The sequence below is a fragment of the Caloenas nicobarica genome, chromosome 2, assembly GCF_036013445.1.
Source record: "Caloenas nicobarica isolate bCalNic1 chromosome 2, bCalNic1.hap1, whole genome shotgun sequence".
In the NCBI taxonomy this organism is placed as follows: Eukaryota; Metazoa; Chordata; class Aves; order Columbiformes; family Columbidae; genus Caloenas; species Caloenas nicobarica.
This window is the reverse complement of record NC_088246.1, coordinates 115,715,180-115,787,268: the sequence shown is the minus strand read 5'-3', so window position 1 is coordinate 115,787,268 and position 72,089 is coordinate 115,715,180.

The window sequence follows — 72,089 nt, the reverse complement described above, 5'->3', positions numbered from 1 at the left end:
CCTTTCCAAAAGTATGAGAAAAGAGGAGAAATACTATTCAGTTTAGAAAAACTCAATGGCATCGTATTTTTATATTTAGTTATCGATACTTATCGAAAAACGTGTGAAGTGTGACTGCAAGCGACAGGGTCACGGAACCAGACTTTTCAACAAAAAAGTCGATGATCCCACCAGATGGCGCTTAGCGCACAAAATATCCGTAAATATGCCTAACCCGCAGGGCTTCCAGCGCCATCTAGTGCCGCCAGCCGACTTCCCACTTCGGGCAAGAAACTTCTTCAAGGAGCACCCCCCGGGATGACCGACTTCTGTCTCTGTTCATCATGTGCAACATATGCAATGGTTTGAGATAGGTAGTGTGTCTAGAGGAAATATTACCGTCTTGTAATACTCTGATTCTTTTCTTGCACTCATCCCACAGCATCCCGCCTTCACGGACCGGGTACTGGTTTAGGTGCACTTTTGGCTGTTCTTATGGTAACTCTGGTAGCATTGAAATTTACCATAAAAAGTCATCACTTTCAAGTAAAAAGTATAAGTAAAAAGAGGTGGGCTATGAGTATATGTCTTCTTCAGTACCCTTTTCAGAATTATACATTGCACACTGACAAGACTCTAATAGAAGTTTGGCAAACATTAATGAGTTATTATTATAGCTATTAATATTACCATCATACTTTGTTCGCTTCCCTTTATCCCATAACAGTGAAGCAAACAGAATTACTGTAGACAGGAATTTTCAAGTATTCTTTTTTTGAGCAACAAATCCTCAGTTCCTTCTGCTTTGCCGCTGAGCTTGCAAATAAATACTTACTGGCAATTTCCGTTGTTCATCACAGGGGAAAAAATTTAAAGCAAATGAACATCAAAGAAGTAGTGAGAGGAGAAGGGCTGGCAGTTTCCACTTTAGACTATCCTGTGAAAGAAAAAGAAGTTGTTTTATCTTTGAATGGATGGGACTTATCTCTGCACAGCTGCCTGCTTTATATGGTCCTCCGGCTTGCCTGAGCATGCATGTTTTCTGAGTGGGAAACATCCCGTCCTGTTATGTCAGCTCGTTTTCTCCAGAAAAAGAAGAGCTAACAGCAATGTTCTTCTCTTGCAGAGCTATGATCTTCTGAGTGATGATTTTCTACGTTCAGCTGCTTTATTGCACACTGAACACTTGTTATTTCTAACAGAATGAAAATGTTCCTAGTAGTTGAAAGAGGTTAATTGCAATTAATTAATACAACAAATGCTTACAGGCATTGCCTATTAAGTCATTATTTTGTATAGCAAGCTCTTGGTCGTCTTTCCCCCATCCATGCCAGTTCTCTGTTCCTCACATGGATCACAGTAATTTAACCAAAAGCAACAGGCAAATACGGGCGTTGTCATGTTTTCCGGCTCTTTCCCCCCTCCATCAGAGTGGCTGTAGTGTGCTTTGTCTGCAAAGTACACCTGAGCCACCTAGAGGGCAGAAAGCAAGGAGACTTTCCCCGGAAAAGGTCAAGGAAGGAGTGAGGTAGAGGTACCCCGGGGGCTCACTGGTTTACCTTGGCACAGAGAGACCTGGCAGGAGTCACACAGCCAGCCTGAGTAATGTCTTGCTCTGAGTTTTGAGTGTATGACAAAATGAGGGAGAAAATTCCTAATTGGCTCACCTTGAAAAAAAGATGGGGAAAATATCAGTCTTTCTTGTCACTATGGTTTTGTTTGGTTGGTTGGTTGTTTTTTTGGTGTGTGTTTGTTGTGGCGTTGTTTGGTGTTTTTTTTTTTTTTTTTTTTAAGGTTTTATTTGCTCTATACTTAATATACATTTTTTGACTCTTGATGTCAAAGGTAAGTGCCACGTGTGGGTCTCAGGTCGCAGTTTAAGAGAAGGCAGTGACAAACACTGCATTTCTGCTAGCTTCAGTGGAATGAGTTCTCAGAATTAAATGCATGCTGGAGATTTCTAGGTTTAAGCACTTCTATACAGTGAGGTCTCTGCTTAAGTATTTTGCTGAGTCGAGACCTGGGACACATGTGGACCCAGACTTGGATGTAAGGCAAGGACACCCAGTAGAGTACAAGCATGACTAAGAATGTGTTCCCTCGAAGACACTTGGAATGGATACTTGTGCCTGCAGTAAAGATTGTCTGATGCTTTCCAGTGAGAAAGTGGGGACAGAGTAAGTGGGAACAGATGTGGAGATGGAGAGCGAAGCCAGGGAGAAAAAGAACAGCAGAGTTTTCCAAAAAGCAAGCACATTTTTCTTCTGTGATTGAACTGTGCTTTCCCAACTTTCGTCTTTCATTTGCTGTCTAACAAATAGCATTGAAATGTACTTAGTAAAGATCTGTCTCATCTCCCTCCTGTGGTTGGGTATAGACAATATTCTTCTACCATGTCACCAAATGCTCAAGCAGATTAGGACAACCGAAGGCTGTGCTGTGGGTCTAAGTTTTTGGGACCTGATGACCACTCATGAAGTTTTCCAGTACTCTCCCCTCATTTTTTTTCTTTAATGGAATTGCATGTATAAACCACATTATTTAGCTTGCAAGTCAAGCACTACAAAGAAACAAAATATAAGTTGGCTGTGTTACGTTAATTTGTCTCTTCCTTCTATGTCCATGACATTTTCATGATTTTTTTCCCGCAGGGTTCTTAACTGGGCTCTATTCTCAGAACAAATCAAGTTTCTGTCAGTCTCATCTCTGGGAAAATGCAGAGGGTGGACCCAAAGCTATAGTCTGAGCCACTGAAAGGTTGCAGTTTGCTATGGTAGTTCTGTTAAAATCCAGCTACAAGAGAAATTAATGTATGCTAGAAGCAAAAGAAACCAAATGTTTAGTGGTTTTCATCTTTCTTCTCTTTTTAAAGCCTATAAACCAATATGGTTTTGCTTCTGCTTTTTAGGCCAGGCAGGTGGCGAATTCCCAAGTGGATTGTGTATTTCCTGAACCCTCTGCTGTTTGATTTGGCTGGTAATTAAATCTTGGGTAAACTATATGGAAAATTGGACTGATTCCTCTCATGCCTTGGGTAGTCCAGGTGGATCAAGCTGGGGAAAAGAGGTAGGGACTTCCAGCCAGATGAGAACCATCAAAGCCTGTGGAGGTTGGAACTGGTACTAGCTGGTTCTTTGCCGGCAGCACATGAAAAGCAGAGCCCTTCAGGTGTTCATTTCCAACAACTGGTTTCAAAACCTCAATGAGAACTATGTGAAAGGCTTAATTTTTATTCACGAACTTTCTGGGCCAATGGGGACATGTAGGTTTAAGTAGGTGATATTTAAAACATCCCATTTGCTCTTCCCTGTTGGAGATACCAGAAGATGTGGTTACCTCAGAAAGGGTCAAATGCCGTAACAGGCGTTCTTTAGAGGTTCCTGAATGGAGACCCAAGTGCCACCTGAGATTCCTTGCAAAGAGGATTTGCATGCCTAAATGCAAATGCTTCTCATACTCAGCAAGAGAGTCTGTCTTTGGGACCTGGGGTTTCAAACTTGTTGTGGCAGACTTTCTTTAACTCATTCGATTCCTTCTTCTCAAGGAAAGCTGGACAGAAAAGTGTTGTCAAGAGAGCTGAGCTGATGGTTGAAGCTTTTTGTTTCTGCTGGGCTACTTCTGCATCACTGTGTAAGCTAGTACTGACTTAAAGACTCATCTTAAGGACTTTCAAATATATCCCTAGCTCCCAGCCAGATGCCATGAGCCAAAAATCCTAGAAGAAATGGTCTCCCTAGGAAGAAATGAAGAAAGGGATGTGAAGGATAATTGGTTTTACTGGCTGAGGTAAACCATATTTGCACTATGCATGACCTCTAGTGCTTTTTCTGGGGAACAGAGCCAAAATCCGTTAGACTCAGTTAATTGTGGAAACTCTTGTGGCAAAGAGATATTCTTACAGATTTGCTAATCCTTCCCCATTGTAAAAGTTTGTCTCACCAGATGAAATACCTCTTTAAATTCATGTTATGACTTTAATTTTTAAAGCATACACTAAATTATTGTTTGAATAGGCAAATAAGACCCTGGTGTTGCTTTTTCTTGTCATGGAAGATCTTTGAGGCCTCATCCACATTCAACAGTAGATTTATATTCACCCTAGGAGTCACCTGGCAGAGAGGAGAGCAGGAGGGGCAGTGCCAGTGCTGCCCTGCAATAACAGAGGAGCTACTGGCAAGATTTGGCTGTACCTCCTTCACTCCTGCCCTAAAGATGTTTTATTAAAGCAGTTTCAGAAGCAAATATAGCTGTTTGTCTTTTTGCATGATCTTCTTGATAGTGGGTGTAACTACATTTCAGGCAAAAGCTGAGCAAGGAGAATTTTTTTTTTCCAAGACAAAAATGCTGAAGTGATGACTGTCTACTTGAATGTAGACATAAGGAAAGGCTAAAGTAGACCTGTCTTCCTTTAGCCTTTCTAGCATTGCCCTAGAAACCTTGTTCTCCACTTAAAGGAGGAGTTTTCATGAAGTGTGAGAGAGCCCCTGAAGAGTGTGGAATTACAGAGTCAAAGAATCACAGAATGTTAGGGATTGGAAGGGACCTCAAAAGACCATCTAGTCCAATCCTCCCGCCGGAGCAGGAACACCCAGATGGGGTTACACAGGAAGGCGTCCAGATGGGTTTTGAATGTCTCCAGAGAAGGAGACTCCACAACCTCCCTGGGCAGCCTGTTCCAGTGTTCTGTTACCCTCACTGTGAAGAAGTTTCTTCTCATATTCAAGTGAAACCTCCTATGTTCCAGTTTGCGCCCATTGCCCCTTGTCTTACTGTTGGTTGTCACCGAGAAGAGCCTGGCTCCATCCTCGTGACACTCACCCTTTACATATTTATAAACATTAATGAGGTCACCCCTCAGTCTCCTCTTCTCCAAGCTAAAGAGACCCAGCTCCCTCAGCCTTTCCTCATAAGGGAGATGCTCCACTCCCTTAATCATCTTTGTGGCCCTGCGCTGGACTCTCTCCAGCAGTTCCCTGTCCTTCTTGAACTGAGGGGCCCAGAACTGGACACAATATTCCAGGTGAGGTCTCACCAGGGCAGAGTAGAGGGGAAGGAGAACCTCTCTCGACCTACTAACCACCCCGCTTCTAATACACCCCAGGATACCATTGGCCTTCTTGGCCACAAGGGCACAGTGCTGGCTCATGGTCATCCTGCTGTCCACCAGGACCCCCAGGTCCCTTTCCCCTACGCTGCTCTCTAACAGGTCATTCCCCAACTTATACTGGAACCTGGGGTTGTTCCTGCCCAGATGTAAGACTCTACACTTGCCCTTGCTATATTTCATTAAATTTTTCTCCGCCCAACTCTCCAGCCTATGCAGGTCTCGCTGGATGGCAGCACAGCCTTCTGGTGTGTCAGCCACTCCTCCCAGTTTTGTGTCATCATCAGACTTGCTGACAGTGCACTCTAGTCCCTCATCCAAGTGGTTGATGAATATATTGAATAATACTGGCCCCAGTACCAACCCTTGAGGCACTCCACTAGATACAGGCCTTCAGCTAGACTCTGCCCCATTGACCAGAACTCTCTGGCTTCTTTCCTTCAGCCAGTTCACAGTCCACTTCACTACCCGATCAGCCAGTCTACGCTTCCTCAGTTTAGCTGCGAGGATGCTGTGGGAGACTGTGTCAAATGCTTTACTGAAATCAAGACAGACCACATCCACTGCTTTGCCATCATCTATTCACCTGGTTATGTCCTCATAAAAGGCTATGAGGTTGGTTAAGCATGACTCCCCCTTGGTGAAGCCATGTTGACTGCCCCTAGTGACTCTCTTATCCCTGATATGCCTTGAGATGGCACCAAGGATAAGTTGTTCCATCACTTTTCCAGGGATGGAGGTGAGGCTGACCGGTCTATGGTTACCCGGGTCCTCCTTCTTGCCCTTTTTGAAGACTGGAGTGACATTTGCTTTCCTCCAGTCCTCAGGCACCTCTCCCATTTCCCACAACTTAGCAAAGATGATGGAGAGTGGCCCAGCAATGACTTCAGCCAGCTCCCTCAGCACCCGCAGGTGCATCCCATCTGGACCCATGGATTTATGGATGTCCAGATTGCTTAATTGCTCCCTAACCCAATCCTCATCAACTAAGGCAAACTCCTCCATTGTCCTGATTTCCTCTGGGGCCTCAGGGGTACGGGGCGCCTCAGGACAGCCTCCGGCAGTATAGACAGAGACAAAGAAGGCATTCAGTAACTCTGCCTTCTCTGTATCTTCTGTCACCAGGGCACCCACCTCATTCATCAGTGGGCCTACATTGCCTCTGGTGTTAGTTTTATCTGCCATGTATTTGAAGAAGCTCTTTCTGTTGTCCTTGACCCCTCTCGCAAGGTTTACTTCTAAGGAGGCTTTAGCTTTCCTAGTTGCCTCCCTACATCCTTTAACAACAGCCTTATATTCTTCCCAAGTGGCCAGCCCCTCCTTCCATGATTTGTAAACTCTCCTCTTCCACTTGAGCTTGCCCAGCAGTTCCCTGTTTAACCACGCAGGTCTCCTGGCTCCCTTCCTTGACTTCCTACGTGTCGGGATGCTCTGATCTTGAGCTTGGTAGAAGCTGTCCCTGAATGCTAACCAACTGTCTTGGGCCCCTTTACCTTCAAGTACCCTTTCCCATGGGATTTCCCCTAGCAATTTCTTGAAAAGGCCAAAGTTTGCCCTACTGAAGTCCAGGGTTGCAATTCTGCTTGCTATTCTGTTCCTGCCACATGAGATCCTGAACTCTACCATCTCAGGGTCGCTGCAGCCAAGGCAGCCCTTAACCATTACTGCTTCAACCAGACCCCCCTTGTTAGTGAGGACGAGATCCAGCAGCGCACCTCTCCTAGTCGGCTCCTCCACCATTTGCATCAGGAAGATGTCATCAATGCACTGGAGGAACCTCCTAGACTGAGGCTGGCTGGCTGAGTAGTCCTTCCAGCAAACATCAGGGTAGTTAAAATCCTCCACAACAACCAGGGCCTGTAATTGTGAGGCTGCTCTCAGCTGCCTGTAGAAGGCCTCGTCAACTTCCTCACCCTGATCTGGTGGCCTGTAATAGACTCCCACAACAGTATCACCCCTGCCAGCCTGCCGCTTAATTCTCACCCACAGACTCGCAACTTGCTCCTCGTCCACCCCTGGACAGTACTCTATACACTGTAGTTGCTGTTGCGTGTAAAGAGCAACTCTACCACCTCTCTTGGCTGGTCTGTTTTTCATGAGAAGGAAATTAAGGTTTACTTATTCAAGCCCTTATTATTGCTGATGTAGGTCATCCCAGGGTATTTAGTTGACAGGAGGCTAACAACTTGGTACAATGATGGCCGTCTCAGAGATAGGCCTGAGTGTTCATATAGGGAAAACAAAAGCTTTACATATTGTGCCTAAATGATCAACCCACTACTCCTCTGCTCCTCTCAGAGCATTGATTTCCTGCTGGCAATAAAGCACATCAGCATATCTGATAAAAAATATCTGCCTAACCCTGTTACCAGAATTACCTGCACTGAGTTTTACAGATCTTCTACAGTTTTACAGATCTTCTACTCTCCTCTCTCAGCCTACCTGTGCTGGATTCCTTTCCTCCACGATTACTACAGTTTTTCATATAAAGAGAGCACATACCTTGTCTATACACTTCTCATAAGCAAGTTGGTATATGAGGGAAAACTTGGTCTTTAGAGAGGGAGAACTTGGTCTGAGACAAAAGCAAGTGCACCCAAGATACTTGCACTTTTAACCTGGTTTCATACATAAATGCATATTATCGTAATACTGCCTGTGTACCTATCTTTCAGTCCTCTATAACTTTTGAATTTGCTGACTAATTTCGGTGCATTTGATGAAGGAAACTTGACATTAATTTCTTCTGTGTTCAGTGAAAATTGGCAGCCGAGCAGAGTTGAGGGGCCTGATGTATTTTTCTGCTGAGGGAAAGACTTCATTATGAGCAAAACATTACTACTGGACATCAGAAAATCTGCATGGGAGAGAAAAGGACCTGATAGATGGCTTGACCACAGGAAAAGTTTCAATCAGAGTTTGCATCTTATTAGACAGAGGATAATTCAGTCACAAGACACAAAGCCACAGGAAACTGGACTTCATTTTCTGTAGCTACTTGTTTTCTTAAATCAGAATGTTTGGGGTTTTCCTCTCTCTTCGCTTACAGAGAATTATTACTGCACTGTGATCCTGGGCTTTGAACTTAAAGCATCTTTGTTTTTTTAAATGTAGTTTCCTTTCTATTAGTTTGTAATACTCCATCAATGTAAAACTTAATTGTGTAAAACGAGGATAGTAAGTCTGAGTGTTAAAAACGTATTTGGGAAGTCATCTGCTGATTAACTGTAGAGTTTCACTATGTTTAAAAATAGTAAGTAGAAGTACATTTCCAAAGACTGATTTCATTTTCCAACTAATAATGTGTGTGCAACTTATTTATGGTACCTGCTGTGGTTATGATTACATCGAGATTTCACTGTAGCTCTCAGCTTACAGTTCTTTGAGAAAAAAAAAATACAATTTTGAGTTAAATTGTCTAGATTTGTTCGAAGCCCTGAGGATTAATTTACTTTGGGGACATTGTTATTGTTTATCAAATTATTTATTTGGTTATTCTATTATTTATTTAGTGAGATCTGTTTTCACCTTTGGCTTACATATGGTAGGAAAAGTGTCATTTTGAAAGAAGAAACAAGTGAGATTAAATAATATTAGTATATATTTCTTCATTTTGATGTCTGTGATGATTAAGGGAGTGGAGCATCTCCCTTATGAGGAAAAGCTGAGGGAGCTGGGTCTCTTTAGCTTGGAGAAGAGGAGACTGAGGGGCGACCTCATTAATGTTTATAAATATGTAAAGGGTGAGTGTCACGAGGATGGAGCCAGGCTCTTCTCGGTGACAACCAATGATAGGACAAGGGACAGTGGGTATGAACTGGAACATAGGAGGTTTCACTTGAATATGAGAAGAAACTTCTTCACAGTGAGGGTAACAGAACACTGGAACAGGCTGCCCAGGGAGGTTGTGGAGTCTCCTTCTCTGGAGACATTCAAACCCCGCCTGGACGCCTTCCTGTGTAACCTCATCTGGGTGTTCCTGCTCCGGCAGGGAGATTGGACTAGATGATCTTTCGAGGTCCCTTCCAATCTCTAGCATTCTGTGATTCTGTGGAAAGGATAAGACTTCTTTCTAAGCTACTACCTGTGGCAATTGATTTACTCTCTCTCTCTCTTCCCTTTTTAATTTCTTGTAGCCAGTAGGTTGGTGCATGGCCTCTTTCTTTGTATGGTAAATCCGGTTTGGTCCAGTTCAAATTGCTATCCAGTTCAGTACCGCCATTTAACACTTAAATAACAAGTTCCTAGTCATCCCCAAAGGAAACAATGAAGTTAAATTAAGCTGTCCCCAGCCTGAAGACTTATTGCGAGATAATGAATATTCCATTATCAGGCAACAGTGGAGTGGAGCAGACAAATCTTTGAAGCTTCATGAAGTTTTGGAATTAGCATCTGTATCAAAATATAATTAATATTTCCTTTCTAAATTAATTTTCCATCTAATTGGCCAAGCTTTGGTTTGGAGCTGGAAATGTCATCCAAAAATATTTCCTCTTAGCAGACTACTCTACACAGAGTAATCTGTCATTATATTCCCTGTTTTGTGCTTTCCTCCTTCAAGGATTTTCAGCCATCGTCAGTGCATTGAAATAGCTGAAGACCTGGGCAAATTTTCAGTCTGAACTAAATGGTAAACTGGGCTTTATTTTGAGTCAACATAACTCAGATAAAATAAGTGGCACCCTGTGCTCAGTGTCAGTGCTGTATGTCTACGTGAAGGATTTAAACTGGTGGAGTTAAGCTCCCTGCCCACCATGCAGACAAAGCCATCGTTCAACTCCCAGCTTCGACGAACCATAAAGCAGGGAGAACCTTGTTTAACATATCACCGAATCTGATTGATATGTTAATATCATCCAAGTTCAAAGCAACATGTCCTGGCAAGATAAATGCTATTTTTTTTTCTTGTAATTTACCATTTCCTTCTTCCGTAAATCCAGCAGACAAAATAACAATGGAGAGGGGAAGGGAGCTGGGTCGGACCGATGGTTTTAAAAACTAAGAATGCTTTGGCAAAGTCTCTCTAACCTGTTACTGTAAACATCAGCAGTCCTGTCACTGTCTCAGCCCATATAAATACGTTCATGGCGCCCCACCTAAATCAGTGAAATATGTACATAGTTCAGACATACAAGTTAAATCCCAGGCAGCAACAATAAAGAGTAGGAACCCAAGGTCTTTTCCCAGGTTTTATCTTTTGCAGGCATCAGTGCTGAGAGGGTAGTAATGGGGTTACTAAATCCTTCTCAGCCCGAATCCTGCTTCCTCTGTTTGTGTGGCACTTCCTCCAAGTGTTGTGGCTGGGGCAGCAAAGCTGGGTTGAACACAATAGTCCTGGGCTGAGATTGTTGTCACCTGTCCTTTCTTGTCTCTTGATTTTCAACCTACTACACCTAAGCTTGAATAGAAAAGCCAGTGGGCTACTTCTCCTTCGGAAAAAAAAAAAAAATGATAAGTTGTTTGATGTTAAAAAATGAGGTCCTGCTCTGTGTGATCAGACCTGTGCTCTTTCTTTCCTTGAAATCAAACTTCTCCAAAGTTTGTGTTGCATGAGACACAACCAACACCTGCCATGCTGCTTGAGAAACCTCATGGTCAGTCATTGCTTACTGTAGCACTGGCTATTTTAGAACTGTGGGACAAAAGTGTTTAAAATGAGGTCCTCTGTGACTTCAAAGGCACTGCTAGCGTGATTAAGGTTTAGCAGACATTTAAAGCCTCCTCCTTGAACTACATCTGCAGTGTGAGGGATGAGAAACCAGGCTGAAGTTTAGTCCTCTCGGGCTGCTTGAGAGGCCTGAAAAACAGCTCTTACTCAGCCAGAAGATATTTTGCACTGATAGATTTCTAGCTGATTAGGTGACAGGAAAAGTTTAGTCAACGCTTTGTCAGAGCACCCACTTATGTTTTATTCTAAGGTGTTACAAATAATGTAGGGGCTCCACAGTGCTGCTCAAGTCTCTCGCCATTCAGATTTCACCTGGATCGTTTGAATGTGAGGAGAGAGCTCTAAGTGATCAGGATGGTGGATTGACAGGCTTGAATAAGTTGTATAGCAGTGTGAGGTGCCAATATGATACCAAGGGCCAGACTCTTGTTCCCAGGTCCCACCTGCTGACAGTTCTGCAGGTACATGAAGTAGCGTCAGCCACTTCTAGGCAGGGCTGCTCTGTTCTGGACCAGACAACGCTCTCCTGGCCCCAGCCAGGACCGGACCCATCACGATAAACTGTATTAGTTGGTGTGAGAGGTCACAAGGGTATGGATTGCTCTGCTAACACCTGTACTTGGAAAGGAGCGCAGGAGTCCCGCAGTATCAGGTGGCTGGGCTCCCCTGGGCACCAAGAGCCCTGCCATGCACAGCTCCCACCCCAGCTCACGCCAAGTGCTAGTGTAGGGATCTTGATTACAGAATCACAAAATCACAAAATGGTTGGGGTTACAAGGCACCTCTGGAGATCATTTAGTCCAACCCACCTGCTAAAGCAGGTTGACCTAGAGCAGATCGCACAGAAATGTGTCCAGGTGGGTTTTGGATGTCTCCAGAGAAGATGACTCCACCTCTCTGGGCAGTCTGTTCCAGTGCTCTGTCACGCTCAAAGTAAAGAAGTTACTCCTCATGTTTAGATGGAACCTCCTATGCTTCAGTCTGTGCTCATCGCCCCTCATCCTACCGTTGGGCACCACTGAAAAGAGTGTGGTCCCATCTTCTTGACATCCACCCTTGAGATATTTATAAACATTGATGAGATCCCCTCTCAGCCTTCTTTTCTCCAGGCTGAACAGACCCAGCTCTCTCAGTCTCTCCTCGTACAAAAGATGGTCCAAACCCCAAATCATCTTTGTAGCTCTCTGCTGGACTCCCTCCAGTAGTTCCTTGTTCAAAGAAGGAGAGCGGTGGAGGAAGCAGGTGCCCTACAGCACTTCTATCATCTCCTCTTGCCCTGTACTGGCACCAGGGAAATTGGGGAAAGGCTGCACTTTGCGCTTGGTACAGGGGTGCTGCTGAAGCATTGCTCATGGCTGAGCTGTTGGCATCTCCTGAGGTTTTATGGGGCCTTCTTCAAGACACAGAAATGGGTGGGGGATTCAGATTTACCAGCTGTGTCCTGGGCTGAACTCAGAGTAGGCACCCAGAGTACTGACTGATGCCTCATCCTCTTGCTCAGGAGAAGGAGGTTCATTGCAGGGGGACTGACTGGCAGCGCTCCTGAGTGATCATCCTGATTAATGCTTGGATGATTGTTTGTGTTCCTTACAGTGGGAGGGGGCACAGCCCTTCTTGGAGAGAAATGCTGGCAATTTGTGCTGCTCAGGAAAAATGTAAATAATTGCAAATTTCCATCCTACTGTCCAAGAAAGACAGCATCATTTGATACATTTGTTTTGGTGCATTATAATTATAATCACTATTCTGGAACATTATTAGAAAAGTTATTGTTCTTTCTAAAATGTTAAGTCAGTTTAATGAATAAAAAGTTAATAAGCGTCTTGTTCTCGTTATTCATTTATTATCCAATTACTTCACAAAATTGGATCTGAAAATGTAAAATGTATTTTTATGGAATAAGAAATGCTACAATTAAGTTTTAAAGAGTAGATTGTTTTTAAGTTCCTGTGGAGGATATTAAAACTGAATTAAAAATATTAAAAATGGAATCTGAAAATGAACAACAGCATTAGAATGGAATGAAAACAAAGAAAAGGAACGAAAACAAGTTAATAAAATTGTTGATAGTACGTGGGCATGGAAACATTGACCCTTTCACTACTGTAATTGAAAGCGTTTATTGTCAACACCTTCCCAAGGAGCTGACCTGTCCCCTTAGCTGCCTAACTCACTCCTTACTCACCGTTACCCACTTAACGACTGTATGACACTCTGCAGAATTAAACCAGCCTGGGCCTCGTTCCGACCCCAGGCAACTGTAAACCTGAAGCAACTGTTGCCATCAGTGGAGTTGGGCTGGTGGAGATCTGGGTTTGGTGCATGTAATTACTCCTTTGAAATGTAATGCACTTTACAGTTACCTCTCATTCTTTGATGCATGCAAGAAATTTCTAGTTAAACGAATCACACAGACAAAACTTTGTTAAATTGCCAGTCTGTAAGAAATGAAATAAAACAAACATACTGGTATTTCTGTGATGAAGTGGAGTCAGTTCATTTTTCCTGAAGACATGGGGAACCGAAATCAAGGTCCAGCTGTGAGAAGCTTGGTGTCTTTTGCATCTTGTATAAGACGACTGTGTCCTCTTGGGCTCCATCAGCCACTACATCTTTTGCAGTTGAGAGCTCTGTCATCTTGATTATCAAGGCAGAAAAAGGCAATAGGAAACCTGATATGGAAAGCGTAGCATGCAGTTTTAATAATCTGAAAGCTCCCCTATGTGTCTGAGCAAACAGTTTGAGAAAATTCATTTCATAAGATTGACAACTGCCTAGTAAGAAATTTTTGTGCAAAGATGGAGTAATTTTTTCCCATAGTTTGAAAATATCTGTTGAACTTCATGAAATGGCCTGCTTAGTAGGTAGCTTGCAAACAATGAGTGGTCCATATTCAACGGTGAAACTCTGCATGCAATCAGTGACAGTTAATTATGTAAATTAGGTTGGTAGACAGGGTGCAAATATGTAACCTCAAAAGAAAACACGATTTCTCAGCTGTGAATTTTAACTGACAGTCCATGTCTCTTGTTTGCCAGCAGAATGTGTGAATGTAATATTCATTTTTCATAGTATTCAGAAAAAGAGAAAAAAAGAAGATAGTATCATTAGAAATTAAATGCAGCATATAGTTGTGAAAACATCGAAATGGAATTTGACTTTGGATTCAGATATAAGCGTTTTTAACAGACTGTTGTAATAGGATTTCTAAGACTTCACAAAATAGCTCAAATTAAGAGAGTTAAACTTGCTCATGAGCCTGTTCACGGCCTTACATTCTTTAAATATTTGCATTGGAGGGTAAGGTGATTCCTTTCTGCGTATGATTATGTTTATTAAATCTTTTAAGATTAATGGCAATTCATAGGCATAAAGTGGAGTACTCAGATTTGCATGTATATGAGTTCGCAAGTCCTTTTTATTCCAAATGGATTGTCTTAACGATTAAAATGTTTCTTAGTAACATTTGATTTTCTCTCATATATTACTGGCACATGAATGAATGCAGAACTGCTTTTAAGCTAAATTTTCATGTGATTAAGTCTGTGTCTGGCTAAAAACTGCTTTGTTGTACAAAATATATGATAATTCTTTATTGTTTCATGCTCTGATGGCAGCTAAGTAACTGTATGCCAAAAAATATGGCCCTATCTTCTGCAGAGGCCATCAGCACTGTAACATTGTCCATATGAAAAAAAACTTTCCATTGGCACACTGGTATTTCATTCTCTTAGCGTATGGGCATATAAACTTAGGTGTTTCCCAGTAGGACAGGAGGTAAAGAGTCCCAAGGTAAAAAGGACAAGGAACTCAAAGGAAAATCTTGTTTTATGTCTCATTATAACTTCTTTGTTACTAGGATGCCTTGCACACTGATTTATTAAAAACCATTGCCAGCTAATAAATTCACAATAGCATACAATATTGTGACAGAACTAGCTATAAATAGGGTAGGTAGATTTTTTTGTTCAAAATTCTGAGCTCAATCCAAAGTTAAAACATAATTTATACATTCTCTCTACAGCTATTTTCACATGCTTCTGGTAAACTACACAAAAAATGTGCCATTCTGTGACCTTTAGCTGCTTTTCCCTGGTATTTCCTCTTGTCTCTTGGTGAAAATGAAGCCTAAAGTTTTGCAGTCTGTGTTCAGAAGGAAAACTTGCTTCTAGTTCCTCTTATCCCACACTCCTCTCTCCCTGGTTAAAAATATCTGGTGAAATAATGATTCAAATGAGCTTTTACTTAAGGGATCACTGAAAGATTATAAAAATGCCACAGAAAGGGTGGGGAGAACAAGAGAGGAATTAGTGAAGGGTTTGAAACCCCTTTACTCAGCCTGAGTGAATCCAGAAATGTCACTGTATTATTCACCAAGGAATAACCTCTATTTCCAGTAGTGCTAAATACGAGTTGCTCTCCTTTATTTATGGGACTTAAATTAGGACCAGGGAGACTGGGTTACCCACTCTCAGCTTATTGTATTGAGTTTCCCGTATGCCCTTGCTGAACAGATGGCTGATATTCGCCTAGATAATTAACTCTGTGGCTTTCTTTCGAAAACGATGCCACAAAACATCCTGCGATCCCCTGGCATCACACGGGAAGAAATAGCTTCAAATTATTCCAGTCTGTTTTCATTAGCGCTTCATCAGCTGACTTTGCTGGTTGCTGCAACTCTGTGAAATATTTGTTAAAATGCTAATAACTACCTGTACCTTTAAAAACCTCTTTCCTCAGCTCTTTATCCCGCTCACTAGAAGAAGAGCAATCGGCCAGGAATACAAATTGTGCTGCCTTGCACACCGATAATGGACGTGTGTAGTATACAAACCTTGCCGCCTGAAAATAATTTGGCCTGATGAACAAAAATCAACTTTCCATTACTCTGAGATCCCCAAGTGCCATCTCAAGGGCACGGACCTGTTTCTTGGATTCCTGCTAGCCCTCACTAATGCAGTCTTCCACCCACTGGCAGCATTCACTCGGGCCAGACAGTGTAATTCAGCTTGACGCAAACTTTTTCAGACTTATACAAACCCCTCTTAGTTACTGCAACTCAAGTATTTTCCTTAGAAACTTTCTCTCCCTTGGTGCTTTCAAAAACCACTGAATTTGGGCATACTAAAATCTTTCTTCACCTGGGGTGCCTGCCTTATCATTGGCCTGACCTCCTGTGTCAGATGATCATGCATAACCTACTGCACTTGCCCATTACCCTTCTCCTCTCAGTTCTTTCCCACCTTCTAAATTGATCTCCCAAAACATAACACTGTAGCACCACGACCTTCAGGGTTTTCTCTCCCAACCAATTCATAATTCTGTACTGAGAAAGGATTCCTCTCCCATCCATGTCACAAAATACAATTGTCTGGTACTTGTTACGGCATCCCTGGTGTATGGATTTTCTCCATCTCACTTCTAACTCTGAAGTGCTTGGAAGGACCATGCGCAAAATAACTGAGTCCTCAGATTGTGAGGACAAGACAATCCTAAACACAGTGGAAAGAAGTTGCAGTATCTACCTGGAAATTTTTAGTCGTAACTTTAAATATGTAGCAAGTCTAACACTATCATAAACTTCAACAAGCAGCCGCAATAGTCAGTACAATCCCATCTAAAATCAAATGCAGGAAACACGCAGTTTGTTGCTGGATTTCATGCAGAATCAGAAGCTTCTAAAGTTTGAAGGAAAGAAATGGCTACAATATAGTCCTTCCTGTGGTTGGTTTCTTCATGACAAACTGTTCTCAGAAAAAAATCTGTTTCACAATAGAAATTGATACTCAGCAGGAAATATAATTTTGGGACACTTTTCCATGTACCCTGCTTGCAAACTTAATCCTGCCCATCTCTGAGGCTGCACTGCATTTTTTTATCTTGAAAATTCATTGGGAAACCTGTAGCTGGAAACAAGCACCTCAAGCCCTTCCATATCAGAGTCCTTCAGATGCCCACCACCTCAGGGATCTCTGCTCCCGTGACAGCAGAGAGGTTTTGTTGTCTTGCTGAAAACCGAAGATTGAGTAGAAGTGCACATCAGAGACAAATACATATTTACACAAGAACTGAGATTAAATAAGCATAGTTCCTCTTTAGTTTCATCCTGGGATGATTGCATTGGTTGCTTGAAGGCCTGGGTTTGAGCTGAAACAGTAGGACAAGAGAAAGATGTTTTTTTCTGGGCAAACTCTTTGTTTTCTAACAAGGCTGAGATCATGATCTTGTCTCAGAGGGAACCCTAATTTGACTGTTCGCATTGACTCTCCTTGCCACGAAGTTCGTGGGAACTGAAGGTGTTAGTCTAACCTTGCTGGTCAGTGAATTCAAGATTTATGTGTAAAGGATACAGGCTATCTACAGAGCATGTGAACTTCTGCAAATGAGGCTAAACTGCCTATTTTGGACCACTATCCTGATGCATCTCGTACATCAGTCATCCTTTGTGGTGTCTGTGAGGTTACATCTGTGTTACCAAACTGGCCAGAGTCTGGGCAGAAGTGTGGCATTGGCACATCCCTGCCTGTAGAGTTCTGCTGGTACCATGGTCCCTGTTCAGTTTTGGCCATGGCGGTTGTGCAGACAACATGCCGACCTCATTCAGCGATGTGGGCCAAGACTGTTCCCATCAGATGTGGTGTGGGCAAGGCCACAGTTTCCTGAAATGAGGTGCAAGGGTGAGGAGCAAAGACATTTTGCCTGAAAGCCCAGGCCAGAGGACAGCTGTTGGCCTACTTTACTGACTAGTAAAGACGTAGCCTTGAGTCTTCATGGTGCTGGAGATGCAATAAACCCCTCGTCATCACCTACAATCCACAAACTTGCAGCTGAGCTTCCTTTTGGCTTTGCATTTCTCTTGCACCTCCTAGAGGTAAAACTGTATTTCTGGTCCTCCTCAAGAACTGTGTGAAGTCCAACATGAAGGACATACCTGCAAACCTCTGTCCAGACTGAGAGACTCAGTGCCAGTGTGTCCATACTGCAAAAAAAACACTTTCTGATGCTGCAAGCTTAACCACAGCTCAGCACAGAAGTAACCTGTTTATTCCTTTTGGAAAAGAAAATATTTGTGTCAGCTGCAGCTCCAATCACCCCAAATCCTTACCCAATTTCTAGCATCACCCAGAGCTAGGTTCTTCATTCAAGCTACAGTTTGCTCTGGGGGTTCAAACCAGGAGCAAATTTGTAGCAGCAGTCAATAAAGCAGCTGAGTGCTGTCAGAGAGTCCCTCCATCTTTTCAGAATAACTTTTGTATGACAGTTTAAATAAACTCCCTGGAGGAATTGGGTCTCCTCCAGTCTCACCATCAGCTTGACAGGAAATAGAAGAGCATTTTCTCCCACTCACACACTCTCTCTCATACACACAATTTAGTTTCTATAGCGTTACTCAGTCCCTGATGAAACCATTTTCCCATATTGTTCGGCAGGTCTGTTTTCATCCAACAGACAAGAGGGAAGTGGTATAAACACACTCTATTAATAAAATGGCCAAAATTGAAGCAAAACATCACTTAGCTCCAAACACCACACTAGGATTCAAGAAATCTCCAGCCCAGACTTGACTAGGACTCTGCTTTTAATACAAGCTGAAGGCAGCGTATACTTTGTTCTGCTATAAACCAAACCCTGGTCAGGAAGACACTGGCTAAGTAAGATTTACTCTGTCTTACCCTGGTACTGTCTTTCCTGAACACATTGAAGGAAGTTCTTGTTCAGACAAACAAGTGAAGCTCGACAGCAATCATTCCCTTTATCTGGCATCCAGATTGTTTAACCTTTTGCCACTAAAAATTAAAAAATCCAGTGCAGACCTATTTTTGATCCAGGTAATGTCTCTGAGAACTCTCAGCAACAGTAATGGAGGCAAAAAAAGTTGAGTTCATTGTTTGAATATCTCTTGTACACATTAATGAAATTGGATAAGGAAATTTTCAGAGGAAATTTCAGTAGCAAAGAAGTCACATGAGCTAGTAAATAGTAAATACCAAGAGAGTTTGATACACAGAGAAGGTACCCAAGGAACAAACCAAATCTTTAGCTCTTTTTAGACTTCTAGAAATACTGTCAACTAAAATAACATTTGACTTTTGTCTCTAGTATAATTATTAATTCTCAGAAGCTGCGACTCAAAGCATTTGGCTTTAAATAAACAAATGCAAAGGAAGTTGTAGTCCCCACTCTGCAATTTGCAGAAAAATGATTACCAATACCCTTGCTTTCCTAGTAGAACAGTAGGTGGCTTTGAAACATGGTAGATTACTGGCCACATAGACTTAAAACGACTCTAGAGGTGCAGATGTTGAGCAGTCAAACACCCAGCTACATTTTTATCATTCTCTGAGAATACTGCTTTGCATTATCAATCATGTGTACAATATACAGGTTGTCTTGTTTGTGCTTGCAGGTTTTGTAAACTGTGGTGGTGGTGCTATGGTCATGGCAAATGGTAGGAAGAAGTACACACATTCACAGTGTCTACTGAACAACTCTACAGCTGGGTGATAATTAGAATGAACTAAGCCGGATGGAAGGTACCTCTTCTATAGTGTCTGTGTTAAAGATAACATGAAATAAGCTGTTGATGCACACTTCAACAGAAGAAGAATTTGGATCTCTGGGAGATGACTTGGACACCCAGAAAAATATTGTGGGACCTGATTATTTTCCATTATGGCTGATGAGTAGTAATTTCCATGATTTTACTATAACGTTTTTTATGCTATTTATGAGTAGAAGCATGTTTACTGATAGTAACTGTAGCTGGATGTGGCCCTAATAATGCAGTTTACTGAACCAAAATCTGGGTGAGGATCTTAAAGAAGCACAGACTGAAAGGCAGAGAAACTTGACTTAAAGAGTGGTAAAGAACAGCAGCTGTTCAACCTTCCAAAATGCACAGATATCAGTCAAAATATTACATTTTTTTGTCCTCAAGGTCCTAGTTCTACATAATTACCAGAGCAGACAGATGTCCATTCTCAACAAAGACAGTACGAGCTGCTTTTAAGTACTATTATTTTTGGCTATATGAAGCTCAGTTAATTAATGGGCAGGTTTTCAAGGTAATCCAGCTACCAGTCTCTATATAGTAATATTACAATTTCATGACCATCCCTGATGATTAAAACCCACCTGCTTTGTACTGAAGTAGAGTTGGAATGAACCACCTTCTCCTTTCTTCATGCAGTTAATGGATTTGAATGAATAATAGTGCTCTTTTTTTTTTTTCCGTCCTCTGGAATATGCTATTACCCAACTTACTACTTTTTGCTTATTCAGCATTTCATAGTCAGAGAGGTTGGAGACATCACTAGTGCATTTCACTTAATAATCCTCCCAGGTGGGAGTCAATTATGTGATGTTTTAAATTACTGATGCTGCTCAACTACATACATCTCTGTTTACACTAGCACTAAAATTGGCCGTGTCTTGCTCAGCAGATGAGGGAAGGGCAAGAAAGTTTCTTAATTTTGGATCCTTAGGTGAATGCCTTGTACTGAAGTGCACTGATGTCATTGGAAACCTCCCATTGGCCTGGGCAGGTTTTTGCACAGGCCACACATTAAATTGACCTGGGGACCTACTTTTTTGTCTGTACACATACCTTTCCAAAATGAACCAATATACATTTGCCTTGACCTTTCTCTTTGGAAAGACAAATTTAGAGTCTAAAATCCCGATCCTGTGAGGGAATTTACTAATGATATCATCTCCATCTTCAGAAATTCCCGATTCGGAAATCGTATCAAAAGGCAGACTCCAAGCAATCTCATCTTCAGTCTGTATCTTGCCAAAGGAGACAGGATGAGGCATCTCCAGAGTCTCTGAGGACAAGTGTTCTCTCTCCAAGTTTTCTTATCTTTCGTGCATTTCAGTTTAGGTGAGACTTATTTAAATATTATGAAAGAATAGCACCTAGCTGAAAATTCTAACATCAAGACTTGCAAAATCAGTCTCCACCAAGAAGACATTTTAGATGGAATAGACTCCTCAAATCAGTGAGGATACATCTAGATGCAAGCAGCTACCTCACATATGGTGGTGTAGGGACAAAAAGTACATTTTGAATATGTCTGTCTTTCCTGTCTTCCCTTCTCCCTTAGATAGCTTGTTTATACATTATTAGACTGTGGACGTCCCCACCCCCCCAACAACCGTAACTTGTACTACTCACAAATGACATTTCAGGAAACATTACATTAAATAGAGCAAAGCAGCATGGTTGTGCAATCCACTTGATTGAATGCACAAGGATAGGAAGCCAAGCCAACCCCTCCTCGATCTGAAAACCGCAGAGCAGACAGAACTCCTGCTTCATGCAGCATCTCCAGATTCCCAGGCCTGGTTGAAAGCCTTCTTCTGATTTACGAGTCATGAGACTGCTGGTGAGTTCTAAGAAGTGAGCTTCCAAACAGAAGTGCTGATGGGCACTGTACTGTGTCGTATAAGCTAGACAACACCTAGGCAGATTCTCAAAGGATGCTTTCATTGGGATGAGAAACTATACAGTGATGGAGTGTTCTCCTGTCACTATCTTCTCTCGCTTTGCACAGTATTTAACCTTCAGATGCTGATAAATTTAGATTTTTAAAAGTTTTTGTTCTAAAGAACTTGTCTGCAGTCAGAGCACAGAAATGTATGAAGCCTAGTGGTGAAGGTGCCAGTGAAACTGATTGATGCAAAAGTCTGGTTTTGAGGAGGGGAAGAGGGAAGGGAGGGGGAGAAGGAGGGCGATTCCTTTAGTTGCACTTAAAAGGAACAAACTTAAAAACAAGACAAGAAAGTCGAGTGGAAGCTGTGAGGTTGAATGGAAGCTCTGCCAAGATTTGAAAATTTACAAGCTAATGCTGGTACTGCATGTTTTCTTAATGATTGAGGAGTCAATCTGTTTTGTACATGGAGCTCCCAGCACAGAGACAGTGCAAGTTAACAGTTTATTCTAAAGTCAGGGAAGTGATAAAAAAAAATATTTGCTATTGGTATTCCAACTGAAGAAGTAGAGAAAAAAAAAAGTCTCAAGGCATGTCTTTACTGAAGCATTCTTTGTCAAAGGTCTTTCTTAATTGAATTTGAGAAGCCATCTGTTCAAGTTCTGCCTCTTATACTCTGTTTTTTATTTCTAAGTGTAAGACTGAGATTCAGGTTGTGGCTCTGCTACCTTGCTGCATCCTACACTTGTATGTACCTGTGTACATCTCTCGGCCGTTCTAATAAACCTGTCTGGACACACTCTTAGAGCTTGCTGATGTAAAATCTGTTGTCTCAATGGGCTTTCAGGCTTCTACCTGCTTGGATGCTAAAACAGCTCTCACAAAATCTTGCCCATCCAAAAGAAGACAAGAGACTTAAGGTTAAATAATCATCAGTCTGACTCTTAATGTGAAGTAATTTTAGGCCAAAACCTAGTTTTTTGAAAGCAGTTGAAACTTTGTCCAGATCTTGAGTAAGACTTGAAGTACAATTTAGCCCTGTCTTTTAGAAGTAACAAATATAAAATGTAACAGGAAACTGCAGATGGGACTGCTTGTTATCCTTCTGAAAAAGGAAAAAAAAAAAAGAAAATTAAAAAATCAGGATTTTGGAAGAAAGGAATATCTGTTAAGTAGGGACATAAAAAATTACTTCCTGAAAAGACATCTAGAAACTAAGATCTTCTTGGAGCCCTTCAGGGATGTGCCTAGCCCCCCGTGACCACTCTGGGAGTCTCATTATTTCTTCAACCTAAGTTGCTGTGGCCGGTTTGGAGGAAGAGACGTTGGATTCATTTGCCTCCCTTTATTCTGGTGGAGCTGCAGGTCTGTTGTCTTCATGCTTTCTAAGTGTGACCCATTGCTCACTGCAGCCATGACTCACATTTCCTTGGGGTCACCAGAGGGCTTCTCCTAGGTTGGCTTAACGGTGACGGCTTTGGCTTTGGCTTTGCAAGCAGAAAGACAGACAAAATTAAGACAAAGAAGATTCTCTCCCTCTTCCCATGGCCCAAGTGGCCAGATGACAAAACCTCTGGGCACATGTGCATCTCACAGAGTATCATCACTCAGAGACAACCAGGTGGCTCTGACAAAGCTCTTGGTTTGGAAATATACCCCACGGAGATGCTGGATGATGGCCAGGATCGCTCAGTCTCAGCAGCAGAAGTCAGTGCGGGCTGATGCCCTATGTGCATGCCATAGGGCTTAGAGCAGGCCTTGTATTGGGTCTGGCTGAGTTAGTTTTCCCAGTAGCAGCCCTCATATTGCTGAGTTTTGCATCGGTAGCTAGAAAGGTGTTGATATCACACCAGTGTTTCGGTTACTGCTGAACAGTGCTCACACAGCACCAAGGTTGTGTCTCCAACATTCCCCTGCACCAGTAGGCTGGGCTTGGACAAAATCTTGGGAGGGGACATAGCCAGGACAGATGACCCAAACCAACCAAAGAGATATTCCATACCATATGACATTTGCTCAGCAATAAAAACTAAAAGAAAGGAGGAGGCAGGGGGTGCATTCTTTATTATGACATTTGTCTTCCAGAGCAACCGCTATGAGTACTGAAGCCCTACTTTCTGCGAAGTGGCTGGACATCTCCTGCTGATGGGAAGCAGAGAATAAATCTTTTGTTTTCTTTTGTTTCCTCACGTGGCCTTTGCTTTTGCTTTATTAAACTGCCTTTATCTTGACTCATGATTTTTTTCTGTCATATTTTCTCCCTCTCCTGTCCTACTGGGGAGAGGAGTGCTAGAGCAGCTTGGTGGGCATGTGACATCCAGCCAAGGTCAATCCACCACAGCAGCAATTTCAGATACCTGTGCAGGGCACTGTATTTTTTGGTAGAGAGTAATCTCTTGTCCTGAGCCATGCTTGCTCAGGCAGCACAAGAGTGGTTAACTTGAAATGTCAAAGCAGCTATATTTTTAAGAAAAATTAATTCATTTTTTTGCCAGACTTGGGAGACAGTTCAATTTTTGTGCCGCAAATGCAGTATCAGGGTTGCCTTTTGGCATGCATTATTCACAAGCTGGTCTGGAGACAATTTTTTTCTTCAAAGTATTTTTTTTAAATGAATTGTTTGTAGTTCAGACGAAGTTGTTCCTCCTCCAGGCTATACATCAGTGCCTCACTATGCACCAGTTACTCCCTTAATTTACAGGCTGTGGTAGTCATTGTGTGTTACTATGTTTTTAATTTATTTATCTGGGAAAGATCCACTCCTAGTCAGTGTCTTTCCTCCCTCACTTTTCACTAAAATCCTGCTTTTTGGACAGATTATGCCTGAAATATAGACCAGTCAAAGTGAGATGCCCACTTTTTCAAGGCACTTGTCTTCCACTGAAAATTCACCTAGAAGCGGGGGACCGAAGGAGTCAAGTGAAACACCACGCTGCTGAACACACTTCTGCAGCAGCACTCTGTATTTAACTTCATGTTGGCTGATCTGAGTTAACCCTGTGATTTCCACAGAGTTTGATAATCTTTGCCTAACTTCTTCTGAGTGTGGCTTACCTCCATTTATATTGATCGTATAGAAGTATTTCAGCATCATATTTAATACCTCTTCTCACAACCGTGTTCTAAAATGGGTGTAATTTCTAATGAAGACCCACTGCTGTCTGCTCTAAGATCAAAACCAGGGTTCAAACAGCTCTGTGAAATCTGTTGTGTTAATTGTTATTGCTAACCCAAACCCTGGGTCCTTCTGAACCTTTCACTGGCTGATTAATTCTGGCAGATTTTTTTTTTTTTTTAAGTGGTTAGGGGTTTTTTTTTGTGCCCAAGAAAAGCAACATTTCTGCACAGAGGGGGTTACCCATGCCAGGAGTCTTCATTCTCATTCCAGGAACACAATATGCCCTTTGATGTGCACTTACTCGGCAGCGCACAAGGTAAAGCTGACCGACCTCTTGTTTTGTGCATAGGTAATTTATGCACTGCCTCTGGGAGCACACAAATGACAGGACTTACATGTGTGAACCCTATTTGTGCATGAAATCAAGTGCAAATTTAGAGCAGATGGGGTTTTGACTCGTAAGTGATAGAATTTACGGCCAAGATTAAAATGAAAAAAAAAAAAAAAAAGCCTGAAGTTAGTTTCCCAAATATATTCTTAGGTACTCAGGGACCTGGTTGCAAAAGTGAGGAGCAATGTACAGCTTCCCTGAAATTAGACAGGATATGCACTGGGTGTATACATATATATAGAGACATACTGGATATATGCAGGATGTATACAGGGTGCTTAGTAGTTCTTGAAAAGCAGGCTGCTTGTTTGGATAGTAGGTATGTGCCTAACTCAGTGGCTTTCTTTAAAAAAGATGACTAAGCTGCCTCCTTATACAAGCCACTTGGTTTGATTGTCTGTGCTGCTCATGTGAGAGGAGGGATCAACCGTGGAAAGAGGTGAACACGGACACTCACTCCAAGGTAACACTGGGGAGCCCCGAGGGGCAAAGCATGGTGGCAGTCAGAGGAAGGGACTGCCACAAGTATTGCTCTCCACCAAAAAAGGCTGTTGTACTTAATGAGTCGGACTTCATGGTTCAGGGCTGCCCATTTCCACTCTAAATTTTGTCTGTGTAGAAGCACAGCTCCTCTCTTCTTTTGAGACACGTGTCTGCTGGAATCCTCCTGGCTGGGTGCTCACTGGCATGAATGCAATACTCTTCATAGCCACAAAGGAATTCCGGACTCTTTATACATATCTTTGTATATGTGTATATGTGCGTATGTGTATATATACACACATATATGTAACCAAAACGTCTCTGCTTCCAAAATCAGACAGACAGATTGATCAGTCTTAAAAGTTGTGGCTGCCCTAGTCTAGATCAGTTCTTGTATTGTACCTCCTTATTGAGCCCTTGGCCAACCTTTGGCGTGTGCCACTGCTGACGGTGGGGTGCACTCACTGACAGCATAGGAGTATTGGTAAGAGAAGTTGCCTTTAGCTGGTGCAGATCCACAGCAGATGCTCTTCAAAGCTGTGGATTTGTTCTTTTTTTGAAATTTCATTTAACTTACTTGGTGACTGCCTCTATAAGCTTTGGACACAAATGTTGTTATAAAGTAAGCAATATATGTACATAGAGTGTATTCCCAAAGCCAGTGTTTAGAGAGCATGAGGAGTTTTAACTTCTCCACTCTTCCCCTTCATCTTCTGATTCCTTCCTCTCTCTCTCCCATCTGTTCACAACTGGGCAAGGTGCTCTACTTCTTGCTTTTCCTTGGTGGGCTGTTGCATCATCAGATGTCCCCCAGAACCTGCTCACAAGCAGCGAGGCAGCTGGCTGGGACAGCTTTGCGAATCCTGTTCCTTCTAAGCAGTTCATGATTTCCCTCAAGCCTATGGAAATGCTTCTTGCAAGAGACTTCATGGCGTGCTGGGATGTTCATCCACTGAGGGAACCCTGTCATGGCTATTGATGATTCTTTATTTTAAAAAATCCCTCATAAGAGTGGAAAAACATCTACTGGAACAAGGCAGTCCCACTTGTATTGCTGACGCAAGAACATTTTGTATGTATAAACTTAAATTGGTACATAATAAAGTCTTCATAACTGAATGCTGTGTGAACAAATATTTGGTATCCCTAAAGGCCAGGTTTTCCTTTAACCTCCAATCCATCAGTCTTTTTGTTTGACTGTAGACTCTGTCTATCAGCAACTAAGAAGATTTTATGCTATGTTGAAACTAAACCACACATCTTAAAAACAAACGGGCTTCTTTTTGCAGGACATACAGTGACTCCCTGTTGGAGTAAGCACCCATGGATGTGAGTAAAGAGTCCAGAAAGTTATGTATATTTGTGGTGGGTTGACCTTAGCTGGATGCCACGTGCCCACCAAGCCTCTCTGTTGCTACACTCCCCAGCAGGACAGGAGGGGGAGAAAATAAGATGGAAAAAACTCATGGGTCAAGATAAAGGCAGTTTAGCAAAGCAACAACAAAGGCCACGTGAGGAAGCAAAAGAAAAAAGATTTATTCTCTACTTCCCATTAGCAGGTGATGTCCAGCCACTTCCCAGAAAGTAGGGCTTCAGTACATGTAGTGGTTGCTCTGGAAGACAAGCGTTGTAATAAACAATGCACCCCCTAGCCCCTGCCTCCTCCTTTCTGTTAGTTTTTATTGCTGAGCAGATGTCGTATGGTATGGAATATCCCTTTGGTTGGTTTGGGTCACCTGTCCTGGCTATGTCCCCTCCCAAGATCTTGCCTGCCCTCAGCCTATTGGTGAGGTGTGGGGAGGAATGTTGGAGAGACAGTCTTGAGTGCTGCTCAGCAGTAGCAAAAACACTGCTGTGTGGTATCAACACCTTTCTAGCTACCGATGCAAAGCCCAGCAGTAGGAGGGCTGCTATGGGGAAAATTATCTCCGTCTCAGCCAGACCCAATACAGCACTGTATAAATGCTAAGGGAAAAACAGTGTCATAGCTTTTCATCTTGGTCCATCCTTTTGTCAATCTAACTACTAAGGCTGTTTGAAAATCCCAGCCTGAAAGTTTCACAGCCATGAAGCTCAAGACATAACTAGCCAAAGTGTGATCCTTTTATCTCTGTTGTTCCCTCCCTTTGCGCGTAACGCCAATTTGTTATATGTTACTTTAAATTACAGCAAGTGCTTTGGGCCAAGGCTGCATCCTACTATGTGCTGCTCTAGATTAATATTTGGCTTTAAGAAAAGCACTACTGGCACCCCTAGCTCTGCTGTGAGTACTTTGGAAAGAGACCAGTCATCAGGAAGGATGCCCTTCCTAGAACTGACATGTGGTTTGCACCTTTGTGCTGAGCACTTGATTGACTCAGTGTTGTAAATGATGTAATTCCCTGCTGTGGCTGCTAAGGCTGCTTTGCATTCTCCTCACTAGCTGCTTGCAGTGCTTAAATAAACCCCACCACATGGAGAGCAAATTCACCATGAGGTGAATTCCAAAGAAAGAAAAAATGTCGGCCTCAATCCCAAGGCTTGTTGTCGCTTGACCGTGGCTGCTCTGGTGGCACATTGAGGTGAGGGCAGAGTAAATGGCTCTGCTGACATTTGTTTCTGTAGTCTGGCGAGGACTGAGTCTGAAGGGAAAAAAATAGGCCAAACTTGCTGGCCAGCACCTGATTTCAGCTGGAGCGCTAACCTGGTTTGAGGCTATAGCAAGCAGAGTGACAAAGAGCTGTAAATGGCTCCTTGTCCCCCTCTCTTTCTTCCAGGTAACTGTCCTCACCCGCACTCAGAGATTCAGAAATCATAAACCAAAAAGAGTGGTGTAAAAACGTCCCGAAACTTAAAAAAATGATCTAGCTCTTCTTTGCCATCTGACACGTGAGCAACTTTGTAGTTTATCTTGTTTCTGCTCTTCACAATTGCAAGGGACAGCGTTATTTTTTTGTTTCTTCATAAAGCTGAGGTTCTCAGGTAGCCAAATCGAGTGATTCCAAGAGCTGGAGATTTAAGGAAAACACCAAATATTAGGGAAGCTTGTGATAAAATTGCAAGATGTAGAAGTCTCACAGAGTCTCAGCCCGGAACAGAGTTTTACTTAAAAACTGAGTACATGATAAAGGCCTACATTACCTAATAAATATGAAAAAACCGCAATAAAGTTGTGAGCCATTTCTGTTCTTTTGTTAGTGACAGAGTCACATAGCAATTTCCGGGACTGTAAAAACATTCTAATAGATTTCCAGTGTTTCCTCAAGTTGAATGAATTGCAGAAATGCTGCTAGCCTTGAATAGGTTTAGCGTTCACATCAACTGCTCAATAGAAAAGTCAGCTGAATCCTGGTGCAGCTAGGAATGGGTTGTAAATCATGATTACAGGCCACACGGTAGAGAGGGCTATTTAACAACGTCACCAACAATAGGTTTCCTTCAAGATGGAAGCAAAGCCTTCACCCACGTTGGAAAACGAATGGGTAAACCAAAGGAAAGACCGCACCCTCTCACTAGACTCGTGGTTTGAATGAGTGTTTAGGAAAGCCTTGGTGGGACAAGAAATAACTAAGGATCCGGCAGGTGTTTCTGGTGCCCCTTGTCAAATTTGAAAGCAAATCTGAAGTGTGTAATGCCATGCACGGCAAGCACAACTATCTGGTGATCAGCTCTCCTGTAGGGCTGGCAGGTCACCTCAGCCACCCGTCATCCAGTTCCTTGCTGGAAGCAACTGAGCTTGAAAATACTGCATTGCTGCCTTAAATGCTTGAAAATACTTGCCATAACTGCTGTGATATAAGCCAGGGCTCTGTGAGACTACAACAAGAGAAACGAACTGGAGCAGTAATTTGTCTAACTGTAATCAGTCAGATTATACTGGTATCACTGGGCTACCCAGGAGGTCTCATTTAGATTGCAGTATTTGAGACCAACCTTGGAGGCTTCTCAAGAGAGTTGTTCTTTTTGTATAGATGCTAAGAAGAAGATAAATGCTTTTTGGCAAGAACGTCATGTCTTTTCAGTGTTTCCTTTCAAATGCCGTAATGTCATAGGGTGGACCTTGGGAGAAGTGGCAGGTTGAGCCTTTTGCTGTTTCAGCTAAAACAGGACAATTGTGGGAGATGAGATTCCTGAGGGTGATGGGAATTGGTGGAGGAAGTCCTTCGGCGGGTAAGAGGCAGCCCTTTCCTCTGAGGCCGAAGTGGGAGCACGGTCTACAAGGCAGGAAGCAATGCCAGTGGTCACCGGCTTTCCTGAGGGACCTGTCAGGCCCAGGTCAAGGCAGAGGGACCCAGAGGAGGAAACGCAGATGAGTTGCTGCAGGGGGATCCAGCAGGAAAACGCAGGAGGAGGGGATCACAGGTAGGGATCCCAGCTCATTCAGAGGAGAGTGTGGACCCAGAGGATGGGTGCACTAGCAAGAAGCAGAGGGCTTGGGGTGGCCAAGGCCTTCCCGCCAGAGGGATGTGAATTGTGGCTTCTCCTCAGCAGAGGGTGAAGGCTGCGAGAGACACAGCAAGCATGAAGCTTACTAAAACTGCTCTAATCCAGAAGGGCTTTCAAAGAACCAGGGAAAAAAAATGGCCACGGTATTTGGTGGGGTGAGTGTGTGTATCCGTGCAACTTGCTCTCTCCATTTGCCCATCTCCCAAGCACTCCCCACTAGGTGCCAGTATAGGAGCACATCGCTGCACATATGCACCCAGGAGGGAGAAAACAGGCAGCACATTTAAGACTTTTCAAATATATATATATATATATATATATATATATATATATATATATACACATACCTATGTATAGTGTTCTCAGTTTACAATTAACTCTAAATATACAATATGAAATACTCATGCGGTCACCAGTAGTCTCTAAAGGCATACCTATAGGCAATATTGCTATAATATTGCTATTGAATTGTTAGGTGCAGCAGGACACAGGGCACTGGGCTGCCGTAGCCTTTGGGTGGTCCCTACTGACCCTGGGCACTGCAAACCCCAAACAGCCTGGCACAGACACAGCCTGCCTGCTCCCGTCCGGCTGGAAAACAACCACATTGCCTGCACCCAATACTTGCTGCTGGAAGAATATTTAATTGTCAAATTGTGGGGTTTATCAGAGAACAACAAACAGGTTTGTGATTTTTTAAAATTTTTTTTTTTAAATCCACCTTGCAACAGGCATAGGTAACTCCTAGTGAGTATAAACTCCTAGTGAGTACACTTTACTGTATTAATACAAAGCAGGATGACACTCAGGATGGAGAATGCCTGGTAGGTACCTGACCAAGCCTCAGAACTGAGCAGCAAAGGTCACAAAACACCCACATTTCAGGTACTTTGCAAGTCTTTCTGGAAGAAAACTGTCTCTGCATACCCTGCACACCATCTCTGCATGTAGTCTGCAGATTTAGATCAAAAGTTAAGAGACTGAAGAGTGAAAAAAGCAATAAGCAGGACAATATTCTGTTACAGACTGCCATGGGAACAAACAGTTTGATGAAGCTCTGATGCCTGTCAGGTCTTAAATCTTTCTGAAAAGAGGTTAAGTCTCTTGCCTTGCTTTCTCTGTTGCCTGTGCCAAAATAAATAGAATACGCTCAACTGAAGAAAACAAATACTTGAAAATAATGAAAAAATCAATAGTACCCTTGTTATTCAGTAGCAGGTATACAGATCTAATCTGACAGACCATATTGAAAGTGCAAACTGAATGCTCACACACATGTATTAGTAATGTCAAGATGAAATGTTAGCTTAAATCTTATCAATTCAGTTTACAGGACAGGGGGGGAATTACCAAAGTATATTTTACCTGCAAGCCCCTCATTTTGGAAAGGATGGCTCCCAATGCAGTGTGTATTTGTGTGTGTTTAAAAAAGTTTGGATTTCAGATAACCCTTCTTCACTACTGTGAAGGTTTTAGTATTGCATCAACCTGTCAGCTGCTCTGGTCAGGAATAAATAGTAACAGCAAACCTATTTGCATGGAGAAATTTAAAGGAGTCTTTCATTCTTGGCCTGATATCGTTATTCCCATGGGCAGAGGACAAAGAAATATACAGCTAAGGAACAATTTCACATAAAAAATACATCCCTTTGTCCAAAAGCCCTGCGATGTGTCATGCTGTTGTGGAGCGTGTACAGGAACTGCCTCTGCCCTTTTGTGCAGAGCTGGCCTTTAGGCTCCATGCAGTCTGCAGCCACCGGCCCCACTCATCTGAGGGAACTATGAATTTAAAGAGATTCCCAGCTTTCGTTTTCCAAATGTGTGTATTTCTAGCCCTTTTCCACAGCAAATGGAAATATCTCAGGGAAAGGATTTTTTTTCTTTTGCCAGAATTGGGAAAAAAATAAAAGAAGAGTAAAATGCAGCCCTCCATGGCTGCAACATGGGCAAGGAAGGACATAGTGATGGAGGGAGGGAGAGAAGTTTTGTCCCTGTAGGTCTGATCTGCCCTCCAGCAGCCCAGGAGGCCTCCAGCAGTGGTCAGGACAAGCTGCTTTGGGGGAAAGTACAAGGCGAACACATTTTTACTGCTCCACTGTTTAAACCAAGGAAATGGATTGCAAGACTGCAAATATTAGAGAAGGAATCTGTCCTATTATTTTTGGAGCAGCATCGTCTCTGAAGTGTGTAAGTCACTGGAAGAGAATGAATCCAGTGATGAGTATTTTCAGTGATGAAAAAAAAATGAGTCACCAGGACATTTGATTTGGGGGCAATCACAAGAATGGTTTGAGGGGAGTCACAAGAAGGGACAGGACCTTATTTTTGAGAGTGCAGCCTGTGTCCTGTACTCTCTTCTGGTAACTGGTCATGGCAGAGGCTGGGTTGTCGCCTGGGAAGAGGGTGTGCAGCAGGGTGTACCAATGAAGAGAAAGCCAGAGAGACTTGAATGTGTCATCTCCATTTCCAAGATGCTCCTCCAGGTTGTCCAAAATGGTCCAGTGAAGCTCATGTTTTCTCTGTGGGACACAGAGCTGACGAGGGTCTGAGTGCAGCTGAGGGTGGTGTTGGCAAGGAGCACAGCTCTCCCAGGGTCTCTGTGCTGTGTAGGGAACATGGAAACGGCTGCACCATCCCTTGGTATTGCACAGAACAGCTCTTCTCCCGTGCCTCTTAGGAAAGGGTGGCCTGGGCCCAGCAGTGCTCTGGTCATCCCAGAGCCAGCACTGGCAAAACTTCAGAGAGCCCTGGCTTACCTGGGGAGGTGCAGATGACAGGTATGCACATTGCTTAACTGCAGGCACTTCACTTGGCTGACTAAGTTAGGATGACTGTTGTCACTGATTAAGGAGGGCTTTTCTCCTAAGGCTTCATATCTCATCACGTTGGGGATTTAAGTTATACAGACACTCCTTGTCTTGAGTACTCACAGGGTGTAAGGAGTGTCACCATCGCAGTTATCTCTTCTTCCAGATCTCCACCAAAGTGGGGGCTCACAGGGAGTACTTCCCACTTTATAAACAGCACAGGAAAGTTTCCGAATTTTTTGTAACCAGGCTTATCTGATTTTGGGTGCTTTGTTTCAGTGAAGCTTAGCAAACCACTAATCTTACTTGTAGCAACTCTTTCCCAATGGAGAGCTGTTTTGAGTGCCAGGTAGTCATCCTTTTTGTGAAGAGGATGACTAGGTTATTGGAGGCTATTGTAGTTTCCAGCTTTGCTTAGTAGAAACAAATGTGCCATGGGAGCAACTTAACTCAAGGTACCTATAACCAGCTGTTGGTGCATGGAGGTACCTAAGTGAGATGTGAATACTAACATTACCATATCCATCGCACTGCCTTTGCCGCTTTTTCCGTCTGCTTTGGTGTTTCTTGTCCTCCTTGCTCTGCTCTTTGTGGTTGACTCAATTCCGCGCTCCTGTGGTGGGCCAGGCACAGGCTCTCCCTCTAATCCACTCTTGGGAAATGGCATTACCCTTTTTGTGTGTGTATGTGAACACCCTACCCTGGAATTTTCATGGAAGAGAAAATGGGCTAAATCAATTAGAGCAACACAAACTGCAATCGGTTTTGCATGAATCTATAGGCAAGATAAGAATTATCTTCACTCCTCCCCTGTGAACAATAACTGACAACATTACACCCCTTCTCAAATGCTTTTTGATAGGTTAATGGGCCCAGTTTGAGAGCATATAATTGCAGCAGTTTTGGTTCAAGAGCTGATGTGATGGATTATGTCCCTCTTGATGCTTGGGGTTGGGATACAATACAGAGAGACTGCCTGGACCCTCTGGTGCCAGAGGGCTTAACACGGTATTGACAGGGCTGTGCATATTAAATCCAGATCAACCTTCTGAATGAACGCAGGCACATCTGAACTTACATGGCTGGAAATCTCCTTCCACAGTCTTAAAGGAGTTATTTTTAGTAAAGGTTTTTGGAAAAAAAAAAAAAAAAAAAAAGAAAAACCTCATACCCCAACTTACTGCTGAGATATGAGCTGAAGGAAACTCTCCTGTCAGATCTGTTTCATATATGTTACAAGAACAGCAAAACAGAAAAGTTCAGCAGGGCATTATTGTATTTTCCCTTAAAAAAAAAAAAATCCTTTTAAATTTATGGGATCTGACAAACCAGTCTGGAGGGTATCAAGTCCAAATTAATCTAGAGATATCCCTCAAGGTTAGGTGATAGCTGCTGATTAGCTCAGCAGGAACTTTTTCCTGATTCTCTGCAAATGAAAATTAGCAAACTCCAGGGCTGCCTTGGAAAAAAGAATGCAGCACTCATTTCTTGCTGTAGAGGTCCACACCAGGCAGCGCCACTCTCCCTGGCTCAGCCTGGGTAACTCCGCTGGGTAACTCTGCACTTGCTGACTCTTCCCTTTGGAATGAGCCCGGCTCTTCCCAGAGCCAGGTACGAAGCAACTCATGGTGGGGCAGGCAATGCTTTCTCCTTCTTGCACAACTGCCAGCTTCCAAAGACATTAACTTATTTTTTCTTTCCATTAGTTGTAAACCGCAACTTCAAAATGCACTGTAAAGTTAAAGCAATTGAAAGCACATAAATGAGACAGTACCTGAGACAGTCTTTTATCTTGTAAGCCCTCATGCTGCTGAGCACGTTTGTCATTTGGAGACCTGATACCACATCCTACTGCTCCTGGTACAAAGCTCCCCAAATGTATCAGCAAATTTTTCATTCCTGCCTGACCTCTTCCTATGTGGCCCTTCACAAACACAGTGGAGAGCTTGATACAAGTCCAGCTAATATTAACGGAATTGTTTTGATGGTTTTCCAATAGGTGTTGAGTGATATTTTCCCATTTCATGAATTCACCAGCCAATTTGGTTTGCATGTCTTCTTGTAGCGAAGAGATTCCCACTGGAACCAAGTTCATTTTCTTATGACACTCTTCCCCACTGAAAAAAAGGTCTTAATCCAGACAACCCAAAGTATTTTGCACACATGTACCCATTTCAAGAGTTATTTTTGTCAAGAGTACAGCTCAAGTCTTCCTTAGGGTTCACTCCTAGGAGTTGACAGAAACATGTTCAAAACCTCAAGAAACCCGGTGCAGTTAAGGTTTTTGAAATATGGTTCTCACTTACATCCCAGTCCAGTTCCCTTGACTCTTGGCAGTTTTGGCATAGGTGACTGTCTCTTGGCACATCTTCAAGGCCCTGCTTGTGTTCCGTGCCAGAAGCCCAAATTTCAGAACTTAAGAATTATTAGTAAAATTAAATTGGTATTTTTCAGTTATGTTTAATGTGTATCATTAATCGTTACTGAGATGGAACATGTGCTAGGGCCTTGCAGTGTGCTAGCCCAAACCATGATGCGATTCATGGTTCATGATTTTTTAATATCAAATATACGGAAGTGTTTTAGGAGAAAAGAGAGGTTGATTTCAGGAAGGGGAAAACACCGAGGCTGGTTATTTCTGGGCTACAAAAACAGAATTGTCAACAATTCCCATGAAAATTTATTTTCAGAAACTGTGAATCATTTTTCCAGTAGAGACATATGAAATAGTAGAAGACAATCTCCCGGCCCCCAATTTCCTTTAATGTGGGTTGTTTGAATCCCTGTTCACCTAGTGGGACTTTCCAGCTTACAAAATCCTGGAGAGTACATACTAGAGGGAGCCAGGCCACTTCTTGCTCTCGAGTATTTCTGTGAGTAGTCAAAAGTGGGAAATCCTTAAAATGTTTATGAAAAGTTTTGCTTCAGTTTTGTGTGGTTCTTTTCCATCTGCTCCTTCTGACATCAACATAGGAGTTTCACTTCTCTCTAACCTACTTATGATCTCCAAAGTCACACCTGAAGAAATTAATCTTGGCACAGATGCCAGCTGTGTGATCTAGGAGAGCTCAAAGTTTTGTTTGACTTTGCGCTGACATTAAGGGATGCAAGTACTCTTTGGAGCAGATGGGAAATGGTCCTCTGCAATGGAGAGTCCTTGATCTTGCTCAGATGCAATAAGATAGTCTTACTTGCTGTTTGGTTTGAAGAAGTAAAATACTCCTTTTTACCCATAGCCAGTAATAGGCAATAATGGCTCCTACTGTGGCTTAATGGTTCAGATCTGCAAGATATGCTTGAGTTTGATGTATTAACATTCTCCTTAACATGTCTCTGGATGACTCCTCACCTTATGGGGTGGGACATGTGAGGCTATTCGCATGGGTAAAGTGCTATATAGTATACAACTAATTAAAAATCAAATTTTGGGGTAAAGGTTGCCTTGTTTTCCGTGCTAAGGTGGGAGCAGTTGAGAGAATCTACTACTAATCACTACTTTGCTGCTCTCTGTGTCATTCCCCACTCCATGATCTTGCAGTAGCTCTACTGTGCGCTATTTTATTTTGATTGAAAACTGAGGTTGTCACCTGAAAGCCTGGCTGATGGTACACTGCTGCTCTTTTGCAGAGTTGTGAAGTTTGCTGACAGATGTTGCCTAATTTGAGAGATCGCTAGTGACTGAGACCTTACAGACTCTCCCATCAGTCTGTTCTCATTGCCACTATCCTACCTCATGTCTGTTTTGAATCTTCTTGGTGACAGTTTAAGCCCATTACTTGCATATAATAAAGTAATATAATATTCCCTTCCTCTTTGCAGCTTCTTTTTTCAAGTATGTATTTGAAGATTGCTGCCCTTTTTTTCTCTCCTCCCAGATCCTTTTCGCCTCCAGTTCACACAGATTTCCTTTGCCGATCCATGTTTTCAGGCTCTCTGACCATTCTTGTTCCTGCACTGTCTGGTGTTGCTCCAAATTTTTCTTGTGGTAAGCGTAATACCCAAAACTCAACACACTGCACCCGGCAAGCCCTTCCTGTGTCTTTTAGGCTACAAATTCTCTTTATATAGCACAGAGTGGTACTTGGACTTTTTTGTGATAGGCCTGTCCCTTAGTGTCCCAAGTTTGTTAGGTGGCCAGGGTGATTCCTTTAAAGATGTAGTATTTATTTCCCAGCTTGGGAAATACGTAGCATCCAGTTTCAGTTCTGGCAACTATAAGCTGACAGGACATGCTTGCTAGCTCTTTGATTCTGTATCTAAAGAAAGCAGGGATGATAAAGGGCCATTGCTCTGGAGATTTTAGTATTTGTTGAGTTAAACATTGCTGAGCAGTCTAGCATCCCCACCCTCATCATGAATGAATCTGGAAAGAATGAGTTTGAAGTCTTGCTCTGGTTGACTATAAACCTTTATTATACGTGGGACGTTCCTTGTGGACAGGGGGAGGCAGTTGCCTCCCAGACAAAATAAGCAGAATTCATCAGCTTACTCACTGCCCAGCCAAGCAGGGCGTGATGGGAGTAATTCAGGGTGCCTGGCACCTGCTGGAGCAGGGTGGCTGGTTGGCAAACGTAAACCCACGGTCAACCTTGATGTCTGTCCTCGGTGCAGACTGTAAATAACAAAGGCATTTATTTTATTTTTTTCTGCGGGGTTGGGAACAGTGGTGAGAGTAAACAGAAGGAATTAAAACCACCATCTTGCTGCAAACAGGTGGTGACATGCCCTCAGCTGTCACCACTGCTGGTCTGTTTCTGAGTTTTTCCTGTCAATTTGTACTCAAGGAAAGCTGGCTTACATCTTTGCCCCTTACCTTGTCCTCACTGCAAGAAGCAATGTGTAAATGAGCAATTCTTTACAGAAAAAAAGGCAGAAAATTGCAGAGACTGCATAACACCACCTTTTGTTCCTTCCTCTTTCCATTTTTAGCTCCCTTTCACAGCCATATCAAGGGATACAATAATGGATGTCTTATCAACTTTACCGAAATTTTACTTTAACTTTGTTTTTGTGACATGTTCCTGTAACTGGCGCTTTGTTCCCAGTTCGACCCATTAGCCAGGATCCATAGTGTGTTTTTTTCAGTAAAAAGGGGTGTGTACTCGACCTATGGGCAAATAATCCTCAGTCAGGTTGTTACTGACTACAAAGGATATCATAAAATGCTCACCAAAGAAGTTACCCATGCAACGTCATCATTGTAGTCAGAAATTCCTGGTCCTTACAGAAATTACTGGAGTCCCACAACTGCAGAAGAAAGGGCAAGAGGGGCTGTAACTTTATTGCTGCAACCTAGTGCTTCGTCTTGTGAGCAATTTGATCACCTGGGCTGAATAGCCTCCTCTTTTCTGAACTTGGAAATTAGATTGAGTGGTCCTTTTTGGTCCTTGCATGGAGAGTGATTAGAAATCCTAGCTGCTCTAGATGCAAGCTAAGGAGTCAAGGTCATCAACTCTGGAAGTGCTAGACCACGGAAACACAGGGGCTGCAGGCCCGGACTCCTTTGGTTCTACAGACAAGCACTGAAGGTTTCAAACTGTTTGTGTGCTTTATTTTCCAGAGCTAAAATACTGGAACAATTCCAACACTGAGTTTAATTCAAAGCCATTGGATAGACAAAGGAGGAGAGCTTTTACCTCCAAGGCTGTTAATTTTGTATTTTTATATACAGTACATTATTTCTCAGTGGACATACACAGAACTGTAAATTGTCGCATACAACTGTCCAGGTCCCAACAGGAATATCTGACAGCTAAATGGCATGTGAGATGGGGAGGACAGTGACGAAGGGCAGAAAATTAAGCCTTAAATTAATTGGTGTTGCTTTCCTTTGATTAGATTTTGAAGAGCTGTGATTTGTATCCCTCTGCTTACTTGCCTGGGTGTGACCAGCCCTGCACTGCAAACTCAGCTCTTCTGGTTAAAAGCTTCTGCTCCTACAGTGTTCAGAGTTTGTACTGTAGAATGCAGTAAAAGGCATGATTCATGTTACAACCGAAAAAAAAAAAAAAGAGGAAATCCATATAAAATGTGACTGTTTGTAATGGTAGAATTCACATTTACAAGTACTTTTATGGAGAAGTGTTTATCCTCCCATAAAACAGAGGTGCTAGTTGGGTGTATAATGAATTCTCAATTATCTGCAGGCAGTTTATCCAGGTTTTGGATTAACTGTGCCGCAGAGGCCCTGACAATTTGCTGGCACTGTGTGCAGATGGGTCCATCTGTACTCATGTGCCCAAGCACAGTGCTCCAGGATTGAGTCCAAAGCTTTAGTGAACTCTACGTGACAACACTTAAGTACGCCCCAGCTCCAACAAAATTCATCCTTGTGGCTGCAGTGTTGCAAACATACCTTGGGTTGCACATTAGCTAATACACCCTCTTGGAGCAGAGTGCAGAAATACCTAAGAGATTGTGCAAACAGTAGGTTGTATCTGGCAAAGTCAGGGCTGAATCAGAGCTAATAATTCTGGCTAAACTTAAGTTGACTCTCTCTGGAGTCAATCACAAAGCTGACCGGTCTTCACTTTCAATATATGCAATGTGCTAAAAGATATACAGGCTATGTCTAAACTGTGTTCCTGGGAATGACTCTAAGCTTCCAGCTCTGGATGCCTCCCAGAATTAGTCCCAAGCATCTATTGAGTTGAAACCTGGAGATGTAGCAGTCCCTTTCTCCCTCTTTTCTCTTCCTCTGTGCAGGAGAATGACTCTGCTTCCCAGGAGAGGTCCAGTAACAACTAAAAATCCTAGGATTGCTTTACCTGTGACACCACAGGAATTAAAACTATACTAGACACACAGTGGATGCTATGGTACATTTGAAGCGTGCTTGTCACACATGAATAGTTTTCTGGAAATTGGCTTCTACTTGGATGGTCTGGGAATGTCCATTTAGAGCAAGCATCATCCATACTGCCAGCATAATTCACCATGAAATCCATGGCATTGGGGAAGTCCATAAGTGCGGGAGGATTTGACCCAGCAGTTTGCTAAAGCTAAAAACATTCATGTTTATCCAATTGCCTTAACTTTGCACTGTTCCACCTTTTCTGCTTAAATTCCCCACCTTTATATGGTAATGAAGGAAGTGAATATGTCATAAAAATCTCAGAGCGGAAAAAGCCATAGATGAGTCACTGAAAATATTGATAAGATCACTGATATGAAGCTGATCCATAGCTTCCAGGCTTCCTGTTTTTCTATGCCCACTCCTCTAGCAGCTTCTCAGGCCCAGCTATGCCCCTCCTCTGTGTTCGGAGGGGAACCAGAGGGATTTCTTCACCTCCTCGCAGCAAGGACATATGCCAGAGTCACAGAGTCCCTTCCTTGCCGTGCCAGGATGTCATACAGTCTTTGCCACTTACAACAACCCCTGACAATCCTCAGAGCTACTTATAGCAGGAACCAAAATGTCTTATCACACCCCTGTCTCGGTGACAAATAAAAACTGCAATTTGATTATTGACATCTTTCCAAATAAAGGGCTGGATCTCACTTCCCCTGTCGCCGATTGCAAAACTGGACTTGACTTTAGTGGAAGCAGATCTGGCCTCAGGGTATATTTAGAGAAAGTAAGTAGCAGCTATTTTCCCGGTGTTTATTTTACATTTCAGGTTGAGGCATTTGCAAGCGTGGTTTCTGCTGGACTTTGTATAGCTGGGGTTGTGACTAACAATAATAACAGGCAAAGCTGTAACTTTGCCCCAGCCCCGGAACCAGAGGCCACCCTGTCCCCAGAGTCATGTAGAAGGCACATAGTGACTCACGCCCTTGTAATCCCTCTGCTGGGTTTCCCCTCACTCTGCAGGAAAGGATCTTTTTTCCCCCTTCTCTTCTTGGCACTGCACATGGTCCCAGCCATGCTGGCCCCATAGCCATGAAGTGTGCCAGGAGTGCGACTGCACTGAAACTCACAGGTCAGAAGGTTTAGCACCCAAGGGAAGGTAAGTGCTGCTATTCAGCTGGAAACTAGGCTCTGTTTTATTCTACCTGGAGCACAAGCCAAACGTGCTTCATGGTGGAGGGCAGTACACTGGAGTAAGTGATCCCACAAAACGTGTAGCATGAGCAATGACTTCAAGGTGCCCTGTGATTTCCATCTGCTCCCTTAGTTTCCACATGACGGTGCAAGTTCTGTATGTTGGTCAAGTGACTACACAAGGTGTCACCGGGCCTTTCTTAGCACTGGAACAGGCTGCCCAGGGAGGTTGTGGAGTCTCCTTCTCTGGAGACATTCGAAACCCACCTGGACACATTCCTGTGTGACCTACTCTAGGCGAATCTACTTTGGGAGGTGGGTTGGAGTAGATGATCTCCAGAGGACTCTTCCAACCTCAACTATTCTGTGATTCTGTGGCAGTCTCATGCATCAGCTTTATTCATTCATTAACTAAGCCATCTCCTTCCTTGCAGAGGTACCATCCTCAGGTGATGCTAATGGATCCTAGTTAGGCATGTGTTGGCTTCTTGTGTGATTATGGCTCTGGAGCATTCATGCAGGGGCAATTTGGAGAGTAGCTGTGTGACTAGTGATGGTGAGAGGCTTGGAAAACTCCTGGATATTTTGAAAGCTTCTGTCAAGGCAGCCTAGCTGTGTCATTCCTCTGTGTCACGTTCAGAGTACCCAAACTTAGTTATGGTTGCCTGGACAACAAATAAATGGCATTTCTTGGATATTGCTTTCTTCTAAGCAAGGAGATGGTAGTGGAGTTCCCCTTCTTTCATATCTTCCATTGCTCATCATCTCCACTTTTGTCTCAGATGGATTAATATTTAGGGAACTGCTTTAGCCAGTGATGTGATTCCTTCCAAAGCTCTGGGATCTCTGTGCTCATGGGTAGCTAGATTTGGGGGGCACTTGTGTTATGCTCACGTTAAAGTTCCATGTTTTCTCACCAAAATGTACATGGGCTCATCAAGTGATGCAATCTTGAAGGGCCAGCCACATGCAGGTCTTTCACCAGGCAAACCTGTGCTAGAAGATGGCACAGCACTTTGAGATCAGCTTCTCTCATGACTGAAGACCAGACAAGATTGGAATAAAAGAAGATGCAGCTTTTTTGGAAAATGTTGAGCTGCAGTCCCCTGAGATTAAAAAAATGACCATTTTGGTTTTGATTCTTAGAGTTCTTACTTATGCTAATCTCTCACCCTCACATCACTCAGAAATAATGCCTCTACTGTTGCTGGTCAGCTGGGAAACATAACCTGTGAGACAGAAGATATCTCTACCATGCTGTGGCATGCAGACACCTGAGATGGCTGTAATACATAGCCCTGAAATTGCACTGCATTTTGACACATGCACGCGAGCAGGAAAAGTAGGCCTTCTGTGGCCAGCAAACCCCTCACTGCCTCCTTACACTGCTCCCAGGACCCAAGTAAGCAAAACTGCCTCGGGCAGGCCTACCCTCTACCTAACTGACTAAGGATCTGCGTGGTTCATGTATTGGTGGTCTGTGCTACAACTCAACAGGGGATACCGAGCAATTATGATTTTGGCATATACGCTTCACCTCCTGGCACCGGGCAAGGTCATCTTTCCTCACCCGTGCCACCAATGTACAAATGCATTGTCCCTGTCCTTCACACCCGCTGCTGGCTTCCCACACAGCTTCAGCTCAGACTCTGAAACACAGCTTGCTGACCCTGCCCTTAGAGAAAAGGCGTACTTCTTTAATATTATCTCCAGAAAAAGGTAGCAATGCACATATTTGGGAAAATACCTATAGTCTAGATCCCTAAGACTAACTAATTCGGTGGAGTGGATCATACAGACATACTTTGAATGTCCTTAAACACTGCATACATGGGAATTGACTGGGGAATCAGTATTATGCCAGCACTCTGAGTAGGTGTAGGCTTTTTTTTAATCCAGAAAATTTGATTGTGCATCCTGTCAGAACTGGAATTAGATTGCAAGTAAAAAAATTCCCAAGGTTTGTGGTTAACTCTCATGAGAAGCCAATGGTGCTATGTACTTAAATCAATTTTAAAAAATGAATGTCCCAAATAAATATCCCCAAAGTCCACAAATTCGAAGTGTCTTTGTGTGAAACTCTTTCACCATCCAGGCATTCTTGGCTTTACGTTTCGTGCTAAGACCACATCTTCCCCCAACGCAAGAACCACCCTCTGGTCCCCGCAGGCTGATGGGAGCTGTGGGGACGGGGACGGCTCCGGTGGGGGCAGATGATGGAGGGGCTGCAGCTCTACAGCAGCGTCCGAGCTGCGAGAGCCGCCCCGGCTCCCTTGCTGAGGGCAGTGTTGGCTCACGACTCGTGTTATCTTCTTTCGGAGCTCCTTCTCCCAGTACATAAACAAATTTGTTTTTGTTTAAAGACTTTCCCACACGAGTGTCTGCCAAGTTCAGAGGACTGCTCCTTGAGATTGATCTTGAAATTTTTGGAACGGGGGATGAGATTATATAATAAATTCAGTTAGTCTCAGTGAAGGCAGTTGGGAGATGCTGTTTCAGACTACAACGTAACAGCCAAAGGGATTAAGAAAAATGAAAGAATCCACAGAGCGTAAGCAGGGAAAGAGCTTGATTTTCAGTTTAGTAAGTCTAATTTGGAAACAGATTCACAGAAGAATCATCTACACACCAGAGTATGGATGAAACATTCTCAAAACAGTAAACCTGAATAGATTATTTCTCTTAGAATAACCAGTATGCTTTTTTTTTTTTTTAAAATACAAAGCTTGCTGTACATCTTGTTGCGTATCTATGATTCACTGTTTTTCACATAACAGTCGACTGGTGGTTTAGAGAATTATCATTGGTCTTATTGCTGTGATAATGTTGAAACTCCTGCTGTTTGCCATGTAGCTAGGCAGTCTGTTAACTTGTTGTCCCATTCAAATCTTGCACCTCTAAATAATTAAGCACCTCAAATGCAACGGTTAGAAATAGAAATGCAAGAGAAAGATTCCTTTGTCCTGTTGAAAATTTTCTATTTCCACATGGTGCAGGACTTTTCCAATTTTAGCTCAGTAGTGCAAAATTTTCGGGGAAATGGAAGTTCAAAAGCCCTGTGCAGCCAAGGAGCTGGCCTGGCGCCGGGAGCGCGTGAAGGCAGGCAGGCTGCGTGCCGGCGGGGCTGGTCGCCCACCCTGGGCTCTCTCAGCCCACCCTGGGCTCTCTCAGCGGTTTCAGTGGAACTGATGCGGTCGGCTGAACTCGCTTTTTCTCATGGAAAGGCTGCTGGCAGTGAGACTGAAACGAGAGGGAGAGCCGTCGGAGCAGCATCCCCGAGAGAGAGGGAACTGCTCATGTGCTCACCATCTCTAACCCTCCTGAGTAACATCTCTCATGGCCAATGAGGGTAGGTATTGCTGTGCAGTGAGAGAAAATGTGACAAAATGTGCAGACAATACCAAAACAGCAACGTTTTGGGGGTATCCTCTTGTCTCCTTCGTGCTGCCTGAGTGTTTCTCTGGCAACTGGTTCGTCCTCTCATCTGTAAAGCACCCAGAGAATTAGTACAACAGCAGTAGTGGTGGGAGGAGGCTTCATTCTTAGCAAGAAGTCCTCTGTAAATAAATACAATTAAAATCATAGAATAATCATTATGGTACCATGGGAAAATACATTTATCTTACATTTTGAGAATTTATCAAACTGTATTTGTGTACTGGACAGGGAACTACATCAGTTTTACAGTTTCCTCATAGTTAGTTATTTCTTAAAATAGCACTTGATTCTGACTACAGAAACCGTAGAGACTCTTGGGAGATAAAACATCTTCCAAAAACAATTTACGGACCGTATAACAAGTGGTCTTTGTTCAATATGTAGCTTAATTTTTTAGAGAGATAATCTCAAATTTTCTCCTCTTGCCTACACAACTGAGCTTGTTTTCCTTTATGCAAGGGCTTTGATTTTTACTGCTGGTACAGGCTAGAAAGTGTTCAGAGCATGTTTCTTTAATTATTTAAATTTTCCATGAGATTATAAATTTTCCATATAAACCTAAAAAAAAGGCAGCTGTATTCTGAAAGATGAAAATGAAGACATGTTCATTGTATGAAAATCCTGTTTGCTATGGTTTCCCTTAGTGGAATAAATGTTTTTTACACAAATGTGACAGTGACACCTGCCCTTTTTATCTACAGAACAACAACAACAACAAAAAACAAAAAGACCATTTCTTGTGCAAAGTGGATGGAAAGGTGTTTAGTGTTTTCTGACCACTAGGTATCGTAATAACAATGAGATGACTGGAAAGACAGGAAGGGGGAGAGGAAGAACAAGGAAGGCAATCCACCTGAGAAGAAGAGGCCAACATCCATGCTACCACGTCTCTCCTCAGACCTCCTTTCCCCTAGGATCATGCTTCCACAGTTAAATATCCCAACTTCAGAGCATGCCAGCTGCCTTCAGCTCTGAAACCTCAGGACTTACTGAAGAGTAAAGAAACTTTACAGTCTCCTTTGAGCATTTGTGGTCCCATCCATAGGCCAGGAGTTTTTGGTTGCTCCACCTGCCTCTCCTGACCCACTACTGGGCTTCCACTGAGGCAATGGGGTTTGCTGCCCAGGCTGAGTGCACTGCAGAACCTGCCATACCCTGCAGGTGCTGCCACAGAATGGGTCCAAATCCTTGTGCTCCTGCTGATCTTCATCTCCTTGCCTCTAGACCACCCGCCACTGGGCTCAGGCACATTGTTCCTCAGGCAGGGACACCTTCTCCTTGCATATGGAAAGTGAGCAAAAAAGGGTCCTGGGAAACCTCAGAGGATTTATATACTTACATCCTTCAGGATGTGGGGTTGGTTACTCAGGAGGTGGTTTATACTTTCTTCTGAGTCAGTGCTGAACAAGTAACTGGTCCAGCACATCGCTGGGAGGGACTGTGGTGCCCTGCTGCTGCCTTTTGCATGAGTCTGGAATTGGAGGTTCTGACGGTGTTTCCTCAAGCAAAACCAGTCTGGTCCTGAGAAACCTGCCCAGCAGCAAATGCAGCCAGCTGTGCTTATCTTCCACAGCTTCACTTGGTTATGTTAGCCACACTTTCTTGTCTTTAGCTGTCCTGTGGTGTTGCCAAGCATTTCGAACAGTGGGGAAAAAGTTGAGGAGTGTGCTGCTGTGCCATATAGTCCTCAGTTGCCTCTCATGGGTGTTTTTCAAGATGACTTAAATCAGTCGGCTCCTGTGAAACTCTTAGGTGAGGGCTCATACCAGATGAATGCAATGTGAAAACTAGGATTAGGGAGAATGGGTGTGTGCCATTCTGTAAAAAACTGGGGAACAAATTCTGCTTTGTCACTTCATAGAGGTGGAGAAAAATGCTTTCTCTAGTTATTAGGTATGATTTATACCTAATGGCCAAGGCAGGTAGCCCTGCGATTACTTCTTTTTGTAATGAGACACTTCTTAATCCTTTAGAGGCATTAATTTATCTGCAGGCTGCTAACAAGTACATAGAAAATCTGAAAAGCGAGACAGGCAATGAACTCCTTTCCACTTTTGCCCTTTTTTGTGTGGTTAGAGAAACTATTTTAGAGCATCTGTTTCCCAAACTGCAAGCCAATCTGGTCCAGTTGTAAAAACTTACTGTGTTATGCGTCATCCCCTGGAATCAGAGCTAATGAAACTTGACACAATAATACGACCAAATACAGCCCCAATGAATAAAGCTGTCCCTATTCTCAGAATGGTTACTCCAAAAAAACAAAGCCTAAAAGCTCATGCCCTAGTTTTCTTCTGGACCTTATATAACAGGGATGTTCAGAAGATGCTTTTAAAGATTATTCCTGCTTCCTGAACAGTACCCCTACTGCAGAGACCCACAGACAGGACTAGACGATACTGCAATGTCATAAAAAGGCACTTCCAGAGGAGTGTACATCCTCACACTTTTAACTGTCCCAAGAATTTATTAGTTAACAGATCATCACTTCCTGCCGTTGCTTCTGGAAGTCTTGGTCTTTTAATCATGCCATCATGTTCCTGAAATGCGTAAGAAAATGGACGCTCTGCATGCCTGCTTGGCTTGACGAGAACAACAGTCCTGAAGTGATCCAATCGAAACCATCCATCATTTTTGGCTTGTTCACAGTGAAATAGGCTTGTTCAATCAAATGCTATCTGTACCAGATGTTAGGACACCAAGTCTACCTTTGAGAGCCCAGCAATATATCTGAGAAGTGACATGATGGAAATCAATGGGCCTGATCCTTCCGCTCCGCTGATGTCCTGGTCCCCAGGGTCTACTGCATTACAGGGAGTTACTTCTGATCTGTATGAACAAAAAATGAGGGTTGCATCTTTGTTTTGACTTGAGATTCTTAGTTAAGCAAAACTGGAATGACAATTATGCTAGTAATGGTGCCATAGCTGGGTATCTCACACAAGAATTTAGTTCTGAGAAACATAGATTTAGGTAGCAGCAAGTATTCATTGACTAAAATGTTGATTGGTTGGTTGATTGATCAATCGATTGAAAAGTTGATTTGAGAGAAGCCCTGCAGAAAACGATTTGGGGATATTTGTGGGTGAAAAGCTGGGCTTGAGCCAGCAATGTGTGCTTGCAGCCCAGAAGGCCAATTGTGTCCTGGGCGGCATCAAAAGGAGCGTGGCCAGCAGGTCGAGGGAGGTGATTCTGCCCCTCTGCTCTGCTCTGGTGGGACCCCACCTGGAGTTCTGTGTCCAGCTCTGGAGCCCTCAGTACAGGAAAGACATGGACCTGTTGGAGAGGGGCCAGAGGGGGCCATAAAAATGATCAGAGGGCTGGAACACCTCTCCTGTGAGGACAGGCTGAGAGAGCTGAGGTTTTTCAGCCTGGAGAAGAGAAGGCTCCAGGGTAACCTTATTGCAGCCTTTGAATACTCAAAGACTGCCTATAACAAACACTTTTTACCAGGGCCTGTAGTGACAAAAAAAGGGACAATGGTTTTAAACTGAAAGACTGTAGGTTTAGATTGGATAGAAGGAAGAAATTTTTTACAATGAGGTTGGTGAGACACTGGAGAAGGTTGCCCAGAGAAGGTGTGGATGCTCAATCATTAGAAGTGTTCAAAATCAGATCAGATGGGGCTTTGGGCAACCTGATCTAGTAAAGAATGTCTCTGCCCATGGCAGAGGGGTTGGGCTAGACGGTCTCTGAATGTCTCTCCCAACCCAAACCATTTTATGATTCTGTGATTCCAGAAATCCTGCCTCCTCAGATCTGGTTTGCTCACTTGTTGGAGATGCAGTCTGTGGCTCTGTGGGCCAGAGAAGTGGGTGTTAAATGCGTGATTGCTAATAGCTCCACAGATGACTCCCTGTGTCCTTGAAATGCTGAGAAGAATCAAGACTGAAAAGAAAAAGTTGTTTCTCTTGAAGAGTTCTAAAGTGCTTGTGAATTGCCAAAAAAAGAGAGAAAACGTTGCCAATGCAATAAATGTCTTTCTAATATGTTGCGATGTGGCCAGAGCTCTTGCATCACAGTCCCTGTCAGAGCATTTAAATCTGCAGTTCCTCCCAAAAACCCACCACTGCCACGGCGTCATCAACCAGATTTCTCCTTGGCACCAGGCTTAATACAAACAATTACAAGGTGAACCTGAAGATAGAGTGAAAGGCAGGGAAGTTTTCTTCTTTTGTTTGAATCCATATTATTGTATTTGGATAGCTGGAGTCTATAAGCTTTTTGGATTAGGAATAGAAAATACAACTTTGTATATGAGGATGTATTCCTGATTTGTACCGTAATACCCGGATACTTTCAATACTGTTTCCTAGACTTTTTCATATGCAGTATAACTTTTTATTTGCTTTTCTAACCAATTCCTGTTGAATGGAAGTTTTTCATGTGCTGTTGCCCCTCCTCCACTCCACCCCTCCAGTTCACAAGCAAGTTTACTGAACTCCCCAGCGGCTCATGTTTATTTTCTTATCTTAAGTTAGAGTGCGAAATTAAAACACTTGATTTGTCCTTGGCGAGTTAAAATGCATATTATTTATACAGCACTGTAGGGGTCTGTAGCTCTTTGTGAACAAAAAGAAACTGAAATACCATGGCATGGGGCAAGGCACTGCCAAAGACTGGATCTTACAGACGCTCAACTGGGCACGATGGAAGACATAGAGGCAGAGCTTGCTTAGCTCCATTGGGTGCTTTGCGGCCGTATGCTCTGCTCCTCACACCTGGTCTGTCTAACCAGGACTTTTCACTGGAAGAACATCAGTACTGTTGTGCTACTTGCTACCTGGGGAGACTTTGCAGAGCACCTTGGTGCTGGGTACATTTCTGGCACCAGGTCACACAAATGTTGCCAGCCAAGTTTTATGACACCTCATTTGGGTATTGCTAGCCGTCAGCTTACAGCGTCATTGACCTCCAGGTGGAAAATCTGATTTTTACAACCCTGAAAAAACTCCAGGTAGCTCTACCTGTATTTGTAGCCGAGGCACCAGGGCAGTTCACCACACCAGTGATCAAACATGGTTATCATAAAGCTGCAATATGTTATTTAAAATGCTGTTACATATTTTTAAACAATCCCATATAGCTTAGTTATTAGTTAAAGACTAAATCAATTTTAAAAATTCTTTATGTATACAACTGTAATTAGTTATAACCTGAAGTTCAGGCTAAAAGCACACACTCAACAAGCTTCTGCAGTCTCTTCTAGTCTGTTAATAAAAGAAAAAAATTCTTGCCACTGCTGAATTTGAGGTGGGTATGGGCATAATGAACTGTGTTTTAAGAAACTGAGAGAAGCAGTAAGTGAAAACAGATCACCGCATTATTTCTTTGTGAACGGCTCTTAGAGTATGTACTCATATACCTGTGAATGCCTCAATACAAAGTATTTCTCATAAAAATAATCTGTACCCAGCTTTTGGTCAAGTGTTACCCTTTTATCAATGCCTGCAGTTTCCTGAAAAATCAGTGCTGTTTCCAAGAATTGAGTCTAAATCAAGTCAGAGCAATTTTGTGAAGGTGAAGTGTAAAGTAAGGCATTTTAGAGCCAAGGTATTGTAGTGAATGAAATTCTTTCCCATTTTTCCTCCTTTGCCATGATACCAGATAACAGTTATATTTATGAACAAATAATTTGCCATAGATTGTTGTAAATTACCCTTTAGTTTTATGCCATAAACTTTAGCACATCCAAAATCAGACTATTCCAGTTTTAAGCCCGTCATAAAAACATTAAGTGTGTTTTGCAGTAGATGTGGAAGAAGTATTCAGTCACTTAAATATCTCTGTATTCCCCTCAAGCACAAAAAAGCACAAGCGGGAAATGCTCACCTAATATAAAAAAGTAATGTCTAATAGCTGGAAAAGTCTGAAGATCCTTTCAACTGTAGGTTATAGAGATGGTTATCTCTGTGAGGACATTCCTCGTCTTTTCCATATGTTCAAAATAAACTGTCTTCTGTGATTCTGAAGCTGCCTTGGCAGGAGAGAAAAAGTGTTGAAATATTGTGTTTCACAATTTTCCAGACCAAATGCGAATGTATCTGAACGATACATTACTGTATTATGTGGTACATAAGCTCACCAGGTCTCTGGAAGTCGATAATTTCATTTTTCATTACTTTATAGTCAGAGATGTATCTCGCAGAGTTATCTTAAGCATTATCAGTGCAAACAGCGATATGGAGCCAAGGACCTCTGTGATTATAGCACGTTTTTTGCTTGTATGGAGTATTTTAGTGCAATCTCAGTGCCTGACTAAAAGCAGTCCAGCAGACAACGTATTATTCCCCTCTCATCTGTTTAGTAAGCAACAGCTATTTGAAATATTTTTATATTACAATGACAAAGGTATCATTGGCCACAAAGTAAAATCTGTTCTTTTTATTAAAGCTTCAATTTTTATACTATTTGAAAAAAGTGACATGATTGGAAGCATTTGGTGTTGGCATCATACAGAAGCTTTTGTCCTACCAAGGTAAGTGACTTTAGCTTTGAGTGAAACTTGGGAAATCACATCATCTAATTTTCACCGTTTCTTTGTACACGTCTTACAGTATGTACACAACTCCTCACAAATGACTCAGTACAAAATATTTCTCAAAAAAATAAACTGTTCACAATCCACTAACCTCCCCAAGTGAGCAATGGTAACATTTTGGGACAAAATGCCTTGCTTCCTTAGCAGCCATCTTATTGTTTTCTGTAATTTCACGTATTTTAGCAATGAAGAACATTTCAAGAGCTTTGTTCTTAGAAACCATGTTAGATCTTTTTCGTGATCCACGCTCTTTGCACGCTGTCTTATCATGAACAATACAGAAACTTCTGTGTAAGTGACCATGAGCTGTTTGACACTTATTGCCTTCTTTATTGCTCCAAACCAGATCATTTCTATACTTATTTGGGAAAGATGAAACTTTTTTTTTTTTTTTCCTTCTTTGAGGGAGGGGTTTTCTTGACATTTTGATGGAACAGTATCAGTTGTTGTCACAGTCCTGATCTGTGAAGGAGTGTAACTTGAGCAAATAAAAGTACGTAAGTAAAACTTAAACTAGCCTCTAAATCATGATGGTTTTGTCAGCTTTGAAAACCTTGAGTACTAGGCTGACTGATCCCACAGTCTGCACACAGTACAGGCAGTACTTGGACCATGACATATATACATGATGAAATCACTATACATACATATATATACACATTTTTTTTCCTATCTAGATTCACTGTAGCAGCAGCTCGTTTGGGAGGTAGATGACTTTGGAAATTATTTTCACACACCTTCTTGCTTTTCATTCACAATGGAGTTTATTGTTGTGCAAATTTTAAAATAAAATTTAGGACCCTTTGTTACTAAAAGTGCTGCGTAAATATAATATAGTATTTTTTAAGATCAGGAATGCAAGGCTTCGTCTGAAAAAGAAGGTGTGGAAAAGTCTGGGGAGGTTCCCACACTGGGATCTTAATTTATGAGGGACTCATCAGAGGACCTGTCTCTAAGTGAAGTGCCGGTGGAAGAGGTTATGGGCTCCATATGCACAACAAACAATGCCAAGTCATCAGGACCAGATGGTATTTACCCAATGGCTGTAGAGGAATCCAAGGATGAAATAACTGAACTGTGATGTTTAAACTCATGCTTAAAACTAGCGTGGTAACTGAAGATTGGTAGCTGGCAACCTAACACCAATTTTTCATCGTGTTAACCCCAAAAGGCTTTTGTTTAAGGGAATTTCAGAGGAAATACAGGCCAATGATCCTGATGTCTATGCTTGGGCAAAGCAGTAGAAACAATAATGAAGAACAGAATTAATAAACATGGATAAATGTGCTGTACTGTGGAAAAGTCAACATGATGTTTTTGAAGCGAAGTCTAGCATTAAAATTCTGTTAAAATCTTATTAAATCCTATGTCTTTGAAGGAGTCAGCCAATACATAGGGATGTTTCACTGATTCAGTCTAATTAATTCTTAAAAGTCTTTCAGCAAGACCACAAAAGCCACTCTAAGAGAAACTGAAAAAACATGGAATACAAGGTCCTTTTATGCATAAATAATTGTTTAGAAGATGGGAAGCAGAGAGTAAAAAACATGGTCTGTTTTCAGGGTGGATTGTCATTAGTGGAGTTCCAGAAGGTCTGTGCTAAAACCTCTGATCAAAATATTTATATGGGATGTAGAAAGTGGCTTAATGGTGAGATAACATTGGGGATGTTATTAGCTTATTCAGGATAGTAAGATGATGGCTGGCTGTGAGCAAATGCAGAGGGTTTTGAACGACTGAGTGATCGGATGGTAAAATGGCAGATGAAATTCTGTGTAAATAAACATAAGGTGATGCAAATGGGAGAAAAATATGTGGAAATAAAATGAAAAATGCTAAGGGTGAGGTTGCTATCACTTCTTAACAAGATCTTGGGGCTATACTAGTTGCCTAGTACTAGTTTCAAACAAAAGAGGGTGCTTTTCTTAGTACATTGTCTTCAGATCATTTTGTTTCTCAGCCCCAGTCGTCGGTCTGAAACCTTGTTACCCTGAAAGCCAGCATAGCATCTCAGAGAATAGCAGTGGTGTGGTGTGGTATGGGGATGCCTCCTGGGTCTCAGCTCCTCCTCTGACAACAGGCTGTTGAGCCTGGATGAAAATTCACAGCATGAGATTTCCACTTTAAAACTTCTGAGCTTTGCCAGAAAGATATGGCTTGATACAATGCTTCAAAGCGGTATCACTCACAAAGTGCCTGCTGAACCTCTTCCAAAAACATGTTATGGCCTACATGTAGGAAGTTTTTGCTGTTTACACAACCACTAGTTAACGTTTTTCTGATCATTGCATATTTACCAGGGTTTCAAACGCAAAAAACCAGAGGCCTGAAGTAATTTCATGTTTAATAGATAAATTCTCAAGCACAAAGACATTGCCATGTCTTTTTTTTTTTAATTTCAGATCTGTGAAACCTTTTCTTCCTTACATTGCATTTAGCATTTACGTAAAGATAAGGATGAATCCTACAAGAAAAAAAAAAAAAAAAGATGATTACCTGGTTGACAGACTTATTCACTCGTTCATTGAGTCTTCCACTTCCTTGGTGACCAGTGTATGAAATAAGGTGTAGCTGGGGCACTCCAAGCCAACAAGCAAAGAAGGCAAGAAGTAGCTCAGGGGAAGAGAAACCCTGCAAGAACTAAAGCAGGAGACCATGGCAGTAGTTGTATTTCTACACAATATGCCCATCTGGGTCTAAAGTATGATTTATACCTGCACACTAGACTTCAATGTTGTGCTAGTTTTAGTTTTTCTCCTTTCTTTTTTGTTTTTTCGTTTTTATCCCCCTACCCAAACCAGGCATTGTGAACTCGCTGGGGCAAAGACTTTATGCTATGCGGTTTAAACGGTGCCTAGCACAGCATGTCCCTAACCCCATCACAATGATGTGTTTTTTCAACTAAAACCCAATAGGAGAGAGTAGTTAGAGATGAAACCCTGAAATCAGGCCTTGATGCTCAGGAAAAGATGCTTCTTTGGTATTTGTTTCTGTTATTATTATTATTCATTTAAGTAAACAAAAGCATTAGCTCACCTCATTAAAATCAAAGAGAAAAATCTGAGAAATGTAGCTCAGCAGCCAAAGTCTCAAAATCCACCTTGAAATCTTATTGGCTGTCTTCTCAAGGGAGGTGTAAATCTTCCTCTAGTTGGCTTTTATTTCTGAATTTGGCTCTGCTCCTGGAAATCTTTCATGAGAGGCCTCCACTTGCTATAAATGTTGCAAAAGAAGCCTTGCTATTTGCAATGCTGTTCTAATTATTTTTTCGACAGGCCAAGAGTTGCCTTGTGGCCATCTCGAGAGAGCCTTGGTTCCGTATTTCTAATTTATTATTTGGAGTCATTCTGGACATCAAACTCTCACTGCCAATCAAAACAACTGTATATTTCAGGGTCGGGCCTTTAGTCTGTCAGTGTCCCTGCAAACTGAGCTGAAGAATTCCATCTGATGGTTGTGATGCAACACAGCAGATTCCTTGCTGGGAAGGCAACCAGAAAAAGAGACTAAAAAAAAAAAAGAGAAATGTTGATGAAGGGAGGCTTGGCCATAGGAACCCAGAAGAGTGGTTGTAACTGATCTTTTCCTTGTGCTGTTCTTCTGGTCTAAGAGTGGTCGGCACCCTAATTTTTGTAAGAAGACCTAGATGTCCACTCCACTTTTTTTCTAAACAACAATGGAAGGATCCTGGAGGAAATGTAGAGACTTTTTAACGAGTGTCTAGCTTTGCTTGAATAAGTGGATGGCCTGGGGTTGCTTTTGAGAAAGAAATACTGTCATGAAAACACACTGAGGGCTCAGCGTCTCACAGTGGATCAGATAGTGTTTCAGTAACAAGGCAGGAAGTTCAAACCAGACAGCTAGAAGTCATCCAGAAAAAAAAAAAAATAACCAACCCATGGAGCTCAAATACAATTGTTTGCATTGCTCTGAGGTTTGTGCCGAGCACCATCCAGTTTGCAGGCACTGCAGAGGTGCTCAAAGCAAGGAGGCTGATAAATGAATGAATTTCAGGGAGGAGGAAATGCTGATGCCAACTTTACTGGGTGCAGCTATACGATTCTACTGTAACCTTTGAGCTCTGACAGCAAAGAAGTGTTGTGCAGCCCTGTGCGACACTATCACAAGGCTTACTAGCAGGGGGCAAAGAGGGAAGAGAAAGGGGGCAAATAACATCATGACTTACTTGGGTTTTAGTTCAACATTTATCTTTAAATATTTTTTTTCCCTCTGAATTAGTTTCAATAAAACCTGCATCGCTTGTGGAGCTCCTTCAATAAAAAAGTCACTGTTTGTTATACGATAACACTGAACAGACTCCAGGCACTCCATTTTCTTATCTTAGATATACAGTGGAGCATAACTCAAGCAAAGGGGAGAAGTTAATGCATCTGTAACACTAGGTAACAGAAGCAACAGTAGCATGTTAGCGTAGTAATAACTCTCACATGTGGAATATCTGAAGATGGGTTTTATTGAATTCAGTTTATTTAACCAGGATAAACCCTTGAGATATGGATCTCATTTACAAGATGGTGTTGGCAAGAAGGCAGATTATTACAAGCACATGTGGAAGATAAGTATAAAACAAAAAGTGAAAGAACTGTTTATATTTTTAATTAGAATCCTTTTATCACCAAAAATGTTAAGAGTAAAGGAAGGCATTAGTTATAAATATTACTTGTTGATATTAATAGAAATGAGCCTTTCTACTTACATAGCAAATTTCTTTCTGGGGTATCTTAATGATGAACGAAATAAAGGCGAAATGTCCTCCCTCGGCGTGCATCAGGCCTGGCTAAGCCCATTTTATTCAGGGACTTTCCACAGGTCCCCCTGGAATGGTCCACAAGGACACAGTAATTGTGTTGGAAGAGGGAAAAGGAGTGGTGCGGAGCCGCGTGGTGCGGGGAGGGCTGGGGTGGAGAGCCCTGTGATGGAGCGTGCTACTGAAGTGGAGTCATGTCTGGGTACTGCTGACACGTCAGGGCAAAAGCCAAAGAGAACACAATGTACAGCTGAAATTTCAGGAGAAATGAAGTAGGCAGAGTATAAGTATTCAAAGTGGAATTTGACCAGGATTAACCCCTTTAATCTTGCTAAAAATACTACATGATCTTTCGCAAGTGTAGACATTCAAGACTCGACTTTTGCATTTCACACAAAAGGCATTAAAACTTATGTTTATATGAACGCATTTTTTGAAATAGTTACCTTTTAAGTGACCTCTGAACAGATACCGACCACATTAAAGTTATATGTGGTATGCTGGCACTCAAAGCTGCGAGGCGATGGAGTGCTTTTCTTTTCACGAGGCAATTTTGCTTGATAATCAAATGTCTCTGGTAGGTAAATAAAAAACCTCTCTCCTCTATTAGAGAGTTATTATGTTGTGTTTACAATGTATTCTTTTGGTCTGTAGTTAACATACTTTAAATACTCTTAAAGGTAAATGGCTGCTTTCCAGCCAATGACATTTTTGGGCTATCAAGTTGCATATTTTGCTCAGAAGTGTGGTGCTGACTCTGCTTCGCTGCTTTCCCTCTGCACTGCAGGTTTCCCCCTCTCTCTGCAGAGAGCTCCAAACAGCAAAGTCTGATGTCTTTTTCAACTCTGGGATAGAAAGAAGACCAGGCTTGTCCAGCCGTGCCGCGGTATGGCAACTGCTGGGATAAATACAACAGGACGTGACACTATTATGAAAGAATGTGAGCCAATTAAAAAAAAAAAAAAGAAAAACCAAACACAACAACCTTTTTTGAATGGAAGCCTCTAAGATTTGCTGATGAACATTCACCTAAGCAGTAGGACACTCAGCTGGGGCCTCCGTAGCAAACCTGTGCCTCTTAGTTTAGTAGCACACCCACAACAGAAGCTACCTGTTGGATTGCCATTGCAAAAGCATCTACAAGGGGTTCATGGACCATGCTTTGCTAATCAATTTTATGCAGCAGCAGCAGGAGCAGTAGGAGTTCAGCCCCCTTGCTTGTCTGTTGGGATTTGCCCCTGTTTTTCTGTCAGTGACTCACCTACATAAACAAGGATGTCTAGGTGACTTCTGTCTATTTACCATGCACCCATAAGCAAGGCACTCCCAATTGCAGGAGAGTTTTAGAAGTGGGTGGCAAACATCAAGAATGTGCTGGTTGCCTCCATGAAGGGCTCCCCTGGGCTCCCAGCTCCTCAGCTCTTAGAAATTTTCTTGCCATTTAACTTGCACAGAGAGCTCCCTCCCAGTCACTCCCTGCAGGTATTTGGTGGCAGAGCAGAATGTTGCCCCTGGAATATCTGCTTGAATCAATTTTCTTTGACTGTATTTGCACCTTTGTGTATTTGCTTCCCATTTGAGCAGTGACATTTATTGGCACAAATGTGCAATGGAAAGCTGATTTGGGGAGAAATGTCAATATTTGCCCTGAAGAACAACCAGACCATGATTCAAAAACATACTTATGAACTTTAAGTACATGGCTGTGTGTCTCATTGACTTTGTTGAATGAAACCTGATGCTGGGAACAGAAGCAATGCCATGAGCTTTCACTGACCAATTAAGACAAATTGGTCATTGCATCAAGATTGCCTGAGTCAAGATTGTTCAGGATCTATCCTCACTGTACTGAATTTGAAGAGAAAAAACACATGCCAGGGATTTGCATCCATTGAGGGAAAATGTAGCTCTATCATGACTGCACAGAGAAAGAAAGCAGCAATGTGGTTGGTATGAGTAATTGTTGCAGCATTATGTCTCTACAATGGCTGCAGTGACAAGACAGTTCAAAAAGAACATGACTGTTGAAAACGTGCTAAAAATAATGCTGAAAAGTCATGCTTGGGGTTCATCCCCTGCCAAGTCTTCACAGGTGTGTGGGTAAAACCGACCAGGACTGTCAGGACAAAACCATGGCTTTTATATAATCTGTAGCTTTCTAAACATGCCCACTTAAGTCAATTTTGGTTGCAGAAGTGATGGGAGCCTTGCAGTCCTTGCTATAAGTAAATAGTGATTTTTTCCTGATACTTACTATGTGACTTACAACATCTGTGGTGAAATGGGGTTGCTTGTGGCTCTTGTGTTATTAGAACAGCTCTGAGGAAATAGTATGAGGCTCAAGGCTGAAAGCATTGTGTTCAATTAAGCTGCAACAATAAAGAGTTAGTATAGGAGCACTAAAAGTTCCTATATTAAAGTTGCTTAATGTTTCCCATTATAAAAAAATTCCAATCATTTTTCTCTTTGCAGAGCTTTTACATAGCTTGCAGCAAGCAAATCATGAAATTTGGCAAGGGGCAGATTTGCAGTCAGGAAGGAGCTGCTTGCTGTCTCCGAAAAACAAAGTTGTTTAGAGTTGCCTGGACCCTGTAACATAAAAAAACCAAACCCATCCTTTGCATTTTATTATAATCTGTAGAACTTGTCTGAAGTTTCTGAGCGTACGATGCTGGCTGAGCACACCCCAGCCCCTTCAAGGACTCTGCCACCGGGAATGGGCTGCCCAGGTCTCTTCATTAAGGACAGGGTAGGGAGACTCATATGTCTGCCCCCAGAAGCCCCTGTGAGATTTCCTAAGTGTGATGAACCAAGGCCCAGGTTGTACTTCAAGTTATTCATGGAGAGTGAGAAGTTACTGATTCAACCCACTGATGTCCCTTGCTGAATTCAACCTCGGCTGCAGACTCCAGTGCTGCCTCTGGCAAGGTTTGACAGCTGTGTTGCTAGAAGCAGGAACCGCATCTCAAAGGTGTGCGTTGCAGTGACTTCACTCCTTGATTTGGTTGCATTGAGCCCCATTCCTGCAGGGGCTGCTCCAAGGAGGAGAACCTGCCCAAGCTCAGTTCTTTTGGACATGGCTGAACCATATCCTCTCTCTTGATATTCCGCTGAAATGTGACTTCCTTGCTGTTTCATGAAATACAACATCCCCCTTCTCCTCTTCTACCCCTGAGCACATAGAATTGAATATCATGTTCAAATTTACCCCTATGGCCAAGTTCAACAAATTAGCAGCCAGAAATTTTAATCAGATATTTAATCTTTCAACCATGTAAGTGAGATTTTGTGTTTACAGTGGCAGTAGGCCAGCTTAACCTCAGAGAAGAAAGACTGTTAGTAGTGTCCTTGAAGCTGGGTAGCCAGAGAGCAGTGGCTCCTCTGAGCAGGTCTGTCTGACCTGCGGCTCAAAGGCAGCTGTTATCACCACATCAGTATCTACAACTTTGTACACTTTATAAGGATTGGCAAGTCAAGGAAGATATTATTGTCTTTGGAATATTGCTAGTAACTGCTCTGTGCATTCAAAATTATTTAGAATAGTAAGTAATAGAACAAAGCTGTGGTGTTAGGAGGCCACTGTAGATGAACTTGTAACATACCCTGGTCCTAAATTTGCCAAATCCTGGAGCAATGGGCAGCATCTTCCCAGATCAGACAAATGCCTGTAGGAAGGTTATTGGATCTTTGTGTTGCAGCAGTGGCTTGCACAGATACATGTTTAAATGTAGGGATATGCACGATTCTTCCCCATGACCTGCTTGTAAGGATTTCACCTGTTGTACAAAGCAGCATATGAACACGTTGTTATGCCTGAAAACCATGCTGTGAAGTAGAACATGAGAAGCACTTTTCAGTCCTAATTGGTGATCATCTTAATGACTGGAAGCTAGAGGTGCAATAGTTTGATCATAACTTTGCTGTGTATGGTCACTGAAGGTTTATATTTAAAATGTTCTTAGGTTAGAGCCAATGACTGAATACTTTAGAAGACTGAGAGCACTTGCTTGTCATCAGGGTCTAGGTGGGGTGGCATAGTATCATTTTCTGACTTGCCCTATGTACAAACCTGAGGTCTCTGGAGTTTCTAGTAACCTCACATTAGGATAGGAGTCTTGACTTCACTGTTCAGACTTCTCACGTAGAAATATGACTTTTTGAGAGCAAAAAGTCTATTTCTTCAGTGCAGATGTGTTTACAATCAGTGATTCGCGTCAGCCCACCAGTATTCCCAGTGGTGAAATAGTAGTTTGGGAGGCATTATAGTTCTGTACAGGGAGTCTAAAAATTGCTTATCTTGGCTATTGGGTGGGCATTTTTCTGGTAGCCATATGAGAAGTTGATGCTAGGAGATACGTTTGGACTGTTTATACTTCATTAAAGTCTGGAGATGGTCTACCACTGTGTATTGGGGTCAGGTTTTTAGTACGTTGCGAACTCTCTGAGTCTTTGCTGGAGATACAGACAAATCCTGCCTGAGATGGGGCTACTTTTTAGGAAGGTGTGTCCTGTCTTATAGATTGACACAACCTTTGTGATTTCGAAGTAAAACATACCACTTTATGGTCTTCCAAAATGTAAACGCTTCCTATGTCTTTGATTGCTACAGTTTAATTGAAGTTGTTGTTCACATGCCCTGTTTAATATGATTAATGTCATAACAAGTTTGCGGACATTCCTCAGTTCTTTACCTTGACAGTAGAACAACACTGGTGACAAAGTGCAGGTTAGGGCATAATGGATCTCTCTTTTTTTAAGGAATTACCTAAGAGTGCTTACAACAATTTCAGCCTTGGCATTCACTTCTTGGGTAATTTTATTCATCTTTATTTCCAACAGGGTATTTCAGTTTCATTCTAGAACTGTGAGAAATGTTGCTTCTGAATTAAGCTGTGTTAGCACATCTGCTATACAAAAAACTAGCCATCCAATGGGGAGAAGGAAGTATAGACTATACGTTGATTGTAGGCATACTGTAGATCAGAACAGATGTCCTTTTCCTCAGGCCAGTACCTGATGGGAAGATTAAATACATTTATATATAGCAGGGATGTTCATTAGCATAAGAGATGGTGCAATTTGGATTGAGGCCAGGACACTGAACTGAAGCCACTTTAGTGACATCGATGGATGATGTCTCCCTGTCAATAGATAGAAAACAGCCATCCATTTTCATCCTCCTGGATCTTTCTTCAACATTTTCCATTCTTGACCTGAAGATAATCCTATTTCACTCACGAGTGTTAACAGGGAACCAGAGTAATGTACTAAATGGCCAGTTCCCTTTTGGAGGGATGCCAGCAACTACTACAGGTAGAAAGCTAAATTTCTGTGTTGGACCTTGCATTTATCAGGTCCTCCAAGGACCAATTCTCTTGCCTCTGCTATTCAATATCTTCCTGCCAGTCGTGATGTGCACTCTTGACAGATAGTTCTGATCATCCGTCTTTCTATGTGGTTCTACTGCTTGAATAATGTGACCAAGATGAGTTTATCTGGATGAGAGCAACATATAGATTAAGGCTGTTAGTTGAAAGGTAAAGGCAGTGATGACCCAGGAGATACTGACAGAAGGATTTTTGAAGAGTTGACACCAGACGTGCTCCCCTTGATAAGAAGCATGCGCCAGAGTTGGGCAGTTGCTCCCATGGATTAAGGGTCATCTTGTGTTCCTCACTCTTTGCAGGACCATAGGGACCTCTGAACTGAAAGGTACCAACGTTGTGATTGGCCTGCAAGAGTGGAACACTCAGATTATTCTTGACCATCAGTGGTCCACAGTAGTTTTAACAATCTGTGCTGGCATTTAACTGCCCTTGCCATTAGAGAATTTTCATTGTATGTTTGAAAGAAATATCCCACACTACAATTTCAACTCACATTTTCTTGTTCTATCTGCAATGGACAAAAATAACTTTCTTCACTCTTTTCTTTGAAGCTACATTTTATATCTTCGAAAAGTAGTATCACATCTCCCCTCTGAACTAAACAATCTTACTTTTTTCATTCTTTCTCTATAAGGCATGCTGTCTAAACTTCTGGTTATTCTTTACTTTCATCAGTTAGTGCAAGTCTTTTGTGAAATGTCTGCTTAATATGGACATGGTTCTTCGGCAGTTGCCTTGTAGGTGCTAAGCAGAGTGGAAGGATTTCTTTGAGCCTTAAATAAAATGTTCCCTTTTAAAATCTCTGTAATTTAGAGGATTATTTTGCATTAGTATAATAAAATTGACTCTCCCTCAATGTGTGGTCCCCCACATTTTCTAGTTCATTTTTGGAAGAACTGTTGCCTATTCAGTTCTTCCCCTGACTTGCATTTTGACAGCTGAGAATGTCTTTCTAGCTGTGATACTTTACTCTAGTCCTTACTGATACTAATATTTTTAATACCATTTCTTCAATGTTTAAAGATCTTTTGAATTCTAATCTACCCTCCCAGCCTCTTCCAAGAAGTGAGAAATCCCTTCTGACCTTTTCCAAGTTTTTAATAAAAATGTTGACCCAAGACAGACCCCTGTGGAACTGCAGTCGAAAAATCTTTCCAGTCTGGCAATGACCTGTTTCCAGCTACTTTCTGAGCGGAGTTTTCTGAGTGACTGAGCACCTGCCTTACAATACTTCCGACCAGCTCATGCTTTCTTGTAATTTGCTTAGGAAACTATCACACAAGACAGTGTCAAAAGCCTTGCTAGCATCCAGATATGTGACATCAACTCACAAAGACCCATATTCTGCTAGAAAGGAAAATTAAGTTGGGTTTAACAGAGCTAGTGCTTTAAAGAGCTGTGTTCCTCTGCAGCTGTTATCTCCCAAGTAGTTTGATTGTCACCTGATGTTCTGGCTATGGTATTTTGTTCTATTATTTTTCTGGAAATTAAAATTAAGAAGACAGGTGATGGTTCATGGAGTTCTTATTAAAAAAAAAAAAAAGTACTATATTTGCTCTTTTCTGGTAGTCTGCAACTTCTTTCATTTCTCAGGAGATTTCAGATCACTGAGATGGACTCTGTATTTGTTGGAGTAAATTTAATTAGGTGAAACCCATTTGACAATATCTAACTGCATAGCAGGTAACAATCTGCCATTTTCTACTTTACCCTTGACTAATGGGGTACTGAAGACCTTTGAACAGTGAATTTCGCCGGCAGTGTTAACTGCATTCGACATTTGATGACAGTTTACTCCTTTAGTGGAGACTGAAATAAAAAAAAAAAAAACAAAACCCCAAACCAAACAAACAAAACCAGTTTGGATCGATATACTTGCAGAAGAATGTGTCTTATTTCACATTCCTTGGAAGTTATGCTTTGCCTTAACACTTCTGACTTTCTCCCTACAGCACATGATGCACCTTATAGTTGTCCTCAGTAATGTTCCATGTTTTTCACTTCCTTTTTTGTTCTTGGATTTAGAGTTACTGAAGTAGTTTATCAAGAATAATGCCCACTTCTATCTAGAACTGGTCAAGATATTTTCTCCACTCTGGCAGTCAGTGGTCTGTGCAGAAAGCGGTCCTGTGTTTTCTTAGCAGCTGAGGCTATTCTAGATTTGTCATATTTGTCCTTTACTCCTTTCACTGGCCTCCCATCAGGATCTGAATCAAGTTTATAGTTTTGTTAACTATCTTCATGTCCTCCTGGCCTGGGCGGAGAACCTAAAATGCTTGCATTCAAGCTCTGGGAAGAAAGCTGTGGCCAAAGGTCCTCTGCTCTAACAGGACCCTTGATAAGAAAGAGGAAACTGTCTGCACAGAAGATGGGGACTTTTCAGGCCTTGACCAGTGACAGAGAATGAAATGATCTCTCCAAAAGCCGAGCTTACTGCTCTCCATAGATGGTACCAGTGAGACTTTCTATATTGTGGCTACGTTTTTGTGTCTAATTCTAGATTACCTTCTCCTGCACACTTTCTGCTGCTGGAAGAGGGAGACATGTCTTAACGCATCACTGCAAGAAACTCTAGATACTTGCATGAAAAATGTGATTTTGGAGTGCATACAGAATCAAATAGGGTAAATAAACCATAACCCAAGTACTTCAGCATGAGTATGACTTTGTTTTGTTATATACAGCAGTTGTCACATTGTGAATAATTTGGGGAAAGTGGAAAAATTCTCAGATTATTAGTTTGATCTTGGTACTTTGCCACAAGACTGCTGGGAATTTGAGGGTTTTGTTCTGGGAACGGGAATGGTGGGCAGGCGTAGGAGGGTATTATGAGGAACCGAGGACTTATTCGGTGAAAAGACAGAGATGAAGATTAGAGGGTTATGACACATGATTATTCTGACACATTTCAGTTTCTCTTTATTTCTTTTTGTTTTTGTCACCCTCAAAATGGCAAGAACACCAATAGCTTCGTTACGTGACTGTCAAAATCCTCAGACCCCTGCAACAGGGCTTGTGCAGAAGGCTGCTGCAGCTCTGTGGACCCTTACTAGCTTCTGTGCCTGCACAGATCCAGCTGCCTGAGAGGCTGGGGGAAAGCATATAACGTCGCTGCCGTTCCTGAATGCATGTTGGCAGCTACAAAGCCCAGCCAGTAGCCTGGCCAGCCAGTTCCACATGGGTGACAGCCCTGAAGACAACCAACCCTTTGGGGAGTGCATTGAACTCACAGTGTCATACCAAGACAAACTGCACACTACATTGCCTAGTTCTTGCATAGCGTCCACCAAGCTGGCACTTCTATCTGAAGACCTCCCCAGAAAATAAGAGAGGACAAATTGTACCGAGGACAAGAAAATATCGTAAGGAACTTTTCGCCAGCACAATGCCTGTCCTTTGATTCAGTTGCTCTGCGACCAGTAACATCTCCCTTGTTTTCATTGCTGACAGACAAAAGAGCAGCAGCTCTAGAGATTTTCAAGGCATTTTTTTGAGAATAAGCTGGACACAGGACCCAAGTAATCATCCTTAGAGGTTTACATCATCCTCTGGTGTTTTGCCCATCAAAATAGAGCCTGCTTCAAAGAAATGACATAGCCCCCTCAATGGCAAAGTGCACGCACTGGGAGAGAACTCTTGGATTTCTGACTGCTTCACAGCACAAGTCCTTGCCTCAGAGAAATTCAAGTTCACCAGAAGCCCTTCAATTATTTTTTGTTTTGTTTCCCCAATGCCCACCAGATTAGAACACAGCTTGGCAATGTCACTAGAAGAAAGAGAGAGAGAAAAGAAAACAGCCAAAACCCAGCTGCCAGTGTTTCAACTACAAATGCGATTGGAAGGGTTTGTGAAGCTTGCCATAAAAGTACTTCAGACACAAATGTTCTTTTCTTTGTATGATTTTTGGAAAGTTTCAAATTTCGGCTGGTACTGTGTGCAAAATCAACAGATCTATGCAAACACATCTGGGTAAGATTGACAGGTAGGGAAAGCTGACAATCCCTGTCAGAGCCAAAGAGATCTCTGCTGTGTGTGTGCTGATGGAAGAACTCCTGAAGGGTCTTTTATATTATAGCAAAAGGAAAACAAGGAATCAAAGGATGAGAATCAGTCTTCTACTATCTCATCCTGTGTGTGACTTGATCAAGGGATGGGATATTCATGACTCCTGGCATCACAGACAGGATGGGAAGGGATCATGTGGGTTGCTCAGTTTATTCTCTTGCAGCTGCTTGTAAGCATGAGGAGATGAACTTTCATGGACATTCATGATTAATCAGAAAAAGGTGCTAGGTACCATGATATTTCTAACCTCAAATTATGACATTGTCTTAAAACACAAAGAGATTTTAAAGTATTATTAGAATGGACCTGATCCCCTGCATCTTGGCGTAGTAGCCCACAGGCACTTATTTTCAATATTCCCATTACAAACATGAAGATGGAAAAGTTTAGACTGTCATATAATCAAATGATTCTGGGAGGCACAGCTGTAAAAACTAAAAACAGAATCTAAGTGGAGTTTTGATTTAACTGGAAGAATAGACAGAATTGGCACTGTACATTTTCAATAATGTTTGTACTTGCTCTGTATTGAACATAGAGATATCTAGATATATGCATTTCTGTATTTTAACTGTGCCACTGACCCTAGTTGCTATTCTTCTAAAGCTCATTGTAAAACTTACATACATGGAAACAGACGTGTAAAACAGGCAAGGTTGTTAGCTCTTTTCTCCTACTCTTTCTTAACGATAATCGTAGAATCATAGAATAAAATACCAGGTTAGAAGGGACCACAAGGATCATTTGATCCAACCTTTCTTGGCAAAAGCGCAGTCTAGAAAAGATGGCCTGGCACCTTGTCCAGCTGAAGTTTAAAATTGTCCAATGTTAGGGAATCCACCACTTCTCTCAGGAGATTATTCCAATGGCTGATTGTTCTCATTGTGAAAAAAGTAATAGAAATCACAGAATCATAGAATTGTTTGGGTTGGAAGGGACCTTTAAAGGCCATCTGGTCCAACCCCCTGCAATGAGCAGGGACATCTTCAACTAGATCAGGTTGCTCAGAGCCCTGTCCAGCCTGGCCTGGGATGTCTCCAGGGATGGGGCATCTACCACCTCTCTGGGCAACCTGTTCTTGTGTTTCATCACCCTCATTGTAAAACATTTCTTCCTCATGTCTAGCCTGAATCTCCTCTCTTTTAGTTTCAAATCATTAGGCCTTGCCTTATAGCAATAGACCCTGCTGAAAAGTCTGTCCCCATCTTTCTTATAGGCCCCTTTTAAGTAGTGAAAGGCCGCAATAATTATTTGTACCAAGTGGTTGTGAAGTTATGTCGTACGCACAACATTGTGCCTATGACTTGGCAGTGATTTTTGGCTTAAGAAAGACTGCCGGAAGGACTGTGTGATGTTCAGTGAGAAAACAAAGAGTTATTTTGAAATCTATTCTGGAATTTCAGGAGAGGAGCGCCCAAGTGGCGCCTGTTCAAACTCACTTGTATGTCACTGAATCTGTTCTTTGATGCATTCTAGTGGTTTCCAGAGAGAAACACGTATTCCATGTCTGCCTGGGCTCCAAGCTGATCATTTCCTTGTATTTCTGTTCTGTCTCTGAGTGTTCATCGCCCCCCACCCCCTGTTCCTGCCCATCTGTAAAACTCATAAAGCCAGATTTAAACACAGTAATGTACACAGGCAAATGATGACTTGGAAGTATTTGAAGGAAGGGATGTGCTTCATGACCCAAGTGTTTGTGTTGTCCTCAGCAGAAAACACTGACAATGAGAGTCCTTCACATGGAAAAAAGTTGTCAGTTTTTCCACAGAAAATCCTAATCTCTTGTGTTATCATCTTTAAAACAAAATGCAGAAAAGCCTAGGGAGGTTTCACCTCGGTGTATTGACTGATCTGTATTTAAAAATGCAAGTCTATAAGCAAAGCCTGAATTTGTAAGACATCGGTGCGTTTTCAGTCAAAAGGGGCAAACAGCACAGACTGCAGCACAGCGAACTTTGCAAATATCACATCAACCTGTAGGATCTTCACTAAACATGAAGTAGTTCTGGAAAGACACTGAGGTGCTGGAGACAGTGCGGAGGAGGGTGACGAAGCTGGTGAGGGGTCTGGAGCACAAGTCTGATGAGGAGGAGATGAGGGAACTGGAGCTGTTTAGCCTGGAGAAAAGAAGGCTGAGGGGAGACATGATCGCTGTCTGCAACCACCTGAAAGGAGGTTGTAGCATGGAGGGGGTTGGTCTCTTCTGCCAGGCAGCAAGTGGTAGGACGAAAGGAAATGGCCTCAAGTTCTGTCAGGGAAGGTTCAGATTGGATATTAGAAAAAAATTCTTCACAGAAAGGGTTGTCAGGCATTGGAACAGGCTGCCCAGGGAAGTGGTGGAGTCACCATCCCTGGAGGTGTTTAAAAGATGTAAAGATGAGGAGGTTCTTAAGGATAGGGTTTAGTGCTAGAGTTAGGTTATGGTTGGACTCGATGATCTTGAGAGTCTCTTCCAAACAGAATGATTCTATGATTCTATGAAAGTAGAAGTCTTTCTGCTACAATCCAGCCATCTTTTTTTCCCCATGGAAATTCCATGAAGTTACAGAAAAAAATGATGAGACATATCCTTGGTGAGTGCTCGTTCTCCTGTGCAGGTACCTATCTGAAAGCTGAATGACTGGGACAGGTGCTACCACATGCTGTAAATGAAAATACAGCACTTTAAGGAGGACCTTTGTGAGGAAGTACAACCAATTAGGGATGCAGGGCTAAGCAAGTCACGTAGTTTTCTAATTCATACTTCTTCACACTTCTACCTAGGAAGATAAGAGATGGATGGATTCCACTGCAGTTTATTAAGCTATATTTATGGTGTTTATTATCAATTGGAAAGCTAAGGGGTAATGCAGATTTTCTGGGAATATCCGAAGGAATTCTTCCCTGTCTATGCAAACAACTGAGTTACTTGTTCACTCCAGCAAGACTGAGATGAAATCATCATGGGAAGTGGAAGAAAATATTGCCAGGAGAGAAAAGGCAGTAGCTGGAGAAATGGGAACATGAGAAACTTTCATTTGATATTTTATGAAACATCTATTTCTGAATGTTTTGATAATTTTTTTATTTGTGTTATCAGTGAGTGACCTAAATTGGGAGGAAAATAGGGTTACTTTCACAGTATAGAGGTGAGAAGAGAAAGGGGGTGCCTGCCCAGTGGTTATGGAGCTGGCCTGAAGAAGCAAAACCTGGATCCAGTGCTTGATACAAGAAATAATAAAGATTAAAATGCCTAAATATCCAGAGAGAAGGCTCCAAAAATGGTTCTCCTGCTGTTTTCACTGCCAGTATGTTTTCTAAAAAAAGGACTGCCTTCAGGAAATGGCTCTCATCTTTCAGATGAATGTAGGATCTTCCCTTCAACCATGGATTAAAGTCTCTAGGTCCTTAATGTGTAGAGCTTAAATCAAAGTCCTTTACAAACCAGCTGAGGTAGCTCCACAACTGAGGTGCTTAACTCTCTACCTGCCTTGTACAGATGCTGTAGGCACCTGACTTTGGAATACAGATCCTCCCAGGCAGCAAGATGCCTAAAAAGTTAGTGGATCTTAGCCACCAGCTAAGCCACCAGCCACCTTGTTGGTGTCTCCCAACAAGGATGGAATCTCCTTTAGAATGAAATTGGCACTTCCAGACAGAGCATACAAAAGAGCTTGAAAATATGGCCCTGACATTCCTCCATGCATAAAGACTGCCTTCACCTGCAGACAGTGAAATCTGCTGCCATCCTGTTAGCTGGAAGCCACTGTTGGGGCCCAGATGTGGCTGCAAGGGTGAGAGCTCACCACTGAGATGAGGTTAGAGCACGCAGCTCCATTGCTGCTCTCCTGTCTTGTCAAAGGACACAAATTTCCCATGTTCAGCAGGAAATACAGGTCTTGTATTTCACAGTTACTGCTGTGAGTCCTGTCTCTTGATTTGGAGCTGTTCATCTTGTCACAGCTTCAAGTTAGCAAGGGGTGACCTGCAGCTTCTTGGGAGAGCTAGAGCAGGGATATATGGCCTGTAACCATAACACTGATCCTTTTTTTTTTTTTTTTTTTTTTCAGTAGCTTAATTCACACTAGGATCTTTGGAAGCATAACAAAATGACCCATAATTTTTCTCCCAGTCAGTATCATACCTACTAGCTACACTGGGCACTACTAGGCTGAGATGTATGTGTAAAGCATACAGGGGGAGTCAAGATGATAGCTACTAAGACCCAGTTTTCAATCCTTGTGAAGAAGAAAGGTAATTCGTGGTTGTTATCATTCCTGTCAAAATTTGTGAGTTTGTAGGTGGCTTTCTGATACAACCTGATACAACAGTGGCTCTTTGCAGATACCAAAGCGAGCCATCTGATGGAGGTCATTCAGGAAATCTTGAAAGACTGTGTGAGGGGGAACATTTTCTGATATTGTTACAAATATCAACACTTTTCCCCCCTCTTCCCTAATAGCAATCAGTTTGGCAGATCAACTCTTTCTGGCTGAACTGGTGTGGGTTCAGGCTGCTGGACCACGTGGTCTTTGCCACTGCTGCTTTCTACTTTCAATGTTTTTGCAAGCTTCATAATGCTAATGGGCAACCTTGCCTAACCTAGTCAAAGACTAGTAAGGCGTAGCAGCACATTTGAAAAGGAGTACAGTGGGCAGAGTTTGCTTATTCTTTTCTCAGTGAGAACTCAGTAAGAACTCAGTGATTCACAAGGAGATAATCACAGAAAACAGGAGTCTGAATGCAATGGCCTCCAAAACTTCAAAATCAGGGGAACCTCCTTAGAGTTGCTGCATGATTAAATGTGTTCAGTTGTGCATGTTGGGATGATAGAGAAATTGATTATGTGGATGTGAGGGGAATACCCTGCTTTATGAGAAAACTTGTTGCCTAGAGAAAGATTCAGATGGTGCCTCCACGCATGCTTGTCACCACTCGTGGATATTTGTCTCCTCAGGCTAAGAGTGAATTTGCTGTTGATAACACTGTACCTGTACGGTAAGGTCCCTCCAGGCCAATGTGTCAGGATAGTCACCCCAGCCAGGCCACCACAATTTGCAGCCCAGTGGGAAGTATCTGCCTCCTGCATGAGAAGGCTGCTTCCTTCCACGGAGGGCAGGGGAGGAGGAATGACAGAAGAGCCCCAGGGGAGATCCAAATAATAAATAACCAGTTGAGCTGTTGCAGCAACAGCAGAATAAAGCCAGGGAGGAGAGCTGGGGTGGGGGGCTTACAACCAAGCGCCTGGTTTCCAGCGGCCGCTTGGCTCCCCTCTCCCCAGGGCACATGGGGCTACAGGGGACACGGGGTCCAGGGGTCTGTGGGGGCGTGGGTGATGCCAGCAGGGCTGGGCGAGCGGCCGCCGGCTCCACGGCGCTGCTTGTTGTTGTTGGTCCGGAGCAGGAACTTGGCAGGGGTTGTGCAGCCTGTCCCCGCTCCGGGTCCCACAGGCAGGAAAAGTCTCCCAGCCTGCGGAGGAGACAGCCTGGCTGAAAGAGCCCCGCCAGCTCTGCTGCAGATAAGTTAATGTACACAGAAGGGACGTAAATTACCACGACCCTCAGCAGCAGGACATTGGCCAGGGCCTGTCAGGAGGAGGACAAGCGTCGGCAGGCTCCGCGCCTCGCTGACATTTACCTCCAGATAGAGCCGCCGCTGCCCGGCGAGGAAGGACCTGGTGGAGCCAGGGCTTCCTTGAAAACAGCTGCCTGTCCCCGACACCTACAAACTAATGCGGTTTTAATCAGGGGAATTAACGGAGGGCGGTGCACTGTTTTCCCAAACGATTTGCATGGGGACAGCAGACTTTTTCCCCCTGTCCCCCCACCGCCTCCTCAGTGGCTCCACTGCCATTTCCCTTATGTTTCTTTATCTGTGCTGATTTTTCCTCCCTGCTCCCCACTCCAGGGAGACAGACTTGCCTTCATCTCCATCCCCCAAACCCTGACGACACTCACCTCCTTGTTTACACACTGACATCACACAGCAGCCTCCCTCAAGCCCAGAAATAACCCCCGGGAACAAAGCAAACAGGAAAAGGCCCATGACGCAGGCACTGCCGTTGCCTCCTTCACAGCTATAGCCACATCAGCCCCCTTCAGCGCTGCACCCGCACAGAGCGATGCACGGGCGGTGGGATTTGGGGGACCCTCTCAGGCCCTGCACCACTGGGGTACACAGGTTGTGACACGAAGTCGCACGGGACGCCTGACTTACAGGCTCCGTTTGGCAGATGGATGGAGCTGAGACAGGAGAACTGCATCCAGATAACAATGGGAGAGCCACGGCTGGAGACTGAGTCTTCCAGGCTTATACTTCAGCCATTACACCATGCTTCCCCATATAAATATGGTTCCCTCTCTCTTTCTCCCTCCCCATGTTTAATTTCCTTCATGGAGAGGTGCAGTTAAACCTAAAGCGAGGTATACTGAATAGACAATGGGAACAACAATGGGAAAATGTCTGCAAAGTCACCCTCAGTTGTTCCAAAGAGCATCTTGTAATCCACACACAGCTCATTAATTTCAGCAAGACTCCTTGTGTGGTAAGCTCCTAGCTGAGATGTGTGTGGGAGGCACATTTGGGCCCATGGAGATTTCATTATTATTGTAAGCTTCAGCCTTAGAAGGCTCCAGGGGACAGCACTTTCCTCTCCCTCTTAGGGAAAAGCCAGACTTAGTCAGGCTAACTTCTGTGTCTTAACATACTGCTTGTCCTTACTTCCACAAGCTCTGCTGTCTTGCATTTGTTATATACTCTGCCTGAATACCTGACAGCAGACCACTACTGTGGCTGTGCTCACCAGAATTATGCTGGATCATTTAGGTTGCATAAGTGCCCCTAAATGCATAGGTTATTTTCTCTGGCTTTGGAAAGGCAATTGCAGTTCAGCAAGGAATGGGTAACTTTATGGAGGCCAGAGAGCAGGTGCTGTGCTCAGAAGGTCCTTTTTGCTTGTCTGTTTTCTCCTGCAGATGCTGGGTACAAGGAGATGCCCTGGGACCAGGTCTGTCTGAATCCATTATGGTTTTATGCAGTTGGCTCCACAGGCATGTCTGGATATGGATAGGGAGAGGGCAAGCTCAGAGGACTCTTGCCCAAAGCTTTTGTAAGCTATGTCAGAGACAACAGGTATATACAAAGGTCACACAAAAACATGGTTCTTCTGATAATTAGATTTTTTTATAAATAGATTTACTGCTGTGGCCAGGATTTCCAGTGGCTTCCCATAAGCACCACCATTCCCATCCACTTGTTGAAAGGCAGAGACTGTGTGTGATCATGGCTTTCCTGTCTGTAAGGCTGTGTCGTGAGGGCCAACCTGGGAACATTGCTGGGACATCCATTTCCCCAGAAAAAGAGAAGGTGCTGTCTCTCCCACTCTGCCACCTCAGCCATGTTAACACCCCATAACCTCTCAGCAACACAGTGTGGGACACAGATTCTCCAAGCTAAGGCAATGACCCCTTGTTGTGACCTTCTACCATTACCTTTTCCCTTCTGGCAAGGGGGTGAGAGGAGA